This window comes from Castor canadensis, chromosome 3, assembly GCF_047511655.1.
Source record: "Castor canadensis chromosome 3, mCasCan1.hap1v2, whole genome shotgun sequence".
Lineage (NCBI taxonomy): Eukaryota > Metazoa > Chordata > Mammalia > Rodentia > Castoridae > Castor > Castor canadensis.
Window position 1 is genome coordinate 175,894,983 of NC_133388.1, and position 72,089 is coordinate 175,967,071.

At 37.9% G+C, this 72,089-nt stretch overlaps 1 protein-coding gene across 1 annotated transcript; it reads left to right on the top strand.

The window, feature by feature from the left end:
* The first annotated feature begins 26,611 nt into the window (after nt 1–26,611).
* Aard (alanine and arginine rich domain containing protein) lies at nt 26,612–31,452 on the top strand. The gene is given in 3 exon segments (XM_020187621.2): nt 26,612–26,826; nt 26,828–26,930; nt 30,984–31,452. Coding segments are annotated over 3 exon segments (492 nt in total). The 3' UTR covers nt 31,158–31,452.
* Nucleotides 31,453–72,089: the final 40,637 nt, after the last annotated feature.

Genomic DNA, 72,089 nt, shown 5'->3' on the forward strand with positions numbered 1-72,089 from the left:
TCCACAATGACCCTGGCAATGGGTCTTCTCCTTGCAAGGGAAGGTGGGGCCATTGACCACTGGACCTTTTACTGCCTGAGCTCTGAATTGTTTAAGCTTCTCAGTGGATCTACTTTAGACCTTCTTCCTTTCTACAACCACCTCTACTATGGCAATGTGTCCCGACTCCCCAAGTCATAATTGTTCCTTGTTTTCAAGTCCCCAGAGTAGCTCAGTTAGAAATAACAGACTCTGTCAAGATGGTGGCTCACTGTAGTTCTCTGAGCTAAGAAAAGCAATAAAAAAATGCTTTTTTTTCTCTAAAGCTAGCCTGCTAAGCAGTCACAACAAAACTCTGCACTGGGTTTAGGCTTGTAAGAAGTGTGGGCTTATTCTGTGACTAGAATTGCCAGTTTGTGACCAAGACTATCTGGCTTATGTCTTTTATCTTCAGCTTTTCCTCCCCTATGGATTGGGTTGATTTTTTTGTGTTTTTTGATGAGTTGCAAATTTTAATATGGAGAGAGAAATACACTGATTTAAATGAACATATAAAAGAAAAGTAACAAATTATTTTTCTTGTGTTAAAATATACAGAATGAGAATTACCATTATAACCATATTAAGTGTGTATTTCAGTAGTCAAGTATATTAACAGTTGTGCAACCAAATCACAAGAACCATTCTCATCTCACAAAAACTGAAATCCTATGTACATTAAATAACAACTCTCTATCTCTCTCTTTCCTTAGCCCCTGTCAACCACTCTTCTACTTTCTGTCTCTACGAATTTGACTGCTTTAGACACCTTGTACAAGTGGAATCATATAGCAAGCAATTATTATTAACAATATACAATCCTCAGAGTTTAAAATAAAAGATATAGAGTTTCATGCACTAAAAAGTAGTCTAAATTTCAAATTATACCACAGAATGATAGAAAATTAAGCTATTAGGCCAAATAAGATGTTTAATGTATAAAAGCAGCAGAGAAGTATTTTCCAGAAAATACATGACCTCCTCTGAATCAAACAAAAGAAATCAATCCAATAAAAGAGTTGGGGTAGTTGCTGAAGAGGGAACGTGAATAGCCAACACACATTTGGAAAGATACTAGCTCAATTTCATTAGTATTAAAATTAAATGACAACACAATATCATTTCACATCTACTAGATTACTAGTCTTGAACATTGGCCATAGCAACGTTAGTGATGACATGGAGTGCAGATAGGTATGCCTCCTCCCTCATCCATTGCTGATGGAACTGTAAGTCAGATCAACCACCTTGAGAAACAGCTTGTTTTTACCTACTGAAGTTACCTACAGCCCTTCAATTTTATATGTCCTCTAGGAAAACTCTTGCCTATTTCTAGGAAATGACATGCATAACAATATCTAGTTGTGGACAAGAGCTGTGGGAGCTATGCTGCCCAGGGCTGGAGTAGGTGGAACAGGTCAGCCTGCACGTGTAGCATGGGGAGGGGCTCTCTTCTTCCCTTAGGGATAAATACAAGTGCTTCAAGAAGCCTCCTCCCCTGACTCTATGGTGATCCAAGACTTTGGACTTGTAAGCCTCTGCTCAGTCCTGTGAAGTAAGAGGGCATGGAGGCCCAGGCTGCTCTCATGTATAACCAATTTAAAAGTCTCATAGAAACCTTTTAGTATTGACACAGGACCACCTTGCATGCCTCCCATTTGCATCTCCAGAGGCTCCAGGGCTTTCCCACTTCCCTCTCAGTCCCATAGGTGAGGTCTGGCATTATCTGCTTGGGGCACAATTTAAGGCTGAATTCCTCAGACAAGGGGGTGGAGACTTTAAGCTGCCATTCATGAATGACAACCCAAAGACTCTACCTAACTAAGGGCAGCTGTTTTACTATGGCAAAAAAGTCTTCTGTTAGGAGCCTACCTAATGCATTCAGGGCCTAGTGAATGGGGTAACCCATGAGGCCTGGACCCAATTTTACTTGGTAAAGGAGAAGGTTGGGAAACAGGTAAGGGCTGAGAATATTGTTTAGTAATAGAGCACCTGCTTAGCAAGCTCAAGACACTGGGTTGATCCCCAGCAACAAGACAAATAGAATGCCCTTGTGAGATTTGGGAAAGTAGCTTGTGACTCCCCATGGTTATTACACTGACCGTAGTAAAATGTGTAAGAATTTTAACAAAATGGATAGCTTTTGGATGAAAATCCTGTTGAGATTACACCAAGTCTTTGGCCATATAGATGCTTCAGCAAGGCTGGAAGGGGTCAGTGGGGGAGACCCTATAGAGAAAGGTGGGGATGTTTTCCACCTCTCCAAAGATGTGTGCTCACCATTCCAGAAAGGCCTGGCTCTTGCAGACTTTTTTCTACTTTTCTCTGTCACCTTTCGGTTTCTTCATGCTTTTCAACTGTCTTCTTGCTTTTTTCTTGATTCCCAATGCTCTTCCTCTCTCTCTTCAGAATATAATCTCATCTTCATCATCCCAACTCTTCTCTTTCATGGAGTTGAATGGTAGATGATACTAATACACCATCTTGCCCCACTTCCCTCTTAGTTTTGATTTTGTCACTAATGTCATCTGAAAAAATTTTAGCTCTAGTTTTACCCAAGTCATTATCAATAAACAAGGAAGCAAATGAATAATAATCATACAGTACTAAGGACAGAGTCATAAGTAGTTGAACTGATTCTGTTACTGTGTATATGTATATGTGTTTGTGTGTTTATACTTAAACTCTAGTGTTCACATACACTTTTCTAGTTTAAAAATTCTACTTCATAATTCAGAATACCAATGGGTTGATTTACAAGTGAAAATTTAACTGCTGTGGCTGTTGTCATTGTGTCTAGGAGCTGTAATTCTTCTTCCTATTATCAAGACACCTGGGACTCCAACTGAACACTCAGAAATTATCTTGCTGAAAGTTCTTGCAGAGCAAAATCAAGTTGAATTAGCTAAGGAATGTTTTCATCCTGTTTTGTTCTCCCATAGAGATTAGCAAGAAGTCCCAATTTATCAATGTTGTGTTTAAATGTTGACTTGTGATTCCCCTAGGAACAATATGACCATGATGATTAAACTCCCAGATAATTCCATAACAACTTGTTTGAGCTATAATATTGATGAAACAAGGTACTCTTTTTTTTTTTCTTTTTCTTTTTGGTGGTACTGGGGTTTGAACTCAGGGCCTCACTCTTGCTAGGCAGGCACTCTACCACTTGAGCCACCCCACCAACCTTTTTTGTGTTGAGTATTTTCAAGATAGGGTCTTGTGAACTGTTTACCAAGGTTTAGCTTCAAACAGTAATCCTCCTAATCTCTGCCTCCTAGCTAGAATTGCAGGTGTAAGCCACCAGCACCTGGATAAAACAACATACTTATAAGCAAAACCAGGTAATAATAATTATCTCAAAGCTAATAAATAAACATAACAAGGACATTTAATGAAAAATGGTCCTTACCATATTCACAAAATTCTCTCAACTTCACTTTCTTTTGTGTAAAGCTGGCCCCTTGAAAGAACATCTTTAAATGTTCTTTCCATCCTCATGGAACACTGGCACATTTATAAAGTGGCAGTGACACTGTCATTATTAACTTCCATTTGCTATTTTCTTTACTAGATGACTCCTTTGTAAACTATGGCTTGCAAAATACCTAACAGAGGTTTTGAGATACTGAAAAAGGAAAAAAAAACTTTCAGAGGATATAATTATGAGCAGGATACAAAGGAAAGACCTCTGAAAGACCAACTCAAAAGATATACTTTCTGGTAAAGACATTTTATAGAAAAGATAGCAGTTAGCTAGTTTTTGTTGGAATATAAAAAATAATGTTTCCTAACGGTTACTGAGAGACAGTGGGGAGAGTTGATTCCTACAAGAAGTCCTCAGCTCATTAAACCTCATAAGAAACTGCTTATGCATTTCATCAGGAAGTCTAATTTTTTCCGAGGTTGACAAGAGATTATGATATAAACTCAGCTGGGGCTGGATCATTCTTCATTTGCCTGCTAAGTAAGCAGCCAGATACTTTTCTGTTGGGTAAACCTATTGGATAAAGGACAAAATATATTCTATAGTTCTTTTTAATCTGTTAAGGACTAACTGGTATATAATATGATCCCAGGTCACAAGTCTTTGATAAAGGGATGAATGGCATTATCTATTACTCACCAGTTGACAGTTGAGGACTCTGAGGATACAAGGGTGGTCCAGTTACTATCACCACATTTCTGGTCTTTAGTAACTAAACCTTCTTTATCCCTGTTGTTGGGTGCCATGTCGTTCTCCAAATGCATTTAAAATTTTCTTTCTGGGGATAAATAATTCCTACCTATCAATAACACTGTTGTTAGATACCAATAAAGTGATATGTCTAATGCATAGTGATGAAAAGTTTCTTTTTAACATATCACTAAAATACTTTACTTTTTCAAGAGACTTCATTATTCCCTTTTTTTATTTTTAGTGGTTTAACATTAGGTGTTAAAATGAGTAGAAGGACTATATTGATGTTAATATGAGGTGATGTGATTAGAGTTGTATTTTATGATTTTATATTTTTCTGCACACAGTATGCATTACTTCCTATACAAAATGTCTTACATTGAAAATTTATGTAGTTTCTTCTCAATTTCTGAGTTTTCTCTTCCACAGGGATAAATATTTACATAGTCTCTGAGCTACGTGCTCACATTTCCTGTGGTTAAAATGTTATCAGCAAGGCATGGTGGCTCAAGCTTCTAATCCTACCTACTTAGGAGGTGGCGATCAGGAGGATCACAATTCAAGGCCAGCCTGGGCAAAAATGTTTGCCAGACCCCATCTTAACCAATGGCTAGGCACAGTGGTGCACATTTGCCATCCCAGTTATGCAGGGAAGCACAAATAGGAGGACCACAGTTCAGGTCAGCTCATGTGAAACAAGACCCTATCTCAAAGATAACAAACACAAAAAAGGGACGATAGAGTGGCTCAAGTGGTATAGTGCCTGTGTAGCAAGTGCAAGGCCCTGAGTTGAACCCCAAGTACTGCCAAAAACCCAAACTAAACCAAAACAAAAAGACAGAAACAAAAAATCTTATATAATAATGTCCTTTCTAGTACACAAAATTTTTAAACAAAATCGTGTTTGCTCTGTTTAGATTTTGATATACTTGTTTAATACTATTCTGCCTCACAAGTATAGTATAAACTAAAAACTGGTATATTCTTATGTACCATAAACTGTGTACAAAGAACTAACTATCTTTTTTTTCCAAACAGTGTTTTTGTTTTAAAATATTATACTGACTCCAAGAGTTTTGTTTGATGGTATCCTCTTCATTTACAAGCCAAACAAAACCAGATGGGCTGGAAAATCATAGGTTTTCTAAATTCGTCAGAAAGATGCTGATACAAAGAACCCTTAATGAATTAAGATTGTTAATGCTTCAGGGTTCCAGGGTCTTTCTCTTTCCTTGAGGACTCAGTGGCTCAGCTTTGCCTGTGGGTATTTAATGCTGAAGCAGTGCATGAACGATCATAGTAGTTGCACTCCCAATCCTCATTCTCCAATAAAAAATTTTCATAATCTTAATTAGTGGGTGTCAAGCTTATGAATGGAAGAGGTATTACTTACTGGCTTCTTAAAACTTCACTCATTTGAAGGGCTGCTATGAAATAAATGTAATAGTTTGTTTTCCTAATTAGATTTTTTTCTTCTTAGAAGATAACATATTAATTGATGAGAATGTTTTGATTGCTTTGACTTGATAATTGTGTTTTTCTATTGCAAATTAATAAGTGGCTCTTTTGGTTTATCAAAATGGAAAGCAAAATGTGGCTCATTATTTCCATGCAATTAGTTTGTGGGTCAAATTAACTTTCTCTAACACAGCATGTCTTTGTAAATTTAATACATAAAGTTTATGAATTAAGTGTGAGTCTTTCTTTAAATGCCAACACTACAAATAGGCTTAATATTATAGCTTAAAATTCTCAACAGATTGGGAACATTTCTACTTGAATTGAAAACCTAGAAAAACTGAAAGTCAAATATATTTTTTTCAGAAGTTATTTTAGTTATTAAGCACCTATCAACAGATTTTCATGATTCTGGAACTATGAAATCTAATTTTGTCTTGGTAATAACTACTTGAGATTATGAAATCCAGCAGCAATAATTTATCATATTAATTAAGAAACATTGTAGTGACATATTTACTAGTAATAAGAATCAGACAGTATTATTAAGAATTGGAAGATGTATAAAATAATGTTATTCATGACTAAAATTTATCCTGATTCACTTTCTAAAAATAACTCTTGTTGTATTTCATTTCTCTGGTGGTTTTATTATAATATTCCATGAATATCATTTAGCTAGGTGGGATATTTCATTAATTAAGAATAAATTCTACTAAGGCAAAGCAGGAAATAATAAAGCTTTGTGTAAGTGTTAACATGTCTGAGAATAAATGACAAAAATTAATCTAACCAAGATGCCAATCATAAAATAAATTACATGGGCTCAAGAAAAATGTGAACATCAAATTAAAAAGAGGAAATGTATTCTAAACCTAAAGCAAGGTAGATGAGTTGAGTTGAGTTTCATATAAAGAAAGATTTGAGGTCAAAACCATAACTAGATTTCATGTCAAGCCAACAAATTTCAATTTAGAGTCTTTCTTGTCCTGAACTGGAGCTAATATGCTTTCATTTTATGATGCATACTGACAAGAATGCTAATGGAGAATAAGTAGATCCACCACAAAGAAACTCCTAGAATGAATACCATCCACGTGAGGGAAAGAAGACAAATTAAGTGTATGATGGGATACCTTGTAATTTTTTTGATACATGTACACATTAATCAAATCAATAAAACCCTAATGGTGAAATACCAGTGAGGCAGGAGGTGAGAAATATATGTGTGCCTCAGATCACAGCTCAGATGTGATGCAGGGGAGAGGTGAATTGCAGTAACAGCGGGCTTTGGAGGGACACTCAGGCTGGCTGCAGAAGCAAAGGGCTGGAGGGAAGCAAGCGATTAAGACGTCCTCAGCCAGAGTTCTTGGTTCTATCTCAACTTTGGTCCTTGAATGTATGTAATTTCAGGTCAGGTACTTAAACATTCTAAGCTTCAGTTTCCTTCAAACTGAAATGAACATAGAAGCCCGCCATATGGCTATTGAGAGAGTAAATGATATGTAAATGTATGTGAAGAATTTAGCACGGTTCAATAAATTGTCATGATACTGCTGAGGGAGAAAAGCAGAACAGGAGGAGTGAGGGTGGAAGGTGTTGATCCAGGGTGATTTGGATCACAGTGCTATCTTTAGGAAAAATTGAAAACCCAGAAGAAGGACTTGGTTAATTCATAAAGAGGATGACAGGAGCAGCTGATAATGACGATCTGGCATATGAAATGATAAAAGTAAGTTCTTAGGTTGCATATGCCCTGCTAGCCTGGGAGAAGTTGCAATGTGTTTTGTCTTTCTGGACAGAAGAGGGCGCTCCTGGGTACTGGAAAGGGGCAAGCAAGGGTCTCGGGCTTTTGGATCTTGCTCAGTTAACTTTGTTACTGGATGTAAACGTGTGCTAGCCTTATCTGCTGCCATGGCTAAAAAGAAGTTGTGCATTCCTACAATCCTAACTATACAACTTTCTCTACTAGGTACTTGAAATCCATTGAACCTTAGGGAGCAAGTATATCTCAGTCTTTGATGTGAGGTCCATCCATCCTTCCTACAGCATATTTGGAGCAGTGGCTCAGACTCCACAGAAAAGGCAAGATGCCTGCATCAGAAACTCACAGCTTAAAGAGGATAACAGAGGAATACAGTCTAGCTCAAAAAGGGGAAGGAGTTGGGGATGCGGACCCAGTGTAAGGAACATACAACATACAAGGAACATACATTGTCCATTTACCTGCCTGGGAGACCGGGTAGATGTCTTATCAGAAGAGATGGATTCAAGTATGCTATATTTGATGTATTATAAGAACCTTTGTAAATAACACAATGTACTCCTGCCCAGAACAGCAAAATAAGGAAAAGAAAAAAAAAGAATAAGGTATGAGAGGCAGGTCTTATGCAGGAATTGCACATGCGCAGTGGTGTGCGGGAGCCAATGTGCCTGAGAAAGGTTTCAGGTTCAGCAAATGCCGCTTGCAGAAAAGTAACGAATGAGAAAAAGTGAAGCCCACAAAGGACAAGTGTATTGCATGGAGTCAAAATCCAAGTACAGAGCCCATGTCTGCAGAGTTTTAGTATGCCCTACACTTTGCTGGTCTCCTGTTACGGAAGGTATGAGTTACTAAGTTACTGATTCTGCAATTTCTGGACTTGGTGTTTTCCCTTCATAGAATCTTTTCTTAGAAGTTTTTTTTAATAACTAGTTTTGATTTCCCTCCCTTCCTTCTTTCATTTCTTTCTTGCAGTTCTGGGGTGTGAACTCAGGGCCTTATGCTTGCTAAGCAGGTGCTCTACCACCCCCCAAACCTTTTTTGCTTAGTTACTTTTCAGATAGAATATCAAGCATCCCCTGCCCCCCAGTGCTGGCCTCAGACTGTTATCCTCACCTCCTGCATAGTTGGGATTACAAAGTGTACCACCATATTTGACTTGTTTGTTGAGATGGGGGTTATGCACATTTTTGCCAGGGCTGGCCTCAAACCAAGATCCTCTTTATGTCCACCTCTCAAGTAGCTGGGATTACAGCTGTGTACCACCACACTCAGCCCTCTAAGTTTTTATTTGCATATAATAGTTGTACGGGGGTACACTGTGACATTTTTCATACATGCTTACAATATATCGTAATTAGTTTCACCCCCTCCATTGTCCTCCCATTTCCCCCTCTTGGAACAATTTTAAGTTTCATTGTTCAATTTCCATACATGAATATGAAATATTTCCACCATTTTTGCCCTCCTCTACCCTCTCTCTTTACCCTAGCCCCTCCCACTGGTACCTACCTCTGGACACACAGGACCTGTTTTATCTTCCTGTCCTTCTTTGTTTTTAAAGTGTATATTGATTTATTTAAGGGGTTTTCACCTTTAAATAATATATGAAATATATTATTTCTCTATTATTTTCCCTTTTTCTATCATCCTGCTCCCCTATTTTCAATAGCTCACAGTGCTTTATGTTATATTGCCTTCATACACAGATGCATTGTGTTTTAATATTATTCACTCTAACCATTCTCTTTTCCTCTCCCACCTCCCCATGGTCTCCTCAGACAGACCCATTGATACAAATATGTTTCTCTCTCCCTCTGTTTCTGTTTCTCTCTCTCTCTCTCTCTCTCTCTCTCTCTCTCTCTCTCTCTCTCTATATATATATATATATATATATATATATATGTGTTCACATATATATACCTTTATCTTTTAGTTCTAGCTTCAATATCTGTGGGGAAATGTGAGCTTTGTCTTTGTTAGCCTTGTTTACTTGGCTTAACACAATGAACTCCAGTTCCATCCATTTACCTGTAAACAGCATAATTTAATTCTTCTTTGTGGTTGAAAAATATTCCATTGTGTATCTATACCACATTTTTTAAATCCATTCATCAGTTGCAGGGCATCTCAGCCCTCTAATTTTGATTTCTTATTTTTGTATAGGATGTTTCCATGATTTAAAAAAAGTTCTTTGGAAATCAGGTATCTATATCTTCTTAGTTACTAAGTAGAATACTCTGTAGGATCTCACTTTTTAATCACCTTAACTCACATTTTACACTTCACAGTATTTACAAATGTGAGTGTACCTGTAGCCAAAGAAAGTAATCATTTAATCAACAAGTCTAATCCTTGTGAAAACATTAAATTGATTTATAGCAACAGCGATATTTCTGCTGATGTTTTAAATGAAATGGTTTCAGGCATGTATGCTAATTTCCAGATTAGTATTTGTCAAGACTAAGAAACTCATTTGTTCTTCACTGAGTATGGATTTGAAAGGATTGAAGAAAATAAATAGTAGTTGGGACAATCAAATTAATGCAAAAAAGGCAACAGTAACAAAAACAAGGTTCATGCCAGCATCTAGCACCGTGCCTGGTACTCAAAAATATTTGATGAATGAATCAGTGTTAAGGAATGAATGTTGGTGCTGTGCTTCTAGCCTCCAGGTAGGTGAATTGGTGCATGTGATTTTAGAGGCCAGGCTGTTTCAATATTAAGCAGAAACTTAATTCTCCATTGAGTGCCTGGTGTGTTTCCTAGAACACAAACTATAAGATGAAGTACCACTTGTTTCTTAGCTTCGTGTCCATTTAAAATATCTCACTCTTCTCTGTTAAATGCATCATTATTTCTCAAGTGTTTTCTTATTTTGTGTCTACCATAGGTTGTCAGTGTTACGACTCTTAATTACTATCCTGTACTGAAGGATCCCATTAAGAGGAATGCTGATGTGTAATTGAGACATAAAAAGAGATGCTAGTCATTCTCCATTCACTAGAAAGAAAGTAATGGAATGAGCAATGCAATTTTTTTTAGAAACTCTGATTCTTAATTTTTCTAATCAAGTTGACTCAGGTCAGATGGAAGTGGTTTCCTGGTCAAAGAAATAGCTTTTTAGACTCTTTCCAAACAAGGCCTACATGTTTCTAACAAACCCTGCTTGACTCTGTTCACTTCTGAGCACTGCAAGGTTAGTTGTAGTCAAATGTAACATTATTTTTCCCTACTAGAAACTTAATATTGCATTTTAATAGCTAATGTTAATTTTAGAAAGAAATAACACATATTTGTTAAAATCTTATGTTTAGGATCTGTATAATTTAATTTTATTTCCTAATCAGGATGGGTTCTATAAAAAGTACAACAAAAAGAAAGAAAATATATTTCTATTTCTATTCAGAGTTTTAAGAAGAGGAATTCAGATTTGGGAATCAAGCCCTTTTGATTAATGGTAGGAAGAATTTTGAAAATATTCCTGTACAGATGTATAAAATATATTTGTATTTCCTTAAAAATTAATTCATAAATCATATGGGTGTCTGTATTTTTGTCAAACAATGGAGCCATTATAATGTTGGCATTAATGTAACTGAAGGCTTCAATGACTTCCTGTATTTACCAGTTGTTCTCAGAGGATTTATTTAGGTATGTTTTCTACCAAGCCCACAGCATTTTGGCTGAGTTTTCCAAGTCAGGTGAACCTCTTCTATTGTTTACCTTGCTGTTCATTCCAAAGAGGAGTGAGTCAGTGGGAAGGCAGCCTTACAGCATAGGACTGCCAAGTTTCTGGATTATACCTACAAAAATGTAAATTTTTGATCCAGTCAAAAAAATTAATGAATTGCACAAACATTTATATTATATAATATTTAGCTAAGATATAAAGAGAAATGAAAATCTATAGAAAGCCAAAGTGAATAAATTTGAACTTGTAGGCTAGTTTGAGTTCAGTGCTCTGGTATGCACACATTCTTTGGAAGTTGCCTTTGGTGCCACTGAAGCAGAACACTGGAGAAATCCCAAAGTAGTCAGTGTAGAATGGGTTCTGACCAACTTATTTTTTGTGGTGCTGGGGATTGAACTCAGGGCCTCATGCATGCTAGTCAAGTGCTATACCATGGAGCTATAGCCTATCTCCCCACTTCTCTTACTTTTTCTTCATCTTCATTTTTATAATATGAGTAATGCAACACATAACTGTTTTTAAACATTGAAATAATACAGAGGTATACAGATGAAAGAATAAAAAGATCCCTGCTTTCAATACCCTCCCATGGTAACCATTGCTAATAATTTTGTATTTTTCTGATTTCCTTTTAAATGCATATGCAAACATGTCTATTTATACTTGGGAAAAATGCTATCATATGCTCCTTATTACACAGTCATCTACTTCTGAAAGGGATTAAGGAAAGCACATCATATTGATACCACCATGAATTAGGATTCTGCCAATTGAGTAGAATGAGAGAATGGAGGCTTTATGGGTATCTATCAATAAGTACCACAATTTATTGTTAAATATTTCAATTGTTTATGATTTTTCACTAAGATAATGTTGTAACTGATATTCACAAACATTATTCTTTTTGTTGTATTTGCTTCATTTATTTGTAAACCTCTGTTTTTGACTTTTATTGATTTGTTAACATATCTTATACTGTGTTATATTATTTTATTACTTCATCCATCTTTCTTCTGTTCTTGGGTCACAGTAGTAAGTACCACACTATTTTCTAAGTCTGGTCCCTCCATCTGACTCTTTGAGCTTGATGGTAAAAGCATAACAATACATGTTCAGTTGCAAAACACAGATAAATTGATGGTGCCCCCCACGCCCATCTTATTAAGGATCCAGGTAGTCCATTGACTATGAGTCCAGATGGAGTATGTAACTCCCAACTTTATGTCTTTCTAAGGTTATGGCCTTCAGAATTTACTTCATCTCTCTGTGTCTTAGTTATTTCTCTGGAAAATGTTAGTTTTGGGACTTGCTTCATAGGTTTGTGTGAGGATTGAAAAGGAAAGCACTTGGAACAGTTCCTAATATGCAGTAAGTGCAGAACGTGTGTTAATAGTGAAGAAAATATAATCTCTATGAAGGATGATGAGAATGGAGGTACAAAGAGGGAGGGAAGGTGGTGGTCAGAGTTCAGACCGGTTCTTATGAGAGATTTGGACTGACCAAAGAGGAATGAGTTGAAGGACTGTTGAGCAATGTTGAGAGGACAGCTCAGGTTGAGTGTTATATATTTGTGAAGAACATGGACACTGAGTAGTGCTGGAGTTTTCAGAAGTAAGGGTGAAGACAACAGACAAATAGGTGAAGTTAGAATTGGCATTAAGTGGGTAGGGTTGGCAGACAGCCAGTTGGATAGAGCACTAGATTTGCTGATAGGAATTAGAATAAGCACCACCACAGGGTTCTGATGGAGAAAGAAGAAGTATAGAGGAAGAATAGTTCATAAAGCAGTTTCTTCCGAATTGAGAACTTGAGGTGCATTATAGATAGAAAGAAAGAAGTGCAATGAGAGCAAATTTTCAAAATGCAGACTATTTAAAAGTATCTGCTAGGCAAATAAATTCTCGGGTGTGACTCATGTGAGTAGATTACTGAAGTCAAACAAATGGCAGTGATGATGGTCAGGAATATAAAGGGAACCAAAGATTTCATTTGGTTTAATTAAATAGACAATTGAGGGTCTCCAAGTATGCAATGTTGTGCACAAGATAATGGTATTTCTTGACCTGAAGTTGTTTGTCATTTGGTGAATGAAAAGAATACTCTTGAGTTATGAAGTAGATTTTACAATTACTAGAGGGCACTGGAAACAAACACACAGGATCAATGGGCCATCAGCCCACTGATCCACAGTCATGATCCACAGAAATGGCCAGTACTATATGTCAGTGACAAAGAAGATGGAACAACAGCACATCTTCAAATGGGGTGTCAAACTCTAGTTGTAGTATACTGGATAATACATCTAGAATACAAATTCCAGTTATAGAACACTGAATGTGATATTTTGAATTGTTAACATGTCTACCTTCCTCACTAGATTCCAAAATATTTGAGGACTTGGAGTAGGTACATAAAATTTTTATATTTCATTTGTAGTCTTGGCACATAGTAGGACTTAAAGAATATTTGTTGATTTACCATGAATAAAGGGAGAAATATTTTCAATACTTAAGTATGCTGTGTTGGTTATTCTTGTGTAATAAATTATACTCAAACTTAGAAGCTTAAACTAATAAGCATCATCTGAAAATTTGTATGTTCAGGAATCTGTGTGCAGTCTAGCTGTGTCCTTTGCCTCAAGCTCTTTCCCAAGATGTTGGGTGGGACTGTAGTGTCATCTGAAGGCACAAGTGGGGGAGGATCCCTAGCTAAGCTCGCTCAGCTGATGGGCCAGGTTTCAGTTCCTCATGTGCTTCCTGGACTGAGGACTTCACTTCCTCCCTGGATACTGACCAGGGTCTCCCTCTGGTCCTTGATACAGGGAATTCTTTATGAGGCAACTCATGTCATAGTAGATGACTTCCTTTTTGCTCCTGTCTTTTAGAACTGAGTCACTAGATACAGACAGAGGAGATGGGGACCATTTTAGAAGCTTCCTATAACAACTACTGAAAGTGTTCTTGGCAATTACTATCTTTCAAATTTTAATCCCTGTCATCAGTCACAAAACAGTGCATTTGTTGGCATACTTCTCTGCTTGGGTGCCTTTGACAGCACATTTCACTACATTCAGTTCAACAAATATAGGCTGATCAACTGTGGATAGTATTTCAATTTTACTAAAACAAAGTTTAATTGTCAAACAAGGCAATATTGTTCTCCAGAAGATAATGCTTTTGCAATATGCAAAACTTTTAGAATCAAAATTGCCAAAGAAAATAGTCACTTGAATACTTCTATATGATAAAATATAAAAATATTAGTTAGACTATCAGCATTTCTGTTTAGACAAAATTGACATGCATTCTATTTCTCAAAACTCTTGAACTTCGCACAAAATGCCCTTCAGAAAAGTGCCTAAATATTATAGTCTCTATACTTAAAGAGTGTCAAGTTTAGTTGACTTGTAGAAGGCTATGATCAAAATGTCTTTAATAATGAAGACCATGAAGATGAGACAAACAATCAAAACTGCATTAGGAGAAACACAGCCCTTATACATCTGGTGCAGAAACAAAGTTCTGGTCATTTCATATTATAAACTGACAGTCTAAAATTATATGGTACCATGTAAATGAACTTTTTATATATTTTCTGTCAATTAAAAAACTGTTAATGTTACCTATATTTCATACTCAACTCTCATAATCTATCTAATAAAAGAACAAATGCATTTTGACAGTTACAACTTTTTCGTGTCTTCCAAAAGCTAGATTTTCCTTGTCTGAGGCAAATAATTTCTGTACATATCTTCATAGCAATGATTCAGTAAAACTGAAGCTTCTAGTGTTCTGGATGCTTACTTTTGCATTCTGCTTTTATGGAAAGGAGATATTTTCAGGAGAGTCACATATCAGGATTTTCAGAAGAGCAGGCACAGTGATCTCCATGAATAACCACTCAGTTATTTTACACTCAAACTCTGCACTCATGACTGGGCAGCTTCCTCTCCGCTTCATGAGCTCTTTATTTTAGGACACAGGGTGTAGGAGCTACTTTCCCTCAATGCTGCTGGAAAAGAGAAGATGTGGATTGTGTGGTGGAGCTGAAACTTTTTTGATGGTAAATGGCACATGTTCCTTTTGCTCATAGTTCACTGCCTTAAGCAAGTTCCACTACTCAGAATAGATTAGCGAAGTGGAAAAATATAATCTTTCCATTGAGAGAGGCATGCAATATGATGAACAATAACACAAAACATCATATACACTTAGAAGATGTGATTGAGGGGATTATATTGACACCATGTGGCCACTCACAATTTACAATGATTGCACAGCCCACTGGAGTAGACACTAGAAACCTTGGTATCACTGCTGTAGTTCTGACATGACTCAGTTTCTTTTGAAATCCTAATACCAGTCTCCTGCATCTCTTAGATATATAGCTCTGTGGATGCCACTGATACAATGTTCAGTCACATGCTTTTATGGCAAGAACCTCAACCACATCCCTTGTGTATGACACAGGAATAGCACATAGGAATTTTTCTCTTTTTTTTCTTTATTCATATATTCATGTGTGCATATATTGTTTTCAAGTTTTGGGTTTCCTACCTATCCCAATTCCTCCTGTATGTGCTCTCCCCTTAGCGTGTGACCCAAGTCCAACAACATTACTGCCTTTGCTCTAGATCTAAAGTCCACTATGAGGGAGAACATACGATTTTCAGTCTTCTGAGCCTGGCTAACTTTGCTCAGAATGATGTTCTCCAGTTCTATTCATTTACTTGTGAATGATAAGATTTTATTCTTCTTCATGGTTGAGTAAAATTCCATTGTATATAAATACCAAATTTTTCTTAATCCATTCGTCAGTGGTGGGGCATCTTGGCTGTTTCCATAACTTGGCTATTGTGAATAGCACTGCAATAAACATGGGTGTGCAGGTTCCTCTGGAGTGACCTGCGTCGCATTCCTTCGGGTATATCTTCAGGAGAGGGATTGCTGGATCATACAGCAGTTCTATGTTTAGTTTTTTTAAGAAGCCTCCATTTTGTTTTCCAGAGTGGTTGCACTAGCTTGTATTCCCACCAGCAGTGTACTAGAGTTCCTTTTTCCCCATATCCTTGCCAACACCTGTGGTTGGTGGTGTTTTTGATGATAGCTATTCTAACAGAGGTGAGGTGGAATCTTAGTGTGGTTTTGATTTGCATTTCCCTTATGGCCAGAAGTGGTGAGCACTTTTTCATGTGTTTTTTGGCCATTTGAATTTCTTCTTTTGAAAAAATTCAGTTTAGTTCATTTGCCCATTTCTTTATTGGTTCATTGATTTTGGGAGAGTTTAGTTTTTTGAGCTCCCTGTACATTCTGGTTATCAGTCCTTTGTCTGATATATAGCTGGCAAATGTTTTCTCCTACTCTGTGGGTGGTCTCTTCAGTTTAGAGACCATTTCTTCTGTTGTGCAGAAGATTTTAATTTTATAAAGTCCCATTTGTCCATCCTATCTCTTAGTTGCTGGGCTGCTGGGGTTCTATTGAGGAAGTCTTAGCCTATACCTATTTGTTCCAGAGTGTTTCCTGCTCCTTCCTGTAGTAACTTCAGAGTTTCAGGTCTGATATTTAGGTCCTTGATCCATTTTGAGTTGATACTAATACAGGGTGATAGACATGGATCTAGTTCAGTTTCTTGCAGACTGGTAACCATTTTTCCCAGCAACATTTGTTGAAGAGGCTGTATTTTCTCCATCATGTATTTTTGGCACCTTTGTCAAAAATAAGTTGGGCATAGCTCTGTGGATTCATTTCCAGGTCCTCTATTCTGTTCCACTGGTCTTCATGTCTGTTTTTGTGCCAGTACCATGCTGCTTTTATTGCTATTGCTTTGTAATGTAGTTTGAAGTTGGGCATTGTGATACCTCCAGCATTGCTCCTTTTGCTGAGTATTGTCTTGGCTATTTGTAGTCTCTTGTATTTCCAAATGAACTTTAGGTTTTTCAATCTCTGTGATGAATGTCATTGGGATTTTGATGGGAATTGCATTAAACATGTAGATTGCTTTTGGTAGTATAGCCATTTTACTATGTTGATCCTACCAATTCCTGAGCACAGGAGGTCTTTCCACCTTCTGTAGTCTTCCTCGATCTCTTTTTTCAGGGGTTTGTAGTTCTCCTTGTAGAGATCATTCACATCCTTTGTTAAGTTTACTCCTAGGTATTTGATTTTTTTTTTGAGGCTATTGTAAATGGAATTGTTTCCATATATTCTTTCTCAATTTGTTCATTTTTAGTGTATAGAAAAGCTAATGATTTTTGTAGGTTGATTTTGTATCCTGCCACCTTGCTGTAGCTGTTTATGGTGTCTAGGAGTTTTTGGGTAGATTCTTTGGGTCTTTAAGATATAGGATCATGTTGTCTGCAAATAGGGATATTTTGACAGTTTCTTTACCCATTTGTATTCCTTTTATTTCTTCTTCTTGCCTAATTGCTCTAGTTAGGAATTCCAGGATTATGTTGAATAAGAGTAGGGAGGGTGGGCACCCTTTTGTCGTTCCTGATTTTAGGGGAAATGGTTTCAGTTTTTCTCCACTAAGTATGATGTTGGCTGTACGTTTGTCATATATAGCCTTTACAATGTTGAGGGACAGTTCTTCTATTCCTAGTTTTCTTAGAGCTTTTATCATGAAGTGGTGTTGGATCTTATCGAAGGCTTTTTCTGCATCTATTGAGATGATCAAGTGGATTTTGTCTTTGCTTCTATTAATGTGCTGTATTACATTTATAGACTTGGATATGTTGATCCACCCCTGCATCCCTGGGATGAAGCCTACCTGGTCATGGTGAATGATCTTTCTGATTTGTTGTTTGATTCAGTTTGCTATTATTTTATTGAGGATTTTTGCATTGATGTTCATTAGGGAAATTGGTCTATAGTTCTCCTTTTTGGAGGTGTCTTTGTCTGGTTTTGGGGTGAGTGTAATACTGGCTTCATAAATGAGTTAGGCAGTGTTTCTTCCCTTTCTATGTCTTGTAAAAGTTTAGGGAGAGTTGGTATTAGTTCTTCTTTAAAGGTCTGATAGAATTCAGCTGAGACTCCATCAGGTCCTGGACTTTTCTTTTTTGGGAGACTATTGCTACTTTAATTTCATTTTGTGTTATAGATCTATTCAGTTGATTAATATCCTCTTGGTTCAATTTTGATTGGTTACAAGTATCTAGAAATTTGTTAGTTTCTTCAAGATTTTCAAATTTATTGGAATATAGGTTCTCAAAGTAGTCTCTGATGATTCCCTGGATTTCCATGGTGTTTGTTATTATCTCCCCTTTTGCATTTCTGATTTTACTGATTTGGGTTTTTTTCTCTCCTCATTTCAGTCAGGTTTGCCAGGGATCTGTCAATCTTATTTTTTCAAAGAACCAGCTTTTTGTTTCCTTGATTCTTTTTATGGGTTTTTTTTGTTGTTGTTGCTTCTATTTCATTAATTTTGGCCCCTGTTTTTATTATTTCTCTCCTTCTGCTTGTTTTGGGTTTTGCTTGTTCTTGTTTTTCTAGGAGGTTGAGATGTAGCATTAGATCATTGATTTGAGCTCTTTCTGTTCTTTAAATATATGCACTCATGGCTATAAACTTTCCTCTTAAGACTGCCTTTGCTGTGTCCCATAGGTTCTGGTAGGTATTTTTTTTTAATTTTCATTAACTTCCAGTAACCTTTTAATTTCCTCTTTTATTTCATCAATGGCCCACTGATCATTGAGCAATGTGTTGGTCAGCTTCCAATTGTTTGCACGTTTTTTACTATTGTTTTTGTTGTTGCGTTCTAGTTTTAATGTATTGTGATCAGATAGAATGCAGTGGATTATTTCTGTTTTCTTGTATTTGCTGAGGCTTGCTTTGTGTCCTAAGATATGATCAGTTTTGGAGAAGGTTCCCTGGGCTGCTGAGAAGAATGTATATTGTGCAGAAGTTGGATGAAATATTCTGTAGACATCAGCTAGGTCCATATGATCTATGGTGTGATTTAGTTCTAAGATTTCTTTATTGATTTTTTGTTTGGATGACCTATCTGTTGATGATAGGGGGATATTAAAGTGTCCCACTACCACTATGTTTGAGTCTATATGTGCTTTTAGGTTCTTCAGAGTTTGTTTGATGAAATTGCATTGATGTTGGGTACATATAGGTTGATAATTGTTATTCCCTTTTGGTGTTTTTCCTGTTTTATTAGTATGGCATGTCCTTCTTTATCTCCTTTGATCAATGTAAGTTTGAAGTCTACTTTGTTCGAGTTAAGTATTGCTACTCCTACCTGTTTTCAGGGGCCAGTGGCTTAGTAAATCTTCTTCCAGCCTTTCACCCTCAGCCAGTGCTTGTTTCTGTCAATGAGATGGGTGTCCTGTAAACAACAGATTGTTGGAGCTTCCTTTTTATCCAGTTTGCCAGATGGTGTCTTTTGATGGGAGAGTTAAGCACACTAACATTTGGTATTAGTATTGATAGGTATGTAGTAATTCCTGTCATTTAGTTTTTGTTGTTTAAGGGTTTGATTGTGTGCAGCTGAATCAATGTTACTCTCTGATTCCTTATCTTTTCTTCTCCTGTGGAGAAGAAATCCTGCAAGTAATCACTGAGAATTTCATGGAGATGTTACTAGACATGGTCAACCAAAAAATACAATAGGCACTCAAGAAATTCCAAGACAACAAAAATAAAGAATACGAGATGACACAAAAACAAATAAATGAACTCATAGGACATAGGACTCATAGGACTAAATAAACACCAAAATGAAACAGAGAACACCATAAATAAAGAGATTAATGAATTATGGATGAAAATTGACTATATTAAAGAGGAAGTGACCATGATATGGAAAACCTCAGAAAAAAGAATGAAACAGATATACAAAACACAATGGAAGGCCACTCTAGGTTCAGGAGCAACAGAATTTCAGTCTTAGTAGTTCTGGTGTTATTCCTTCAACATCCAGTCCTGGTGTTGGTATTTAACCAGTAGCTCTGTCTTAGTCTTGCCAAGTGGTTGGGAGACTCCCGTTTTTTTCCCTGTCTTTCAGTGACAGCTACTTAGTCAACTCCTCCCTCAGTGAGGTGTGGCTTGTCCTCAGTTTCCGGAGATCAGCTCTGTGGTTCACCAGCCATCCTGCTTTGGTGCTGGGTTTTCTCTGTGTTGGTTTACTGGGGGCTTGTTTCTTTGCCATGCTCCCTTTCTCTGGGACAAGGTCAGAGATCCATCAGCTGGCTCTCTGCTGTCAGCATATTGTGCTGGTTTGCTGATTGTTTTCCAATTTTGCAACGTTGTTTGACTTTGGATGTTGCTCACTGGCTCAGGAGATGAGCTTTGTGGACTGTTACCTGTCTATTTCAGGCAGCAGCTTATCACCTGCCCACTGTTGCCCCTTCTGCCTTTCCAGGCTTTGTTTACTGAAAGTTCGTGTGGAGATCAGCAACTTGTCCCTCCCCTCTTCTCTGGTGTTCTTTCAGCAACTCCACCCCTCTGCTGTGTGTTAGTTTCAGTTCCTTGTTTATTGTTCAGTCTTTTTGGGGAGGGGTCAATCTGCCCAGGGGCCTATGCTGCTTTATCCCAGGGGTAGCTGGGGGTATACCACGTGATGCTTGGTGCTCACCTGTTTGGTCTGCTGAATGTCTCCCAAGCAGGTTTGGTGCTGGCATCTGGTGGTGGTGGGAGCCCTCCTGTTTTCTCAGTGTAATGTGACGTGGAGAAGCTTTCCATGGGCTAGGGGTTCAGGTTGTCGAAGTTTTGATTCTCCTTGCTGCTTTATTTCTGCCAAGTGTGGGTCGAGCATCTCAGCAAGGTTTTGGAGTCACAGAGCTCATGCTGTCTGCTTCTGTGCCTGGTTGCCATCTTGGATCCTCCCTAGGCATCATAAATTTTTCTTAACTTGCACTCTTGGGAGCTTTAGTCAATCTACCCAGAAACCAGATGAGGAGGAAAAGCTTATTTTCATCTGACTTGGGAAAAATTAATCAAGAGAATATATATAAGGAAGAAGCTGGGATGTCATGAGAACCTTTGACTCCAAAATTGTGGTAAATTAAGTTAGGAATTCACTGACTACCTTTTGGACATTCCACAACTATGGAGGAATTTTTGCTAACTAGTAGTTAAGCAGAAAATGAAATGACTGTGTTTCCCACAGACTTTTGAATGGCTCAAACTACTATGCCACACACAAAAATATTATGAATATTTAAAGGCTTATAAGGAAAATCTCTTTTCTCTGAAGCCTAGAGAAGTATTTGTTTCTTTAATGAACACCGAGGGACATTCTGTTTGCAGAAGACACACAGAGCCCATTGCTTTAAAGAATAATTGTGAGAGTGGATGGCTGAAGAGGAAGCAAAGAAGTGGCATTACATCAAAGGTTCCTAAGGCATGGCTAGAGAAAACTTAAAGAAATTGGGGTGGAGGTCTCCTAGGGAAAGATGATCAGGCAGGAAAAGAAGTAGAAAAGACTTTTGGATGTGTTGTTTGAGTGAGGGAGGAATGGCTGAAACAAAGGAGAGATTAACTGATGGATTTGTGTGTTTATTTATTTTTGCAGTACTAGGGATTGAACTCAGGCCTGTGCAGGTACTCAATCACCTGAGCCACACCCCAGTCCTTGTGTTTTGAGTTTGTTTTTCAGATAGGGTCTTGCACTAACTTTGGCCCAATCTGTCCTTGAACCATGATCCTTCTCTCACTACCTTCACGTAACTGGGATTATAGAAATGTACCACCATAGTTGGCCCTAATTGGTGAATTTCTTTAGGGGGATTCAGAGATGAGGTTAGACTTTGCATGAAGAATTCCAGAATTTTATTTGGCTGCCATTTTATATGAATCAGGAGAATGATATGTGCATCCCAATGTTCAAAAGCACAAAGAGAAGTGGCCTTAAAATGTAAGGGCAGAGACAGGATGGCACTTGGGCTATGGCATGATTGACCCAGATGACAGGAATAAAGGAATCAGTGCTGCTTTAGTAACTGTTTGTTGTCTGGTGTGGTACAGTGAAGTGTACTATACCACACAGATCTAGAGTCAAATCCTGCCTCTGCCTTTTCCTTGCCTTCTCTGTGCCCACATTATTTCAGGCATTACACAGTTCCTGAAAGTCAGCTGAGACTGCTGAATTCAGACAATGTCAAGCTTGTTAGACTTGGGGCTCATAATAGGACATGACAATTTCATTGAATGATATAATCTACTTTATGCTTCCCTGCAAGGACAGGAGTTATTTTTCTTGTCCTTAAGGAATACCTGTTCTTTTCAAGCAGACCCAACTTATCATTTTTTTGAGTTGCTTTGGAGAATTGCATTAGCTCACATGACATTCCATGTTTGTTTTAGGTCCCTGAGTAGTGTAGTCAGTTCTTTCTTCCTTAACTGTCTCCCCATCTTCCTATCTCTTGTCCTGTTGTTCCCCTCTTTTTCCCTGTCTTATACATTTATTAAAAATTTATGTAGTGCCTACTAATTGCCAGACACCATTCTAGGTCTTCAAGATACAGCAGGTAACAAAAGAAAGTATTGGTTTACAAGGAGATTACATTCTGCTGGGGCAAATAGAGAACAAATGAGAAAACAAATAAATGTGTAATATGAGAATTGATGTAAATGTTAGAAATGAAAAGCAGGCTGAAGAGATAAGGGCTGACAGGGATGGAGATGCATATATGTAGTTTAGCTCAAATAAGGCCTCTTTGATTATGTGACATTTGAGCAGAGACCTGAACTCAGTAACAGTTCTCAGGAAGAGAATTAGGCATCCACAAACCTGGGAAAGGGAATTCTAGACAAACGCAACAACAAAGCAAGCATCTTGAGGTGAGGACAACAAAGAGACCAGGATGGCTGGGGTGGAGTGAGCAAAGGGTTGAGTAGAAATGGAAGGGATGCAAATCAGGATGGGCACTAAAGGTATGATAGAAAACTGTATTTTATCCTGACTAAAGATTTTGAGGTGTCTTAGTTGCTTTCTTGTCACTATGATATAATACCTGACATAAATAATTTAAGGGAGGAATGATTATTTTGGCTCATGGTTTCAAAGGTGTCAGCTCATCATAGTGGGGAGGGCATGGTGGAGTAGAGCAGTTCACATCATGGTGGCCAGGAAGCAGAGAAGGGGATAAAACTGGGAACCAGGTATCACCTGTACTGTATATTTCAAAAAAGGTAGAAGAGGGCTGATGGAACAGTTCAAGTGGTAGAGTGCTTGGCTAGCAAGTGTGAGGCCCTGAGTTCAAACCCTGATACTGCAAAAAAAGTTTTTAAATGTAGAGGAAAGGATTTTGAAGGATTTTACCCCATAGAAATGATAAATGTTTGAATAGATAAGACATGCATTGAAACAACACATGGTACACCACAGATATATATAATTTTATGTTTCAATTAAAAATAATAGAAAATGTGAGCTGTGTGTGGTGCCACATGCATGTAGTCCCAACAGCTGGGAGGTGGAGGTAGAATGAGCTCAAGTTCCAGGTCAGCTTGGGCTTATAGTGAAACCCTGTCTCAAAAAATACCCCATGCATGTACACACATATAATAGAAAATAAGGGTGAAATTTATTTATATATGCCTCGTTCTGTCCTGAAATCCATATTTTCCTTCACCTGAGGAGTTTCCTTTAATATTTCTTTTAATGTGGGTCAGCTGTTGGCAAATTATCCTTTATTCTTTTATTTGAAAACACTTCTTTTGACCTTGATTATTTTTATCTATTTTTTTTGACAGACTATATAGCCCAGGTTGGCCTCAAACTTGGCGTCATCCTCTATCCTCAGCTTCTGAGTGCTAGGACCACAGTGTGCACCTCCACACCCAACTTGGCCTTGGCTTTATTGAAGGCTATTTTTCCATTGGGAATAAAATATATGTTAAGTTTTTTCTCTGTGTACTTAAAAATAAAACTTCCATATTCATTTTTTTCTGATAGGGAGTCACTAGTCATTTGAAACATTTCTTACATACATGTATAAGTTTTATTCCAGTGGCAATTTTTCAAAAGGTGGAGCCAAATTCTGCTCCTTTTGAGTGCATTTTTTACTTAGACTTGATACTAATGAAATTGAATGTGGTAGAGGTGATGATACATGACTTCCAAAGTCAGGTCATAAAATGTGACTCAGAGCGTATATAATTTCTGTCTGTCTGTCTGTATTCCTGATGTTCTTGTTCTGAGAGAGGCCACTGAAGCAGTACGAAGAGATAAAGCTTCCCATCAAACACCAGCACCAACTGTTACCCACAAGAGAGTCACCTTGCTGAGGTCTCTGGAGGACCTTGCATGGGAGGCAGGTCCTCCAGCTCCCATGGCATCCAGCCTCAGAGGACAGAAATCTTGGCTGACATTTGATTACAATGTCACAAAAGCCCTGTGCCATCATCTAAGCTGCTCCTAAATTCCCACAGAAATTGTGAGGGATAAAAAATGTTTATTGTTTTTCACCATTGAATTTGGGAATAATTTGGTATGCGGCAACAGGTAACTGATACATTTCCTAACTTGAGTATCTGTGTATGATATATTCACTACTAATTCTCCAATTTTAATTTACTTTGCCTGTGTAAAAGAAGAAAAAATGTTGTAAAACTCAAGGTGCATCTCAGCTGAAAAACCAATCTATGGAAGGAAAGCATTTATTTGTGGTAAAAGCAGTCTGCTTTAGGACAGTTTTGTCTGTTTGGTTTACTATTGTAGGCTGAGCACCATGTATAATACTCAGTACATAATAAGACATTAAATAATCATTGTTAAATGAATGAATGAGTTTGCTTTCCCAGGCTTTAAGCTTCTGGAGGCAAAGACTGTGCCTTATTCATCTTGTATTTCCCTCACTGTGTACAACACTCAACAGTGAACATGAACCATTCACTGCTTGTTGAATTAAATTGAACTTAACTGAAATTCTTGTTGAAGTAAATAACTTGGGAATATAAGTGAAAAGTCATGGCAGAAAACTCATTTTAAACATTTATACTGTTCCTTGACTAGTGCTGGTTTTCAAGCTCCATGAACCAATCAAAGAACCCCTTCCTCCTCCCACCAATACTAACTTTTTACTCTGTTGGTAAGTGGTAGACAGTATGGATTTTCTAGTTTCTACCAATAGAACACATCTTCAAATGTTTCTAGAGACTCATTATGCAACAATATAGAAAGATGGGTATTTTATTGTGCTTAGGTTGTAAGGTGTTTAATGGAAGATTCTCTGCAGAGACCTGGTAACCTATTTGCCTTCTTATGCAGTGAAGACTTGAGCCATTTCAGGAGAGCTGGATATGATCAGCACGGTGAGGTTGAGCACTCACTTGTGCAACATGTAAATTGATCATCTCTTTTCCTCTTTGGGAGGTAGTGTGCATCCAAAGGTGTTTTGGAGTACAAGCCAGGCTACCCAGATGCAAATGCCCTGCGACTTAAGTAGCAGCTTTGTGACCTCTGTTATGCAGCTGACCTTCTCACATTAATTTCTTCATTTAGAAAATAAGGAAACTATCAGTATCTACTTCGCAGTGCTGTGAAGGAGTCAGTGGGTTTACCTATGAAAAGTGCCCATCATAGAGCAAGCACCAATGAAAACTAGCTCTTATTGCCTTCAGTGCTTACCATGGACCCCAGAACATTGCAGGTAACTTGTAAATCTTCACTGAATGAATGAATAACTCTAAGGTCTGAGCACTGTGTGAACATCTCTGTCACTTTATTTTTGTTATTGCTGCCTGTGATCACTCCTTTAGGGAAATTTTCTATTAGCTCAAAAAGAAGCACTAGAATATATTCATGAATAAAAGATAACATTGGCACATGATTGCACTGAATTGGAAATTGTAAAATCACACTTTGGAGTAAGAGGAGTTTTGATTTTTAAAATTTTAACCCCTGCTTGTTGGACATGGCAGCAAGGTACAGGAAAGAATCCCAAGTTTCAAGAACCCTAAGCAGGAGTTACTGGACTTGTAGAGACCATTGGAAAGACATTTCTAACTTGCAAACCGCGCCATGCTTCTCCTTCTTGATTGGGGCAATACCTGAGGGAGCGGAAAGGAGTCTAATTGGCCTTCGTATTACCAACATCTGGCACGTTGCTTAGCAGATAGTAAAACGCCAGAAATTTTTTTAAAGGCATATAGTATCAGAAATCAAGACAGCTGGGAAGCCTTCGTGTCAAAATAGTCCAAACTTTGGTTCTAAACCTTCTGCTTGCACCTCAGCTTCCACCGACTGACAGCTCAAGTCTCCAAGCCAAGTTAGAAACACTTCACAACAAGGAGAAAAAACAAAAAACGACCCAGTTGAAACCTCTACTGAAACTGCCTTCTCCCTTTGTCGTTAAAGGGAAGTAGAGACGATAGAGACCCGGCTGGGAGCAAAGGCTCTGAGTGGCTGAGCAGTAATAGCGTCCCATTCAGCACTGGCCCAGTGGGTTCCGTCAATTGCCCCTGCCCGGGTCCTGACCCGCCCCAGTGCTCTAACTTGCAAACAAATCGCTAGCAACAGAGTGCTGCAGGAGGGACCCGGCATCTCCACGATGGGATTGGCGGACTGTGGTCACTGCAGACATAAATTCCCCCGGAGGCTCCTTGGAGTCCCAGGCAGAGTTGGGCTTTGGCCTCCAGCGCCGCGTCCCGCTCACGGCATCGCTGGGGGTGGCAGAAGCAACGACTTGCGGGAGCAGGGCCCCGCCACCAACCAGCTGCTGGAGGACCTCGGGCGGCGGCTCGCGCGCGCCTTCCAGCCGGCAGTGGCAAGCCGGGGCTCGGCGAGCGCGGGAGGCGGCGGCTGCAGCGCGGGACCAGCAGAGCTGGGCGCGCGTCGAGTGCGCACTGGCCGCATTGCGCTCAGAGCTGGTGAGCGCGCGGGCAGGGGGCTGGCTCTCCCCAGAGCGCTTTTTGGTCCTCTGAACCCGGAGTTAAGAGCCACTGGCTGCGTAGCTCACCCGAGGACTTGGGGAGGCTGAACAGAGTTGTTCCCAGGGAAGTAGAGCGGGCCACTGGCCTCTGATCTTTCCCTGTGCTAGATCGCGCCCTGGCAAGATGTTAACGCCACCACTGCCTGCATGTCTGGGAGGGAAGGAGCCATCTAGGATTGATCAGGGCCTAGTCCACCAGTGACATGCTCAAGACTTCGACCATTTCTCTATTTTTTCTACTGTATAGAAATCTCGCTCTCTCCCTTTCTTTCTCTTTCTCTCTCTCTCTCTGGGAAATTTCAGTGACTCCTGAGATTGATAGAGTGAGTCCACCAGTTCTTAGAAAGGATTCTTTATATCTTGCCAATTCAAACTTGAAAGTGGAGCTGCCTGTGAATGCGTATAATGAAGACTTGGAAAATCCTCTTTTGCACTGAATGGTGATTATCCTACTACTTTAGAATTGATTTAATCATCAATAAATTGTTACATTTAAGAGCCTCGACAGAGTGTCTGTCTCATTTCTGAGTTTAAGAAGGGCAATGTGGTAGTAAATCTAATTTTACCCAAGTTAATAATCTGAATCAGATAAGGGATGTATTATATCTTATCCAGCCACATTGAAGAAACACCTGGTTTCATCCAAGGTCTAAACAGAGGCTTGATAAGGGAGCCATCTTATCACCACATCTGAGCTCTGGACCAGGTGTCTCTGTACTGCTCACCCAGGTTGAGTCACTACCCATACCTGTGCCTTAGTTGATTTATATTTAAATCCAATGAGGAAATTATACTCAAATAGCTCTGAGACACTTTGGAAACTTAATGTTCTAATAAGTTGCCCCACTGTAGAAATTTTAAGCAAGTAATGTACTGGGGATAGAGAGAAGATAGGAATAAAGTTCCAAAGAGAAGAGGAAGATTTAAATTCCAGCATTAGGTGACACTTGCTTCCCCTATTCTGTTCTTTTTTTTTTCTCCTTTATTGTTGTGCTGGGTGAGTGTACATTATAGCATTTACAAAAGTTCTTACAATGTATCAAATATATCATACCTGATTTCACCCCCTCCACCACTCTCCTTCATCCCCCCTCCCCCTGATTTCTGGAACTGTTTCAACAGGTATCATTTCTGCATTTACATACATGTGTACACATTATTTGTACTGTATTCTTGCTCCTACCCCTTTCCTTACCACCTCCCCCATCCCACCAGTGCCAACCCCCCCTGAACCTGTTCTTTCCTGTTCTCTGATTTTGTAGAAGAAAAAACAAAAGATAAAAAGAGAAACATGACATTTTTGCTACTTTGAGAGGGAGCTTCCTTGTGTTGTTCCATGCATGTATGTATTACAACCCTGATTGTTTTAATCTCTTCTAGTCCTTTTCATTCCTCCCTAGTGCCTTTCCCATGGTAGCCATGACCAGCTTAAGATTTCTATATTCATTTCTGTACAGTGAGCACATCAACCACATTCAAGTTTTAGGTTTCCTTCCCTTGCCCTATATCTCCTGTGCGTGGTCTCCCCTTAGTGTGACCAGCATCCCATAATACTGCTGCATTTGCTTTAGGTCTATAATCCTCATATGAGGGAGAACATACAGCTTTTGGCCTTCTGAGCCTGGCTAACTTCACTTAAGATGAAGTTCTCTGGTTCCATCTATTTACCTGCAAATGACAAAATTTCATTCTTCTTTGTGGCTGAGTAAAATTCCATTGTGTATAAATACCACATTTTCTTAATCCATTCATCAGTAGTATGCCCTAATTTGGGAATTAATTAGTACATTTGGGTTTGTTTATTCACCTGGAAATAATAATCTCTTAGAATTGCTATGAGAATTATATGTGTATAAATGTCAAAATCAAGGATTTTTCTGGAAAAGAACCAGAGAATTTTACACACTCTGTGTGCCTAGGTTATAGACCATGAAAAACCATCTCCTCTATGTTTGTGATTGGTCATGAAGAAGAGCAAGAGTGGATATTATAGCTTAATATTATCACCACTAGAAGTAGTTCTTGATAATGGGCCACTGACCAGATTTCTATACTTCTATAGAACATCTATCTATCTATCTATCTATCTATCCATGTAATCTATGAGGATGAGATTTGTGGAAGGAGTAATGATGAACAAATTCAATTAAATTAGAATCATGTTGTTACTTAAACTATTTTCTGTTTGATTCAGTATTCCTAGGGGAATGCATTGATTTTTTTAGGGCCTGTTTGTGGATTTCAGGGTCTCTAGAACTAATCTAAAATTGTTGTACAATTTTATATGTACATAGTGAGAATTTTTTCTTAAGGAGGGTTCGTAACTTTAATCAGATTCTCAAAGGGATTCATGACAGAAAAATTTAAGTCATTGGTGTTTGAATTCCCTAAATAAGTATGAATTACCCATACTTTATTTAGATGGGGAACTATTAACAATAACTTTACTTCCTGATTCTTTGAATCATCAATTCATTCATATATCCCTCCATTCATTCAGGTTTAGCAAACACACAGAGAACCCATTTTGTAAACCTAGGCAATGCACTCACAATTGAGGATATAACCATGAGCAAGTAACAATTCTGCTGTCAACAGTGTGAGTCTACTCTGTGTGTTATGAGAGGCATCTGTATAGAACGCTGTGGAAGTGAAGGCAAAAGCAGTTACATTTGCCCATGCAATTATGGGAGGCTGCTCAGAAGAGTTGGTATTTGCATTCAGTGGAAATAGAAGTAGCAAAGGGCATTTTACACACAGGGTTCAAAAGGAGGGGGGGCTCAGCACAGCACTTCTTCAGGGATTGGCAAAGTGTCTGAGCACCTGTAGTGGGAGCTGGCATGGGACAGTACTAACAAAAAAAGCTGGAAATGTAGGGCAGGATTCTAGAGCTTGGGAGCTGCATTAGAGAACTGAATCTTCTTGTAGCCAAGGTGCTGGGGCTTTTGTGGTGGTGGTTGTGTGGTTACTGTTTGTTTGCTTGATGCCCATCTAACTTTATACTTTGCTAATTCTTGTCAGAGAAGTGCTGAAGAATGAAAAAAAATAGTGTCAGAGGAAAACTAAAAGATAATGTTAGCCAACTTAAATTTTAGCTTTATTTTGCAAATTGGAAGGAAACTGTGAAAACAGCATTTACTTTACTAACACAATGCCCTTGTTCATCCTGGGATGGTTACTGTCAATGAATGGATGAAGGATTTTAAGCAGAAAGCATAAGTTTCTAATGAATTGCATTAAACAAAACCCCACTTGAAGGAATTTGCTAGTAATTGATCCTTATTTTTCGGTTATAATATAAAGATTATGTTAGACTAAGCTTTGTTGGACTGTCTCCTAGGTAACCTGTCCTAGAGATTTTTTTTTAAATTTTATTTTAACACATGAGGACCATCAACAACTCCCATTGAAAGAGGTATAAATCAACCTTGCTATATAACAGATTTCATCCTAGAGTGAAAAGTGTTCGATTATATAAGTACATATAACTACACATGTGCCTCCAAGGTGTTGTTAAATGTTTGTGCTCAGCAGGGAGGCCATTTAAAATCCTGAAAACTTGAAATGACAAGTAATCAAGTAAATGGGTCCAGATTTTGAACACTCAGGTGGCCCCAGGCAGTTATCCTGTGGCTCAGAAACTCATAAAGATAAACGATTTCATTGTGGATCACATGCCGTTGCTTGAAAACAGCCTTTGGTGCATAGGTATTTTTCATATGGACAGCTTTGTGCATCAGCTATTTTTGTTTTCATTTCAAGGCCATTTCCAAAGCTATTTATATATCTGAATTTTACCTTGTCATATAGAAAGTCAGTTTTATAGCTAGGCCAAACAGTCAGAATGGGAGAATAAGATGAGAAATGCATCTTTCTTGATATCTTATTTTCCTTTCCGACAAACTCCTTATTTCTCCTGTGCCATCAGAGAGCAATTTCATCTGATCTGTATCTCAAGCTAATAAAATTCCTTATTTTTTCTAACTTTTAGCTGGAAATGCGTTTCCAAAGCCATCAACTGGCCAAAACTTTACTGGATTTAAACATGAAAATGCAGCAGTTGGCAAAGGAGCAAGAACTGGAAGCTGCATTGGAATCTCAAAGCCCAGAAGATAATGCTATGAATCTGGAACATGGAAATTCACAGTTGAATTCTGACTCCTAAAAGTAATACAGACAACTCGAGCAATTTTGCACCCTAAAAATAACAGACAACTCCAAAACAATTCTAACAGATATAACATTATGGATGCTTTGCAAGAGTTCTGAGGGACAATTTATAGACCAAAAGCATAGATGCTAATAGGAAATAACAAAAAGCATCTAAGAAAGGGGAGAGAAATGGTGTCTTAACTATTTTTTAAAATATTTATTCATTGGCCTGGTTTTCTTTTTAATAAGAATTACAAATATATCAAAGAGTGCCTTAATACCAACTTTCAGTATTCCATCTTATATTACCTTGGCTTTTTTTTTTTTTTTGGCATTGCTGAACTTTAAGAGTCTGTGCTTGTTTTTGTTTTATTTGATTATTTATTCTTGTATTCTCTGCCAGTAGCCTGTTTGATTACCCCTCTCCCTCCTTATTAAGAATTACTTTTATCTGGATTCCAATCATGCCCTTTAGATGATCTGTCCTTAATGTTGTCCCACCTCCATGGATATAGTCATTCAGATCAAGGCAGGTGGATTGCTTTGTCTTCCTCAGTTTTTGAGTTGGTACTAAGGCAGTAGATGGACATTCATTTTCTGAGACAAAGAGCTTAGAAGCTGCTGGTAGCCATCATCTGTGAGAAAGTTCAGGGTGTAAGGAAGGGGGTTGAAACTAATCCACTGAGAAGAACAAAGGAGAGGGAGGGTGTTGGTCTTTTTTCTTTCTGGGATTAAGCTGTATAAAACCCTAAATCTTGCTCTCATTTAGATACACAAAATACCCCATACAATATCAGTTGATTCCTGTTGGAGTTTCAAGACATAGCCAAAAGGTTTCTAACTCATACATTTCCTTTGTTCAGTGTTTGGAAGTTAAATTAGTTCTTATTGTTGAATTAGAGAGTTTAACTGTACCCTAAAAGTGGTGTCTTTTTAAAGCAAAAATAAAGTTAATAAAAAATAGTTGCTGATCTAATTGATATTCACAATGGTTTTACCTTTTAAGAATAAATGCTGGATTGCCAGGCACTTGTGGCTCATGCCTGTAATCTTAGCTACTTGGGAGGCTGAGATCTGGAGGACAGCAGTTTGAGGTCAGCCTGGGCAAATAGTTCATGAGACCCCATCTCCAAAATAACCAGAGCAAAATGAATTGGAGGTGTGGCTCAAGTGGTAGAGTGACTGCTTTGCAAGTGCAAAGCCCTGAGTTCAAACCCCAGCCCCACCAGAAAAAAAAAAATGCTGGGATTGGGAGGATTATAGCCAAGTGGGAAGGTATGGGCTTAACATATGTAAGGCCCTGGACGCAATCCTTAGTGTATAAAAACGAAAAGAAAAAAAAGAAATAAAAGCAAGATATTTTATATGTGTGAGGATTTGAGAATTATCAGGACCAACTTTATTTTGTCTTTAACTTTTTTTCTCAATAGATAAATTACTCTATCCCTTGGGCACATAATTTCTTCCTTCTGTAAGACAGCTGTTTCCATATTGAACTTTAGGACTTAGCCAGGTGAGCATAGGCAGCATCCAGATCTTTGAGTACAAGATTCCTCCAGATTCTCTTCATATGAGCTCTTGGCCTGTAAATGTACGGACTGATTTCTTAAATTATATTTGTGAAACAATTTCTTATTTGTTTCTTCCTTGCAGTTTTTAACTTCTGAGGAAAGGGTCGGTGGAGTTACTTGGGATCTTCTTTTTTATTTAAAGCTTCAACTTAAATGTTAGGATAGTCATTTTCAAATATACTTTTAAAGTTGACATTTATAAATCATTGCACTTTTGTGTTTAGAAACACTCAAGGTGATTCATTAAATGAGCTTAATTCCTCCCAGAGTACAGGTGGCTGACGTTGGTTAGTATTCATTTAAGCAATTTGATAATGATGATATTGAACATCAAAAGAATGAATACTTAAAAGAGACATTCTGAAAATAAATGCATTGATGTTCATCCACATTTCCAAACAAAAAAATACCCCCTGTTTTACTGCAAAAACTTGGTCACTACTTTTTAGTTTTTCTTCTATCAGAGATAAACTTTGGGTCACTGTATCTTTTAGGGGTCACAGATGCAGAAACAGAACAAGAAACTCTTTGTCTCCTTGTTTCTGTTTATGGAAGGTAGTGTTTGATACATGGGACACTATTATAATAAATGTTTTTCCTCTGTTTCTGCTCTAATATGATATCTTTCCTCCTTGTCCTTTTTATTTTTAAAGTAGCAGAAGGCAAATGGCTGTTTTCCTATTTTTCCTTTGAAATGGCGCTCAGCTGTGTGTTGCTAGCTTGCTGTATTTGCATCTTGTCAGGAAAACTTTTTTAAGAGATGTGAGGATGAGCCTACAATGGTTACAGTTCCCCGCTTTCAGGGTTGTTAAATAAGCTCGGGCAACAGTGTGACATTTTAAAGATAAAGGAGATGGAAGCAACAAGACTAGTGCCAGCTGGACAGGAAAATGTGAAAATAATTATAACTGAAATTATGCATCAGGGAAGTAGTAATGGAATAAGCCAAAGAAAGTAAGATGTTTATAACAAGAGTGGATAGAGAGAGCCAAAAGAAGAGATACTAAAAAGTGGGTTTGTGAGGAAAATCTGGTGCTTGGGTTTTTCAAATAACACAATTTCTCACAGCGTTAATTGTGGGGGGGATAAAATCATGCTAGCAGGAAATGAGTTTTTGCTCTGTGGTACTTGTTTAGCACCTATCAGGGAAGAGGTGCCAAATGAATTATGACAATTAGGAGCTTTGCACAGGTTATTAGGCATCAAATTCCTTTACAGGTGGCCTGGATGAGTCACGACTGGTTTGGCTTGCCAAACTACTGCTGGAATGGTTTCTGCTGCAGGGCCCACCCTGGGGACAGATCTGAGTCCGTTGTGAATAACCTCATGAGGGCTGAGTCTGCACCAGTGTAATTACAAGAATCCTATCGCCCCTGTCCCTTCCTGGCAGGGTTCAGTGCCCGCCATAGCCATCAGCTCTGTTTATTTACCACTGTAATCAATGCCAGAGTCCCTCTGGGCTGGGTCCTGGCACAGAGCCCTCCAGACAGCTGCTTTCTCTCTTGGCTGCTTTTGTTGCTGTGGCCACCAACTCTTTGCCCATGTTATTAATTAGGGTTAGGATAGGAAGAGAAAGATGGCTAGGTTTAGGGTTGAAGCTTGCCATCCTGCCAGAAGTTTGGAAGTCTTTTGCTCTACCTGAACAACTGTGTGAGCTACTAAGAACTCTATGTGTGGCTGCCTCTTAGAGCAGCCCATCAGATGCTGCTCTGAGCAGTGATGAATGTTGGGGTTTAGGGATTCCACTTCTTTCTTAGGAGATATAGTTCCACTGTGTCTCTGCTGGGCCCTCTGTAGGAGCATGAGGAATGTAATCTCAATGGTGAAACTAGGTATGGTATCAGCCACTGCTCTGGTGCCAGCCATTTGCCAAGACTTCCATAACCTTACTTAATCCTCACAATGGTTGTAGGAGTGGAGGACCTGTTTGTGAATTCATATGACTTTGGAACCTAGTCTTAGCTCTGTGCTTTAAATCCCTATGCTTTAAATTCTCTAAAAAAGCTAATGATAATGAAACTTGCCTTACTTAAATCTTGAAGAGCCTGAAGCTGATTTTGGAGACTGAGTTAGTGGTGAAGGCTCTTCTACTTCCATGTGTTTCTTTATCCCTACTTTCAGTTCTGCAGCATTTTACCACCTTTTGGACTTACAGCCTTCTCTGTATCTCTTTCTACGTTGCTTCTTTATGTCTCTCTAATGCTCTGCCTCTCTGTTACTTTGTTGACTGAATTTTCTCTGTTGATTGATAAGTTGACTTACCAAACACAAATAGATAGCTGGGAGACAAAAAATGATTAATAGCTGCTACTTAAAACCCTTGAATCTGCCTGGCACCCAGCACCATATGCTATAAATAAAATTGTTTTAATAACACTGTGAAGTTGACGCCATTTAGTGAAGTTTTTCTCATTTTAGAAGGGAAAAGAATAAGTACCAAAGAGGTTATACAAATTGTCAGAGGTCACTCAGTAAGAAAGTGAATTCACATTCAGCATTGTGAAGGAGAGACCTATACAGAAGTAAATAAACTCAATATTGTAACAGGAGCACCATGAAGTGCTAGGGTTGGTTTTTGCAAGAGTCAGAGAAGTCTTAATTGATGCCATTCCTCCAAGCTATTATTTGTGTTACCTGGAAAAAAGCCCCTATTTTGTGTCTCAGATGTTAGATATAATAGTTGGGTGATCTAGAACAAATTACTGCACCTTACTTGTTCCTAATTTTTCTCATTTGGAAATTGAGGGAGAGTAGAAATGACTCCTAAAGCATTCCTCTGATTTAGAAACTTCTGGTATAACCCTGCCTGCTTGTGACTGGACTTTACTGACACCTGTGATAGCATGATGGGCTGCTGTTTATTACTGGCCCATGGCCAGGAAGTGGACTTTCTCAGGCCCACTGATCTGATCACAACCCCAGCTGTTGCAGCCTTGATGATGACAGGAAGGAATTCTAATCACTCTTGGATGTCCTCCTGCTCTTCTCACAAGCCGTGACTACAGCTGGGAGAAAATGTCACATTTGCACTTCAGAGAGATGTGGGCATCACTCAGAACCATTATGAGCTGTGATTGTAGAGGCAGCCTGATGAGACAGACACACTGGCTGAGAGCAGCTCCTCCTGCAGCTTGGAGTGGAGCCCTGCAGCCAGACTATGAAGTTGGAATCTTGACTCCTTCACCTTTTCACTCTCATGTAATAATATCTCTGCTGTTCACTTTGCTTATCTCTAAAATGATAATAATCACACCTACTCCATGGGTTTGTTCTGAAGATTTGATGGATTATTAATACCTGTGAAGATCTTAAAACCCCTTCAAATTTTTTGTTATTATAACAGCATATCCAACCGGCATTTTGCTCACCCTTGTTGCCTATCGGAAGTCTCCAAATTCAAGATAAAGACTGAGAATGATAGTTTCGTGTCCCTCTTGCAACTCAGGATGGCTGTGGGATATAGTTCTGTCTAAAAAAAATAAGAGAAAATTTCCTCACAGTCAGTTTCTGAGAAATGTTTTCTTTCCTACAAGGAGAGATAGAAGGTAAAAGCCCTTCCTCACTCCCTCTTCCTTCCTTCCTTCCTTACAGACACTGTCACATAGGCCAAAGCTTGCACTTGCTGTAGCCATCCTGTGACCCAGGTGGGGACAAATGGACATGTTGGGAATGACAAGACAGAAAGATCAAAAGAAGCAGTTTCTAGATGACACCAAGAAACCCTGAGACTGCCCAACACTGGCTAGTCTTGCTTTAGAAGACAATGATAACAACAACAAAATCTAATTGTGTTAGCCATTTCTATCTGGTTATTCAATTCCTTATACCTAAAAGTACCTAAATGAAATCCTTGAACCCTCAAAACCTCCTTGGACAAAGTTCATGATGGTGCATTGTCTGATGGCACCTGTGAATATTCACAGAGACATCATTTTTGCTTAAATATTTTGCATGTGCCTTTTGCAAAGACTCATCCATTGCAATAGAAGAACAGCTAAAACAGATTGGAGGGAGATATGTGAGAGAGGACTCTCCCCCTGAGCCCCCAGAAACTCTGGAATCCCATGGGAAAGGCTCTGTTGGAATCATTTCCTCCATGCTTACCCTCACTTAAGTTGTCAAAATGCATATGTGGCTAACACCTCTCTGAGTCTACCAGAGAAGCCATTTTACTCTTTAGCATCTGAAAGAAGTGGGGTAGAAATATTTCCCTAAAATATCCCAGGACTTCACTGACAGCAAAGCATAGTAAACTATTTGTCAGCTCTTAAATTTTTATATGAGGGAAATTTAGCAAGCTGTCAAAAACAGCCTGAAATTGAGTTTCTATAAAAAATGGCTTCTAAATCGATTTTGAGGATGTTAGTTCCTTTAAACTGTTATAGGATTCAGATAGGAATTGTTATGCAAAGAAATATCTCAGGATTCCAATATAAGATGAGTAGACCAATGTCCTCTAAAATAATCAACCAATATTTGCACTGGTCTATATGGTTTACAGTTTACTTGGTAGCATACAGTTTGTCAACTTCTTTATGGTTCACAATTTACCAAGGTGCTGTCACTATGGCTAGCTGATTAAACTCAGCAGCAGCCCTCTGAGGGAGGCATTGCTTGAGGCTGTTGAGTTTTAAGGGACATCAGGAAAGCTTGCTTGTAACTTTGAAAACATTATGCTTGTCCTGTTTTCCCAGTCACTTTCCCTAAGTGAATTACCTAAGTGGATTTCCCTAAGTGGATTACCTCCTGGCAGGAGTACAGTATGAGGAGTGGAAGAGCCAGCTGCACGTGTCAGCTCTGAGCTGAACTCAGATATCCAGTAAGCCATTGATGTGTCTAGGCTTCAATTTCCTCATTTGTAGATTGAGGGTTTAACTTAAAATGAACTCTTAAGTTTCTTTGGGTTGAGTATCATCATCAGATAGTGCTTTTAAAAGTTCTTTGAAATATGTGGTGGAAATATTAAGTACTCATGAATGAAAATGGAAAAATGAGAACTGTTCAAACTATTCCAGGAATGGGGACAGGAAGGATAAAGAATGATGGAGGGGGTGAATTCAACTATGATATTTGTAAGAATTTTGGAAATGTCACAATGTACCCCCAGTATGACAATGATAATAAAAAGTAAAGTAAAAAAATAAAATCTTTGAAACAACATCACTAACTCTTTAGTGTGAATTATCTGAGGTGACAATATGAAAACACTGAGTTTTAGAGTATATTAAGAGGGAAAGGCAATGGGGGAAAGAAAAGGAAAAACATTGAATTTAAATTCTTTGTACTTTAAAATTTTGCCTTGGGGTAACTTCATTTAACAGTGTGAATAAATCCTCCCTCTCTCTTTCCTCTCTTTCATTCATTCAACTCTACTTTTGCATCTCTTGGGCTCCAGGCACTGTTCTCTTTATGTTTTGGGTATCAACTTTGAAATAAGCATCTTGGTGGATGCCGAGTATAGGATAGTGAACATGAAAGATAGGGCTCTAGATGTCATGGATTTATACTCTAGATGATGGGGACATGGGAACAGATAATTCAACATGACATTGTAATTTAATGTAATACATACTGTGGCAAGGGAAGCTCATAATGATCTGGGAGTAAGTAGGAAATCACACCTAGATGTGGTGCAAGGGGAAAGGCTTCCTGAAGCACAGTCAAAGAGGGTTGAGAGGCAGTAAGGAAGGGAAGCAGATGACAGTCCTAGGCAGAAACAACATGGAAAGTTCTAGAGGTGAGCAAGGCTGCAAGAAAAGCTCAATAGGATTGGAGCTTAGAAAGGAGGGATAATATGTGAAGTGTGACTGAAATGGTCAACAGAGGTAACCAGTATCATGACAGGTCTTGCAATCATCCTTTGGGATTCAGACTGTATTTTAGAAGCCAGGGAAAATCATTGAAAATATTAAAAAAATTTAACTTTTATTATAGTAATACTTGTATATAATCCACAAAATTAAATAATTCTGAAAGTTTTACACAAAACTATTGGTCCTCTTATGACTTGTCTCCTCACTCCAAAGGTGACTTTGATAATAATGGAGTATGCTTCTTTCTTTTATTGATTTTATACCTTGTATGTTTCTATTATGACAAAGATTTTAACCTTTTTGTACTACTTAATCCATCTATCCTTTTAGACTTCCTAGTATGAAAATTTCATATTTTTCTTACATTAATTTTTATAATTTTGATTATTATTCCATGCTGAGTCAAGTAGTAGTCTATGATTATATTTTTTCTTAGACAAATTTTTATTTTTCCTGGTGTTAGTAATTATATGATTTTGCTTAGCTTTCTTAGAAGCTCAGGTGCAATCATCTCAGATCATTCTACAGCTTTGTAAAAAGCCTTCCAATGTTGTCTCATGCCCACTTCTGGTACCTTGTATTGAGGTTTTCTAGGGTTCTATGTGGGAAATGTTGCTTCTTATTGGTTTCTTGTTCATGTTTGTCTTTCCGTTGCTCTGCTGAGAAATCTGGCATTCTTCCACCAACTTTCTCTCTTTATCCCAATGTCAAGTTCTATTCATTTCTAGTTTAACTGAACATGGGATTTGTGTTTCTCTTTCTTTCTGGAGCAGAATAGATGTCCAAACATCTCTACTCCATCTTAAAACTGGAATTCATTGATGTGTTTTAAGTAGAGGATGCTGGTATTTGCTTTTCAGAAGTATCTCTCTGACAGCAGCCTAGACAAAGTGAATCTGAAAGGGGGAACTGTGTGAAGGTCAGGGACTGAAATAGGTCAGATGATGACAGACTAGAGTAGACTGAATTTTATTTTGAAACTCAAATAAGTGATCTTGAAATATCCTAAAATTAAATTCATCCTAAAAGGATTTAAGGAAAAATTTCAAATATAATTCATTTAATCTTTCAAAAACTACAAATGACTAGTACCAATTACAAAATGGCCTATGTTCTTTTCATGGACCTTAAAACATGTACCAAAATGACTATGACTGGCTATGTGGTCACATTTTCACTTGATGAGTGACAAGTGGGTTGGTTTCACTGAATTGAATAGTTTCAATACTTATGACAAACACACAAATACCACAGATGAAAGAACATACAAAATACTTAGAAAAGACTCTACCAGTGTAGAGATAGTCTTACACATCAAAGAGTGGCATTTACTATATTGTTATGGTTATCCTTCAACTCATGGGAATAGTTAAGCAAATTGGGATGAACATTTTGTAGAAGAGAGTATTTAGGGCTAAGATATAATTGCTTTCACATAATTAAATAGCTTTTAAAGACAGCATTATTCTTACACCCAGATAAACAGCCCCTTCTACTTGTAATGGGTCATCATGGTGCCTTGAGGAATTCCGAGACTCAACACTATGGATTGTCCTAAAGCCCTGGTCCCAGGAAGGTGGCTTGATGAGTGGATCACTCCTGCTAAATTGCTGGGTGTTTCTTTGGTGGAATTGCCTGGTATTAGCCAGGGAGAACAGTACTGATGAGCTCATATTGTGTGATTATTATTTCCATGAGATAAAGGAAGTGTCAGGAGTGCACAGACAACCCTTGAGCTCGAGTGTAGGTGTGACCCATGCATCATCTCTCTCCTTTCATAATTTTTAGTCTTTACTGTAGTATCCTTTAGTGTATAGCACCAGGAATAGGCTTGTGTCTGCCCACCACAGGCACAAAGTGTGATAAGTCTGAAGGGGGCACTATTTCTCACACTCCCTCCCTTGCTGGCGCCAGGTTTTTCCGCTCACTCCTTGGCTATTACTAGACCTAACAGGGCTTAACTGGTGGACAACTGGAGATTTTAGATTCAGGATAGACAGGCAGAAAGAAAGAAATTCGGGGTCAGATGTGTTGTACACTGGGCTGGAGACATACAACCCTCATTGCTTCTCTTCTCTATCTTGATTCTTTAAGGCCTTTCTTCTTGCAGTTCTTTAAAACCTTGCTTAAAACCTCTTTCCTCAGGCTCACTCTGTCCCTCCATTGCTCTTAGCTTATTTTTAGCTTAATTACTGTTAAAGTCTTTTGCCTCCAGGCTTGCACTGTCTCATCTTTCTTTAGCTCTTTTTTTAAAAATTTCTTTTATTCATATGTGCATACAATGTTTGGGTCATTTCTCCCCCATTTCCCCCACCCCATCCCTTTCCCTGCCCCCTCTTTTTCCCCCCACCCCCTCGCTACCAGGCAGAAACTATTTTGCCCTTATCTCTAATTTTGTTGACGAGAGAGTATAAGCAGTAATAGGAAGGACCAAGGGTTTTTGCTAGTTGAGATAAGGATAGCTATATAGGGAGTTGACTCGCATTGCTTTCCTGTACATATGTATTACATTCTAAATTCTTCTCGAACTAACCTTTTCTCTAGTTCCTAGTCCCCTTCTCCTATTGGCCTCTGTCACTTTAAAGTTTCTGCATTAGTTCCTTTGCATTGAGGACATCAAATGCTATCTTGTTTTTTTTTTTTTTTGGGTTTCTTGCCTATCCTCATAACTCCCTTGTGTGCTCTCGCCTCATCATGTGATCAAAGTCCAATCCCCTTGTTGTGTTTGCCCTTGATCTAATGTCCGCATATGAGGGAGAACATATGATGTTTGGTCTTCTGAGTCTGGCTAACCTCACTCAGGATGATGTTCTCCAGTTCCATCCATTTACCTGCAAATGATAAGATTTCATTCTTCTTCATGGCTGCATAAAATTCCATTGTGTATAAATACCACATTTTCTTAATCCATTCATCAATAGTGGGGCAACTTGGCTGTTTCCATAACTTGGCTATTGTGAATAGTGCTGCAATAAACATGGGTGTGCAAGTGCCTTTGGAGTAACCTGCATCACATTCCTTTGGGTATATCCCCAGGAGTGGGATTGCTGGATCATATGGCAGATCTATGTTTAGATATTTGAGAAGCATCCAAATTGTTTTCCACAGTGGTTGTACTAGTTTACATTCCCACCAACAGTGTAAGAGGGTTCCTTTTTCCCCACATCCTCGCCAACACCTGTTGTTGGTGGTGTTGCTGATGATGGCTATTCTAACAGCGGTGAGGTAGAATCTTAGTGTGGTTTTGATTTTGCATTTCCTTAATGGCTAGAGATGGTGAGCATTTTTTCATGTGTTTTTTGGCCATTTGAATTTCTTCTTTTGAGAAAGTTCTGTTTAGTTCAGTTGCCCATTTCTTTATTGGTTCATTAATTTTGGGGGAGTTTAATTTTTTGAGTTCCCTATATATTCTGGTTATCAGTCCTTTGTCTGATGTGTAGCTGGCAAATATTTTCTATCACTCTGTGGGTGGTGTCTTCAGTTTAGTGACCATTTCTTTTTATGAACAGAAGCTTTTTAGTTTTATGAAGTCCCATTTGTCTATGCTATCTCTTAGTTGCTGAGCTTCTGGGGTTCCATTGAGAAAGTCCTTGCCTATACCTATTAATTCCAAGGTATTTCCTACTCTTTCCTGTACCAACTTTAGAGTTTGGGGTCTGATATTAAGGTCCTTGATCTATTTTGAGTTAATACTGGTATAGGGTGATAAACATGGATCTAGTTTCAGTTTTTTGCAGACTGCTAGCCAGTTTTCCCAGCAGTTTTTGTTAAAGAGGCTGTCTTTTTTCCATCGTATATTTTTAGCACCTTTGTCAAAGACAAGTTGGTTATAGTTGTGTGGCTTCATATCCGGGTTCTCTATTCTGTTTCACTGGTCTTCATGTCTGTTTTTGTGCCAGTGCCATGCTGTTTTTATTGCTATTGCGTTGTAATATAGTTTGAAGTTGGTTATTGTGATACCGCCAGCACTATTCTTTTTGCTGAATATTGCCTTGGCTATTCATTGTCTCTTGTGTTTCCAGTCTTTAGCTCTATTAGAGCCTCAGTGCTCAAACTTGCAAACAGCTGTGCCTACAACCTGCATATGCATAATTCTTAAAGTCTTGGTCTTTAGACTTGAACTATGCAGAGTCCCACGTTCTCTTTGGCTTTTCTTTAGCTTTAGCTTTCCTAAGGGCTATGTATGAAGTTCATTCTCAGCTTTGTTTTCTGAAGCCTATGTTAAAGTTCTTCATTTGGCTTAGCCTTCTAAGGCCTATGTTAAAGTTTTCGGTGCAGACTTTCTATCAACCCCTCTTTAGCATTTTCCCTTTAACAATTCTTTTCCCTTCAGCATTTTTTCCCTTTTCCTTTTAGTATTTTCCCTTCAACAATTCTTTTCCCTTCCAAAAGCTTCCCACACCAAAAGGCCCGAAGTAAAAGCTTCTTCCCAATATTCAAAGGCAAAAAGCCCTCCAAAGCAAAAAGCCAAAAGCCAAGCAAAAAGTCCAAAAGCCCAAAGTAAATCCCCCCAAAAGGCAAAAGCCCCTCTTCCTCCTTCAGGGGTCTTTTATAGCAGCAAACAGTGGGGAGCCACAGGGAGGGGTGGGACATTGCATCAGGAGAAACCTGGACTCCTTCTTCTCTGAACACAAGCTTAGGAGATGCAGCTGTTCTGCCTTTCCCTGTTTCTTGGAGAAGGGCTGTGCCTATCTTGGCCTACAGGTAAAAGCAATTAATTGCATCTTGCCTTGCTTGTGTCCAGTTCTCATAGGCTTTAATCTGCTCCCCACAGTAACCCCATCTCCCCCCAGTCTCCATGGCCTAAATCAGGAAATCCTATAGATTTGACTGTGCACTTCTTGTTTGAGTGCTCTCAATGCTTGCTTAATGATTCCGAAATGCCATTTTTACCAATATCATTTTTTGCTTTCAGCTGACAATGAACATACTGTACTCTCCCAAGTAGGTCTTAAGTCAAGCCAGCTGGGGATGAGCCACTCTTTTCATTCTACACAGAGGATCCTCACCTTCTCTGGTGGTAGTGTGTGAAACGCAGAGTTGCAGTCAATTATCGGTCTTTTTCAGTGCTTGTCACTGCTTTGTGTATATTTTTCCTTCCATCTGGTACTGTTTTTTCTGCCAGAATAATTTCCTTTGATGTGTTTTTGTAGTATAGTTAAGCTGATGATGAACTCTTTCAGCTTTTGTACGTTTGAAATCTTTAATTCACTTTGTTTTCAAAAGACATTTTCACTGGGTATAGAATTATAGGTTGACAGTTCAAAGATGTTACTTTATTGTCTTTTTGCTTGCATTGTTTCTATTGAAAAGTTGACCATTATCCTTATCTTTGTTCCTCTATAGGTAGTGTGCTGGCTGCATTTAAGACTAACTCTCTGTTACTGGTGTTGACTGATTTGATTATGACACCATTGTGGGTTAATATTTGTGAGAACTCTGAGTTTATATTTTTCATTAAATTTGTGAAAAGATTTTATCATTATTTCTTCAGATATTTTTTCTTTATATTCCTTTTGCTTGGGAACTTTACCTACGTAATGTTAGACCTCTTGGAGTTTTGCTCCAGCCAAAATGTTCTTTTTAGTTTTTTAAAATTTTTTATTTTTTATTCATATGTGCACACATTGTTTGGGCCATCTCTCCACCCTGAGCCCTTCCCTCCCTTTCTCTGCCATCCCCCTCCTTTCCAGGCAGAACCTGTTCTGCTCTCTTCTCCAATTTTATTGAAGACATAAGTGATAATAAGAAAGACACAGCATTTTTCCTAGTTTGAGATAAAGATAGCTATACAGAGAGATTCCTAGCATTGCTTTCATGCACATGTGTATTGCAACCCACAATGGTTCATCTCTGCCAGAGCTCTTCACTATTTCCTGGTCACCTTCCCAGGAATCTTCCAGTTTAAGATTACTTTATTCGCTCCTCTTCAGTGGGCACATCAAACACTTTCAAGTTTTGGGTTTTCAGCCTTTCCCTATTCCTTCTGCACATGTTCTCCCCTTAGTGTGTGACCCATGTCCAATAATATTACTGCATTTGTTTTAGATCTAAAGTCCGCATATGAGGGAGAACATACAATTTTTGGCCTTCTGAACCTGGCTAACTTTGCTTAAGGTGATGTTCTCCAGTTCCATCCATTTACTTGTGAATGATAACATTTCATTTTTCTTCATGTCTGAGTAAAATTCCATTGTGTATAAATACCACATTTTCTTAATCCATTCATCTGTAGTGGGCCATCTTGGCTGTTTCCATAACTTGACTATTATGAAAAGTGCTGCAATAAACATGGGTGTGCAGGTGCCTCTGGAATAACCTGAGTCACATTCCTTGGGTATATCCCTAGGAGTGGGATTGCTGGATCATATGGCAGATCTATGTTTAGTTTTTAAAGAAGTCTCCATATTGTTTTCCAAAGTGGTTGCAAGTTTACATTTCTACCAGCAGTGTATGAGGGTTCCTTTTTTCTCACATCCTCGCCAACGTTTGTTGTTGGTGTTGTTTTTAATGATAGCTCTTCTAACAAAAGTGAGGTGGAATCTTAGTGTGGTTTTTATTTGCATTTCCTTTATGGCCAGGGATAGTGAGGATTTTTTCATGTGTTTTTTTGTCATTTGGATTTCTTCCTTTGAAAAAGTTCTGTTTAGTTCAGTTGCCCACTCCTTTATTGTTTCATTGATTTGGGGGGAGTTTAGTTTTTTGAGCTCTGTGTATATTCTGGTTATCAGTCCTTTGTCTGACGTATAGATAGCACATATTTTCTCCCACTCTGTGAGTGGTCTCTTCAGTTTAGAGACCATTTCTTTTGTTGTGCAGAAGATTTTTAATTTCATGTAGTCCCATTTGTCCATCCTTTCTCTTAGTTGCTGGGCTACTGGGGTTCTATTGAGGAAGTCCTTTCCTATACCTATTGCTTCCAGAGTATTCCCTCCTCTTCCCTGTACTAACTTCAGAGTTTCAGGTCTTGTATTAAGGTCCTTAATCCACCTTGAGTTGATACTAGAAAAGGTGATAGATATGGATCTAGTTTCAGTTTTCTGCAGGCTGATAACCACTTTTCCCAGCCACATTTGTTGAAGAGGCTGTCGATTTTTCATTGTATGTCTTGGCGCCTTTGTCAAAAATAAGGTGGGCAATGGTCTGTGGATTCAAATCCAGGTCCTCTCTTCTTTACCTCTGGTCTTTATGTCTGTTTTTGTGCCAGTACCTCTTTTTATTGCTGTGGCAATGTAATATAATTTGAAGTTGGGTATTGTGATACCTTCAGTATTGCTCTTTTTGCTGAGTATCGTGTTGGCTATTCACCGTTTCTTCTGTTTCCAAATGAACATTAGGGTAAATTTTTCAATGTCTGTGATGAAAGTCATTAGGATTTTTATGGGAATTGTATTAAACATGTAGATTGCATTTGGTAGCATAGCCATTTTTACTATGTTGATTCTACCAATCCATGAGCATGGGAGATCTTCCCACCTTCTGTAGTCTTCCTCGATCTCTTTCTTCAGAGGATTGTAGAGGTCATTGACATTCTTTGTTAAGTTTACTCCTAGGTATTTGATTTTTTTTTGAGGCCATTGTAAATGGAATTGTTTCCATATATTCTTTCTCAGTTTGTTCATTGTTGGTGTGTAGAAAAGCTAATGATTTTTGTAAGTTGATTTTGTATTCTGCCACACTGCTGAAGCTGTTTATGGAGTCTAGGAGTTTTTGGGTAGTTTTTTGGGTTTTGAGGTATAAGATCATGTTGTTTGCCTATAAGAATATTTTGATAGTTCCTGTACCTATTTGTATTCCTTTTATTACTTCTTCTTGCCTTATTGTTCTGGCTAGGAATTCCAGGATTATGTTGAATAGGAGTGGGGAGAGTGGGAACCCTTGTCTTGTTCCTGATTTTAGGGGAAATAGTTTCAGTTTTTCTCCATTAGTATTAAGTTGGCTATAGGTTTGTCATATATAATCTTTATAATGTTGAGATACATTCCTTGTAGTCCTAGTTTTCTTAGCGCTTTTATCATGAAGTGGTGTTGAATCTTACAAGGCTTTTTCTGCATCTATTGAGAAGATCAAGTGGTTTTTGTCTTTTCTTCTATTAATGTGCTATATTACATTTATTGTTTTGTGTATGTTGGACATCCCCAGGATGAAGCCAATTTGGTCATGGCGAATGATCTTTCTCATATGTTGTTGGATCTTACTGAGGATTTTTGCATTGATGTTCATTAAGGAGATTGTCCTATAGTTCTCCTTTCTGGAGGTGTCTTTGTCTGGTTTTGTGATGAGTGTAACACTGGCAACATAAAATGAGTTAGGCAGTGTTCCTTCCCTTTTTATTTCATGGAAAAGTTGAAGGAGAGTTGGTATTAGTTCTTCTTTAAAGGTCTGATAGAATTCAGCTGAGAATCCATCAGGTCCTGGACTTTTCTTTTTTGGGAGACTCTATTTTTATTGCTGCTTCAATTTCATTTTGTGTTATAGATCTATTTAGGTGATTAATATCCTCTTGGTTCAAATTTGGGAGGTCCTAAGTATCTGGAAATTTGTCCATTTCTTCAAGATTTTCAAATTTATTTGTATATAGGTTCTCAAAGTAGTCTCTGATGATTCCCCTGGATTTCTGTGGTGTTTGTTGTTATCTCCCCTCTTGCGTTTCTGATTTTACTGATTTGGGTTTTTTCTCTCCTCATTTTAGTCAGGTTTGCCAGTGGTCTGTCAATCTTGTTAATTTTTTCAAAGAAGCAGCTTTTTGTTTAGTTGATTCTTTGTATGTTTTTTTGTTTGTTTGTTTGTATTTCATTAATTTTGGCCCCTGCTTTTATTATTTCTCTCCTTCCACTTGTTTTTGGTTTTGTCTGTTCTTGTTTTTCTAGGAGTTTGAGATATAGCATTAAGTCATTAATTTGAGATCTTTCTGTCCTTTTGATATATGCACTCATGGCTACAAATTTTCCTCTGAAGACTGCCTTTGCTTTGTCCCAGAGGTTCTGGTAGGTCGTGTTTTCATTTTCATTAACTTCCAGGAACCTTTTAATTTCTTCTTTTATTTCATCAATGACCCATTGATCATTGAGCAATATATTGTTCAGCTTCCAATTGTTTGCACGGTTTTTACTATTGTTTTTGTTGTTGAGTTCTAGTTTTAATTATTAAAACTAGAAATATTATTTAAATTATTTAATTATTATTAAAATTATATTTTCTGAAGCTTGCTTTGTGGATTGGATTTTGTGCAGCTGTATCAATGCTACTCTCTGGTTACTTGTTTTTTCTTCTCCTGTGGTTTGGAACGCCCATCCTCTCTTGGTTTTGTTTGCTTTCATCTTCTGTGTGCAGAATTCCTTGGTGAATCTTTTGTAGTGGTGGCTTGGTGGTCATATAGTGTTTTAGTTTCTGCTTATCATGGAAGAATTTTGTTGCTCCATCTATTTTGAATGGTAGTTTGCTGGGTAGAGTATCGTAGGGTTGAAGTTATTTTCATTCAGTGCCCAAAATAACCTCACTACATGCCTTTCTTGCTTTTAAGGTTTTTGTTGAGAAATTTGCTGCAATTTTGATGGCTTTACCTTTATATGTTATTTTTTTTCTCTCTTAATAGCCTTCAATAATCTTTCTCTATTTTCTGTGCTTGTTGTTTTAATAATATGATGCCATGGGGAGGTTCTATTTTGGTCAAGTCTGTTTTTGTCCTGGAGAATTTCTGTATCAAAATGGGCAAAACTTTCTCAAGGTTTGGGAAATTTTCTATCATTATTTTATTGAATATATTACAAATCCCTTTTCCTCGGACCTCTTCTCCTTCAATGCCCATGATTCTCAGGTTTGGTCTTTTGATGGAGTTGGTGAGTTCTTGCATATTCCTTTCACAGTTCTTGACTTTTTTGACTAACATTTCTTCAGCTTTTTTTTTCAATTTCTATTTTATGTTCCAGTTCTGAGATTCTTTTTTCTACTTGTTCTACTTGTTCTGCTAGAGTGGCCTTCCATTGTGTTTTGTGTTTCTGTTTGATTCTTTTTTCTGAGGTTTTCCATGTCTTGGGTCACTTCCTCTTTAATATTTTTTATTTTCATCTTTAATTCATTTGTCTCTATAGTGTTCTCTGTTTCACTTTAGTATTTCTTTAGGGCTCCCCTGAGTTCATTTATTTGTTTCTTTTTTATTCTCGTATTCTTTATTTTTGATGTGCTGCAATTTCTTGAGTGCATTTTGTACATTTTGAATAATCATGTCTAGTATTTTCTTCATGAAAATTCTCAGTAATTTCTTGGAAGATTTCTCCTTTGAGGGTGTTTTTGTGGGCATCGCTAGGTTCCTTCATGTAGTTTATCTTTGTTTTGTTGAAGTAAGGAACTGGGTAACCATTTTCTTCATTTCCCTCTGAATCCTGTATTAAATTATTTTTTTTTGAGGAGTTGGTTTCCATCCCTTTTTCTTGTTCCCATCACTCTACTTGGTACTGTGAAACTATGTTCTCAATAGGCTAGTTTGTGGTTTTAGTCACCTGTTGTCTTTCCCTTGATTTAATTTTTGTGTTGTGGCTGTCTTGGTTGTTAGGTTGATGGGGTATTTGTGTCCCTGTTCTAGAGGTGTCACAAGTTCAGTATCTGACCAGTTGTTCATATATTATATAGAAGACCCTTTGGTAATAATATCTTTAAGCAGTGGGAGTTGAGGGGTTAACATTTGTTAGGATAGCTATAGAAATTTGGGAGTTGGTTAGGGTGGCACTAAACTGGGAGGCAGGAAGTGGTTGGGTGAGTGAGGGAAGCAGTGTGTGGGCTACTGGGTTTTGTGGCCCTTGTGTATGTTTGAGTGTATTTCTGTTGTAATGCAGGGTGCTTGTGTCAGGGATTGTAGGGGGTTGGGGTTGTGTAAAGTTAGTATAGTAGGTTGGTCAGCAGGTGGTGAGTGTGTAAGGGGAGTAGTGTGGTGATAGGTTAAGCAAGAATGGAGGAGGAGGTGAAAATGGGGGAGAGAGTAGTTGAGAAGGGTCAGAAAGAGTAGTTGGGAAGGAGAAGGAGGGAGAGTGAAGGGAGTGAGAGTAGAGATGAGAAGATGGTGATGGTAAAGCTGATAGTATAGAAAGAAAAAAAGAAAATAAGAATAAAAATAAAAAACCCACAATAATAACAGAAACAAACAAAAAACAAGAGGAAAAAAATAATAATGAAAACATCAGGTTCAGGAACAATAGAGTTCCAGTCCTAGTTTAAGTTCTGGAGTTACTCCTCCAGCATCCAGTCTTGGTATTGGCATATAAGAAGTTCTGACATGGTCTCACCAGGTGATTGGTTTGTGAGTAGTGTTTTTTTCTTCTGTCTACCAGTTTAATTGAAATTGTGAGGTGAGGTAGGTTTGCCAGGTCATGCAGAGTTGTCAGAGCTATTGTTTTCCCCTCCTGATAGCTGTGTTATTCTTCAGCTGCAGCTGTTTGGTCAGTTCCTCCCGCAATGAGGTGGGGCAATTCAATTTTGAATGCTGCCCTCTGGTTCAGGAGATCATCTCTGTGATCCACTACCTGCCCTGTGTTTATCACTGTGTTTGTTTACTAAGAATTCAGCACTGGGAGTTTATTTCTTTGCCCTGTCCCCTTTGTCTGGGGCAGGTTCAGTGTTTCACCTGTCCCCTCTTCTGTCCATGTTTTATTACAGTTTGTTGCTTTCTTTTCAGTTTAGCAGGACAGTTGAGTTTTGGATGCTGCTCTCTGGCTCTGGAGATCAGTCCTGTGATCCACTACCTGCCCTGTTTCGGGGAGTGCCTTATTGCCACCCGCTCTCAGTCTTCACTGCCTTTCCTATGTTTGCTTACTGATAGTTCAGTGCTGAGTTTAGTTCCTTTCCCCTCCCCCTTTCTCTGGTGCAGTTTCAGTGTTCTACCTGCCCCCTCTGTTTGTGTTTGATTGCAATTCTCTGTTTGTTATTCAGTTTTGTTAGGTGGGATCAGTCTGCCCAGGGGATGTGCTGGTTTATGTTCCTGGGGGTGGATAGGAGATTCCTTCGTGGTGTGTGGTGCTCACCTGTTTGTTCTGTCAATTGATGCACAAGCAGGTTTGGAGCTGGTGGCAGTGGCGACAGTGAGAAATGATTCCCAATTTTGTCAGTGCAGCATGGTGTGGGGATGTTTTTCACAGGGTAGTAGTTCATGATGTTGAAAGTTTGATTCTGGTTGATGCTTTATTTCTGCTTGATGGAGAAGGAGAGGAGAAGGAAAGAAAAAAGAAAAGAAAAAGAAAAAAATCACCATGGGGGAGGAGGGTTCCCCAGGGCTAGACCTAACTTGCTGGCTATGCAGTGGCTTGCAGTGGCTTGCAGCTGTTAGGTACAATTAAAGGCTGATTTGAATGTCAGTCTTTGAATTTTTTCCTGTACCTAGTGCTATGGCAGTTATTATTTTGTCTAGAAGAAGTCAGAATTATACAAGTGTGGCCCCAATGTCTCAGGGAGATTTTTGGATTCATGGAGCTTAGGCTTTCTGCTTCTGTACCCTAGTCACCATCTTGGATCTCCCTCCCATAGTTTCTGATATGTTGTGTTTACATTTTCATTAAATTCCAGGAACTTTTTGATGTCCTCTCTTATTTCTTTCTACAACCCACTGATTGTTGAGCAATGTGTTGTTCAGCCTCCATTTGCCCCATTTTCTGCTGCTGCTTTTGTTGAGTTTTAGTTTTACTGCATTGTGCTCAGATAGAATGCAGGGGGTTATTTCAATTTTCTTATATTTTTTGAGGCTTGCTTTGTGCCCTAAGATATGGTCTATTTTGGAGAAAGTTCCATGGGCTGCTGAGAAGAATGTATATTGTGCTATTGTCAGATGAAATATTCTGTAGACATCAGTTAGGTCCTTTTGATCTATGGTGTTATTTAGGTCTAGGATTTCTTTGTTGATTTTTTGTTTGCATGATCTATGTATTGGTGATAGAGGGGTATTAAAATTTCCCGTTGCCACTGTGTTGGAGTCTAATATATGCTTTTAAGTTCTTTAGTGTAAGTTTGAGAAGTTGGATGCATTAACATTAGGTGCATGTAGGTTGATAATTATTTCCTTTTGATATGTTGCCCATTTTATTAGTATGAAGTGACCTTCTTTGTCTCTTTTGACTAAGATAAGTTTGAAGTCTACTTTGTCTGATATAAGTACTGGTATTCCTGCCTATTTTCAGGGACCATTTGCTTGATAAATCTTCTTCCAGCCTTTCACATTAAGCCAATGTTAATTTCTGTCAATAAGGTGGGGATAAACAACAGATTGTCAGATCTTCCTTCTTAATCCAGTTTGCCAAATGGTGTGTTTTGATGGGGGAGTTGAATCCATTGACATTTAGTGTTAATATTGATAGGTATGTGGTGATTCTTGCCATTTAGTTATTTTTGTTGTTTAAAGAATTTGAGTGTGTGCAGCTGTATCAATGCTACTCTCTGATTACTTGTATTTTATTCTTCTGTGGTTTAATATTCCTGTTCTCTCAAGGTTTTGTTTGTTTTCATCTTTTGTGTGCAGAATTCCTTTCACAATCTTCTCAAGTGGTGGCTTGGTGGTCATATATTTTTTAGTTTTTGTTTATCTCAGAAGACTTTTACTCCTCTGTGAATTTTGAATGATAGTTTTGCTGGGTAGAGTATCCTAGGGCCAAAGTTATTCTCATTCAGTGTCTGGAATACCTCACTGCATGCCATTCTTGCTTTTTAAGGTTTCTGTTGAGAAATCTGGTGTGATTTTGATGGGTTTACCTTTATATGTTATTTGTTTTTTCTCTATTAAAGCCTTCAATATTCTTTCTCTTTTCTCTGTGTTAGTTGTTTTAATGATAATATGCTGTGGAGAGGATCTATTTTGGTGAAGTCTGTTTGGTGTCCTGGAGGCTTTCTGCACCTGAATGGGCAAATCTTTCTCAAGAATTGGGAAATTTTCTGTTATTATTTTAATGACTTTATTAGGTACCCCTTTTGCTTAGAACTCTTCTCCTTCTTCAATGCCCATGATTCTCGGGTTTGGTCTTTTGATGGAGTTTCTGAGTTCTTGCATATTCCTTTCACAAGTCTTGAGTTGTTTGATTAAGAGTTCTTTTTTTTTTTTTTAAATTCTATTTTATTTTTGAACTCTGAGATTCTTTCTTCCACTTGTCATAATCTGCTGGAGTGGTCTTCCACTGTGTTTTTTGTCTGATTAAATGGACTTTTTATTTTTAGGATTTCTGTTTGAGTTTTTTTTTCTGAGGTTTTCCATATCTTTGTTCAACTCCTCTTTTATAGTTTGTGCTACCATCTTTATTTCATACATTTCTTTTTTTTAACAGTGTCCTGTTTCACTTTGTTGTTTGTTGAAGTCTTCTCTGAGTTCATTTAGTTGTTTCTATTTCTTCTCAAGTTCTTATTTGTGGTGTCTTGAAATTTCTTGATTGCATCTCATACTTTCTGGTTAACTGTGTCTAGTATCTTCTCCATGAGTTTCTCAGTGACCGCTTCCATGATTTTTTCTTGGAGGAATTTTTGTGGGCATCACTGTGCACGTTAGTGACTTTTATCATTGTTTTGTTGGGGTCAGGAATTAGGTATCCACTTTCTTTTTTTCCCACCAAATCTTCTATTGCATTATTTTTTTGCAGAGTGTAGTTTCCATTCTTTCTTCTTCCCCCCATTGCTCCATTTGGTGCTGTGCAACTATGTTCTTGATAGGTTAGTTAGTGATTTTAATTGCCTGTTTTCTTTCCCTTGATTTACTTTTTGTGTTGTGACTGACTTGGTTGTTAGCCAGGTTGATGTGCTCATTCTGTTCCTGGCCTGGAGATGTAAATTATCAATATCAAATTCACATGTTTGATGCCAGAATAGTTGTTTACCTATTATATAGAAAACTCCTTGGTGATAATATCTATAAACAGTGGGAGTTGGGGGGGTAATGGTTGTTTGGCCAGAGATAGAAACTTTGGTAATTGGTAAAGGTGGCATTAAAAGAGGGGGCGGGGTCATGCGTGAGGGAAGTGGTATAAGGACTGCTGGGTTTTGTGGCCCTTGTGTGTGTTTGGGTATATTTCCACCATTGTATTGGAGAGTGCTTGTGTCAGGGGCTGGAGGTGTTTATGGTTGGAACAGTAGGCTAGTCAGTGAGGGCTGAGTATGTAGGAGGAAGAGGTTGTATGGTGACAGGTTGGGGAGGGATAAGAGGGGGAGGTGAAGACAGGGGAAGAGGGTGGATGAGAAGGGGCAGAAAGAGTAATTGGGAAAGAGAGCAATGGATTGTAGCACAAGAAAAGGAGGAAACGTGAAGGGGGTAAGAATAGGGATAAGAACATAGTAATGGTGAAGTTAATAATATAGAAAAAAAAACAGGTATAGTAACAACAAAAAGTTCAGTCTGCTTGGTAAGATTTCTGGACTTATTCCTTTGGTGTCCAGTCCTGGTATTGGTGCTTGGTATTCTAGGCTTTGTGGTGAAGGGTGCTACCCCTTATGGTCATCATTTTAATACAGAAATTAAAGTACATTCTGAAATCTCTCCCATGCACCAAGGCAGGATACAAGGACCACAGAAAAAGTTACAGACCTGGAGGAATACGGAGTCTGGTGGGAAGGAAGAGAGCTCTGCAGTACCTGATGTGCTATTTGATGTGATGTTTGATGACCATGGGAAAGATCAACAAGCACCTGAGCTGGCCTGGGAGTTCAAGAGGTCAGGAAGAGCTTTGCCTAAGAACTTAGGAAGTCTTCAGGCCTGTAAGGAAGAATGCTCACTTCATGGAATTGGGGAAATTACTTAAACTGGGCTTTAGTTAGTCTTCTGGAACCTTAGGTATAAGGCAATAATAAGACTGCCTATAGCTACCCCCTTAGATTTTAAGCAGGACCTATTTAATTTTTATGTTGTAGTAGGATACACTTAACATATAATTTATCATTAAGTGACATTAAGTACTTCATCCCATTGTACAACTATGACTATCTATTCCAGAACATTTTCATTACCCCCAAATGAAATCATGCATCCATGAAGTGCACCCCATTACCTCTCCCCCAGACCTTGACAGTCATTAGTCTACTTTCTATCTCTATGCATATGTCAAATTTGTATATTTCATATAAAGGGAATCATATAATTTTTGTTTCTGTATTTTTTCCCTAACATAGTATTTTCAAGCTTCATATACATTGTAGAAATGCCTCATTTTTATGGCTAAATAATATTGCATTATATGGTTATATCACATTTTGCTTATCCATTTATCAGTTGATGGAATTTTGGTTGTTTTCACTTTTTGGCTATTGTGAGTAGTGCTGCTATGAGCAACTACATACAAGTTTTTATTTAAACCCCTGTTTTAATTTCTCTGGAATATATAACTAGGGGTAGAATTGCTGGATTACATTTTATTTTATTTTTAGTTTACAAAGGAAGTGTCAAACTGCTTTCTTCATTAGCTATACCATTTTACTAAACTTACCTTTAATGAGAAAGTATTTCTTTCAAGGATACTTTGTGCCTTGGTAATTTATTCTCCCTACCAACTTCTAAAGATTGTTCTGAGGATTAATAACCTTTGTGAAACTATTAAAGTCTTTCTGAAAGCAGCCTTTATATAAATTAAAGGTATTATGTATTCAGGCATCTGTTCTAGTGTAGTTTGCAATGAGTTTGATAATTCAATAAATTTACACAAATTTGATCTGGATAGGTGTGGGCTTTTCAATTTCAGAAGACTTGAAGAAAAAAGAGAGACAAATTAAGTTGCATTAGTTTGTCTTGATTTGATCTGTTTTTCCTAATGAGATATTGGAAGGAAAAAATAAATTGCTATCCTTTTGAGGTATGGACACAATGATTCTGGTTGTTAGATTCATTAATTAATTTATCTCTATTCAGAACATTGTGGTGAACTAAAATCCAAGATTGCTGTTAATTTAAAGCAGAAGCAGAAGCGTGGCAGAATGATGGTATTTGCCATGTTTTAGAAGGCTTCCATAATGGTTTAGTCACAGCCTTTTATAAGCATCAATAGCCAGATAATAGCTGAGAGATAACCAAGTGAAAAGCAAAATCTTTTTTTTTTCAGTGCTGGGATTTGAACTCAGGGTCTACACCTTGAGCCATTCCACTAACCCTTTTTGTGATGGATTTTTTTGAAATAGGGTCTCATGAACTATTTGCCTGGACTGGCTTTGAACCACGGTCCTCCTGATCTCTGCCTGCTGAGTAGCTAGGGTTATAGGCGTGAGCTACCAGCACCCTGTTGAAAAACAAAGTCTTTTTGTGGCTCTAGATAGGGTCTAAGAAGGGGGACAGACATCTTCTATCATGTACCTAGCATATGTGATGTTTTGGGGGGAGCTCACCAGTCTAGCAAGGTGCAAAGCACTGTTCCTGTAGCACTTGGGTCCAGGATGCAAGGCTGTCTGAGAACAATCCATTTCTTAGGCTTGATCAATTCACTCTTTGTCTGAGGGATCAAGATGCTAGCAAGCACAGGAACCAGAATAGGGAATCAAGAATACCCTTTGTTTCTGTCTCATTAAGGCTTCAAAAATTGACTGCTATACTCAAACATCTCTCCATAACATATTCAATACCCTCTTGGCTAAGCTGGCATCTTTGCATATCTTGACCCAGAACAGATTTGTGGAAGACTTTTTTAGTGACCAAGTATTTTAGAACCTATCACCTGTTAGGCATTTTACTTTTACTAATTTAGGCTGGGAGCTGACTCAAGTGGTAGACTTCTTACCTAGAAATCACAAGGATCTGAGTTCCTACCACGGTACCACAAAAATTATTAGTTTAGATTTTCACAGCAACTGTGTGAACTTGGTTTACATTCATTTTGGAAACAAAGAAAGTGGTTTTCTGAAGATTAAGAGACTGACAAAACTGAATTACAAACTGAGCAATAACTGATTCTAAAGCCTAAGATCTACCAGTTACCTTCTCAAATAGAGTAAGAGAAAAATGCAAAAATAATAAAAAGTTTAAGAATCTAAAAATATGCTCCTCTCAGCCAAGATATGACATACATCAGAGTAATTTCAAGATGTATTTTATTTATCTGCCCATCACTTAGAATTCAGCTGAGATCACTCTGTTCTTTGAGATTCAAATGAATTTTGCTATAACTTCAACTCTGTGGGGCTTCCACATTTTCCCAGGGTTTTGATGGGCTTACCTTTTGCTTGTTCACCATGGTCCCAAGATCCAGCTTCTCCCAAATTAGTTCAGTTTAAAGCACATCTCCCTTATATCAAGAAACTTCTTTGAACATTGACTTAGAAGTTAGTAATGAAAGACAGGAGTGTAAAATAGGTACAGTGTGTGTGGAGGGGTACTTATGGGAAAGGGGAGGGTTAATGAAGGACATTAAGGTGAGGAAATATTGTTGATGGACTTCATATACTTATACAAAACAGAATAATGAAACCTCTTGCAATTGTGTTAAGTGGAGCATGGAGGGGTAGAGGGAGAGAGAGATGGTGGAGGCAATGTAACTATTGCACAATATGTGCCTATTTGGAATTGTCTCAATGAATCCCCCCGTATAACAAATATACCCAAATTAAAGAATAAAGTGGAATAAAGAAAAAACTGATTGAAGTTAATTTGGGATTAAGTAACCCTTCCTTCCTTCCTTCCTTCCTTCCTCCTAGTCTTTAGCATATATGACTATTACTGGGCTCCATCCTTGTACCTTTAAATATTTCTATTTTCTGGTTTTTGTTATGTTCGCCTTTCTCAGGGATCCTCTGGGTGAGAATTGGAAATTCTGGCATTTCCTAGTTTATCTAGTTGAATAAGACAGAAGCAGAGAATGAGGCCATAAACCTAGAAAAATGTTTAGCTTTAAAGAAAACTTTAAAAGTCTATGATTTCTATGAGTCACTTTATAGAATATGACCTCCTCCTTCTCTGACTTTCATAATCACAAGTGGCCTCTCAAACTGTCACACTTAAGGTTCTGTAGAACCAGTGAATTACAAAGAAATGGAAATTATAATGAATTTGGCCACAGATAACCTATGTTAGAAAACAGAAATGAGGATCCCAATATTCTCAGGGTGATATCAGATTCTTATTAATTACAGAAGAAAATTACCCAGGAAATAAGGGAAAGAGGGTGTTGTTGCTCAGGTACAAAGCAATAACAATAAAAGCCTGTCAGTGCCATGAAGGCAATGAAGCTGAGTCCCAGAAACACCTCATTGCTGACTTCCCAAATAAATAAACGCAAGAACCAGAGATTTGAGTAAAATGAGTCTCTGACTCACTCTCCAAAGGGAGATTCAGAACAATTTGTGGTAATCTATTCTCATTCCCTGAATGGTTTTGACTGTGCAGCCATTTCTTTTAAACCTTGAAAAGTAATAAACAGCTATATCCCATTGTCACAAGAGAAAAGTAAGAGTATGCATTATATAAAGGAACAAGCCAATATCATGAACTTAAATGACAATCTCCCAGGGTAGGGGAATGGACTTTTAGAAATATAGAGTGAATGCATTTTCAAAATTCCTCTGTTTTAAGTAGTAACCTAAATTTAAAAACACAAACAAAGCTCACAAAACCCAATTTAGCTTATATGAAAAAGTAGATGGAGGAGAGAGAGAGGAGCTGATGAGAGTATAAAAATATTGAAGAACAACGAAATCTCTTTTCCATAAGATCTTCAAATTTCCTGGGGGAACTAATTTAATTTGAGCTAGTGTATATCTATTCCTTGATGCAAATTGCCCAGCCATGTAGTTTTCCTCCATGTTGCCAGGGGGATTGTCCAATTGAGACATTACCTCTATATCTTTTAATCATAAAGTTCAATTAGATTTTCCATTTTTCAAAGTGTCATACTTTGTCTTTCAGATTCTAAGGGGTAATGAATGTGTGCCTGAATAAACCAAGTCCATACATAAAAGCTGTGAATAGTGATAAAGCACATAGAAGTTTTCTTATGGTGGTATAGAAAGCATAACCAGTTTCAGTTAGAAGTGGTAGGTCTTTCTAAACAATGTAATATAGTTCTTCATCCTAGTAAAGGGAGCAAATACTGTGACATACCCAGATATGTAGGGCACTTCCAATTTGACTGGGTGAAGGTTGGAGATTCTGAGTTTTCCAAGTCGAGTGTTTGAATTCTGTATAAGTAATATAAATTTTCTGGGGTTTTCTCTCCTTCTGGAAGAAGGTATAATGCACTATCATGAGAAACTCCTGTGCCATGGGACCCATGGCACAGAAAGATAAGAATTGGAATTGGCTTTGCAATACTCATTCTTTCATCTTGGTCAAGGCACTGATTTTGGAATCTGTTTTCTCCTTTATAAAGTGAAGGGAATGTTATTTTCCTAATAAAGTACGTGAAGATTCTTAGTTTATTCAGATACACACAAATTTCCTTTTTGAATTATGAAGAATGATGGCAGGATTCAAAAATTTGTTTCAATTTATATTGGCACTAAGGAGGTGGTAAATACATCCATCAGTTGTGCTTCAGCAACAAGTAGTCTCCAGATTTCAGCAGATTAGAACCATGATCATTTATTCTTCCACTGTTACATGTTAACATATTTGATGGAGTAACGTCTATATGGGAACTGATTTGTTCATGGCAGAAGAGAGGAGAGGAGAGGATGGGAAAGGAGAGGAGAAGGGAAAGGGATGGGGAGAGAGAGAGAGAGAGAGAGAGAGAGAGAGAGAGAGAGAGAGAGAGAGAGAGAGAGAGAGAGAGAATTAGAAGAAACAAAAAGGCTCAGCAGATTCTTAGCAGCATAGAAGTGCCACTAAAGGCAGTACAAGTCTCCTGACAGTGAATGAATGAATATATCTAAACATTTTAAAGGAAAGGAGAGTAAATGGATGGGAACAATAACATAATCTACCACAGTAACTCTTTCTATTATCAAACAGGTTGCCTTGGATAGTGGGAAAAGCATGGACCTGAGTTGGATTTTTACCCTTCCTCTAGTGTTATTTAACATAAGAATTTGGGCAAATAACCTAACCTCATGTGACTGTTTTGCTAATCTGGAAATTTGTGATAGTAATGGTATCTACCTTATTTCATTGATTTAACAAAAGAAATATATATATATATATATATATATATATTCTCTACCATGAATAAAGCAATTCCAATATAGATGGGACTCCATGTGACTCAAATATGTTGACATGTAATAGGACAAGAATAATTGTTTATGGTTCTAATCTGCTGAAATCTGGAGGTTACTTGTTGCCAAAGCACAACTGATAATATATAATCACTTAGAACAAAGGCTGATACACATAGTAGGCACTATGTGGTAGCTATTATTATCATCATAATAGTTACTGGTTAAATTGAAGGAATATTAAATTTATGCAGGCATTCTCTACACAATTCATTTAGTCCATGTCATTGATTCTTTATCTTTCTTCCTTTGTCTTATAGTCATCAGTCTTAATAAGTTAATGAGTAGAAAAGGCAAGCAGGAAGATTTATTTCATAACATTATGTCATAGACTACTAATTTTGCATCCTTTTTTTGGGACATTTTAGTGATATTCATATTCTTAATAGCTTTCAGAGTATTTTTTTTCCAGATTTTTTCCTCTGTGTTTTTAAAGAATCAAATTCAACAAGATATTAGATTCTGGTAATGGATATTATTCTTCCCCCTCCCCATGCTTATTCTTTACACATGAGCATTACATCATTCCACTATGTTAATACTCTATTTTGAGAAACAATCAAAGGGGCAATTTCCCAAATAACAATGCAGCAGTAATAATGCAAATGGCCTCAGGGCCATAATGATGGAAGTGAGTTGTGCATGACTTATTTTCTCTACTTATATTGCAGCTTCTACTTGAAAATGTATTGTTAATTTTCTTTGAATAGTATCTATGAAATTTACAAGGTAAGAAGACATATATATAAACCCAGATATACAGTCAAATAAATGTTTAAAAGAATAATACTTTTCCTATCATGAAGAAAGCAACCTAGTGAAAAACTAGCTCAGTTCCCACAGCTGCTCCTTTTAAGTATTACAAGAGCACAGACAATGAGAACAGAATTAGTTCCATGCACTGGGTGTGGTGGTACACGCCTGCAATCTCAGCTACTTGGGAGGCAGAGGTAGGAAGATTATGGTCTGAGGCCAGCACTGGCCAAAAGCATGAGACCTTGTCAAAAACAAGTTAAAGCAAAAGGACTGAGGCATGGCTTGAGAAGTAGAGTGCTGGTCTAGCAAGTGTGAGGCCTCAAGTTCAGTTTCTAGTATTGCCCAAAGCAAAAATAAGCAAAACACAAAACAACAAAAACCAAAAATAGTTACACAGTTACCTTTGTTCAGACAGTTTTACTTTCTTTTCTTTCATACAAAACATATATAACTATACATTTACACTTCATCTTCTACTCATTAGACATCTTATGAAACATTCTTTATTTTTCCAGTGATGAATGATTTAAGTGTCTGAATCATAAATTTTGTGGGAAGGTTATCTGGATATCAAGCTTGAATTGGAGATCTGGTGCCTAACTTCTGTGGACCTTTCCATAAAAATAAACAAAGCAAAGCTGTGAACTCTTGTTAAATTGAGACGTGGAAGTGAATCAATTAGCAAGTGACTTCATGCATGGAGGTTAAGTGACTGTTGTTTTTGAGTTGGGTGAAGATGGATGGGAAAGGAAGAGAAACAGAAAAGAAACCAACTTGCCCTCATCTCTTAATGTTGGTTTCCACCTTCAGCAGACCTGAGCTCACAAGAAGGAGAAGCTTTAGCCTTCAATGAATTAGTCTAGAAATAGGTATTATTAAATTGGGACAATTTTGGGGTACTAAAATCATCAGTAGACTTTTTACTATTTAAGAGTGAGCAGAAAATTCTCAGGCCAGCATTAGAGGTTATTTAGTGGAAGAACTGCTTCCTAGAGCTGACATGAAGGGCCTGAAATGTGATCAACTATACCTTGTTTTCTATTTAGGCTTGTGGAGGGACCAATAATTGTTCACAATTCATGTTTTACCTGTTTTCTTTATTAATAATAACATCTCTAATTTTTAGCTGGCATATAAATTTCCACTACTGACTACAATCTCAGCTTGCTATGGTCTGAATGCTTTTGTCCCCTCCAAATTCATGTGCTGAAATTTAATCACCAATATGATGATCTAAAGCAGGGCCTTTGGGAGATGACGAGGTCATGATGGTGGAACCCTTATGGATAGAATTTGTGTCCTTATAAAAGAGGTCCTAAAGAACTGCCTCGTCTCGTTCTGCCCTGTGAAGACACAACAAGATAATTCTATGTGTGAATTAACAAGTTGGCCAGACACCAAATCTGTTGGCATCTTCATCTTGGACTCCAGCACAATGAGAAATAGTTTTGTTTTGGTTTTAACCCATCTAGTTTATAGTATTTTTTCAATAGTAGTCTGAACAGCCTGATGTGTTCCTTGAAGTTAAGTATGGCCATGTGCCTAAATTTGGACCAATGAAATGTGGGTGAAAGTGCTATATCCAACTTATTGAAAATAAGTTTTTCTAGATGCTCTTTTCCTTATGATAATAATGGAGCAATTTTTTTTCACAAGTTGAGGACATCAGAGCTACACCACCAGCTTTTGACTGTTTAGCTTTGGGATAGTATGCAAGAAAAATAAATTATATTAGTTTAGAACACTGCACATCCTATCTATTATAGAAATTAGTATCTGAAACTATGTGGGTGCTATCACAAAAATTTAAAATATGTGACCTGTGTTTGTAGTCAGGTGGAAGACAGCCAAGAAACACATTTAGGTTAATAGTCTGAAAAGCTCATGACCATTTTGTCAATAAAATTGGTAAAATTGTCACTTTCAATGATTTGAAGGGAAGACCACTTAACTTTAGAGAAGTGGTTAGAAAAAAGTATACTATCATGTGTGTTGACTATTCCTTGGTGCATTTAGCAAGATTTCAGAAGAAAGAAAAGAAGTTGGACAAGAATTGGCCAATTTCAAGACAAAATGGAAGAAAATGGAACTGTACAAATGGAGGCTTTTGCTCTGTAGTTTAAATTGACAGTCTAGTGGTTTGGGGCCTACAAAGTTGGTAAAAACAACTCTTCCTGAAATAGTAGGAGATAAGACACATTCATATCCTTCCTCACAGCATTAAGACTGTTCAGCCAGTGGAAGGCAGCCCTCAGACAGCAGTTGCATGAAGGTTATGGCCTCTAACTAAGTCTTAGGGTAGTTGTTGAAACAAGAGAGAGAAAAGGTTACACTAGAAGGTGGTAAAGAAGGGAAAGCAGCAGGCTTGAAAGACTAATCAGAAGAGGTCGTGGTATGACTGCTTTCATGTAGAACCAGTGGTGCTAGTAACTGTTTAATAACCAAACTTTCTTTTTGCTTAAAACTATGTCCTGATTTTTAGTATTTTCTAACTTCCATGGTAAAAATACCCACACATACTCATGCTACAAATATTGTGCTACTGATCATATGAAGTCAGGGAGGGACATGTACAATGGGCTTTTGTAATTTGGATACAAACCAGACCCAGAACATCATTCTGTGGAACTGACTAGAAGGAAATGGACAACGTACTAAATTTTGGAAGTAATTATATTTCCCAAGAAAGGGCAAAACTAGGTCACAATGACCTGCAAGTTTTCTTATCCTTATAGCCCTCAGAATTTCATACAAAAACAGAGATAGGTGGGGAGGGCTGGCACCAGGTTGAGGGGGTAGGTGGTGGGGAAAGGGGGTAGGAGGGTGAATATGGTGCAAAAAATGTGCAACATGCATGTAAATGAAAAACTGATACCTGTTGAATTATTCCAGCAATCAGCGGAGGGGGAATAAAGGAGAACAGCGGAGGGGTGAATTCAAGTATGATATATTTGATATATTGTAAGAACCTTTGTGAATGCCACAATGCACCCCTACCCAGCCCAGCAATGAGTTGTTTAGAAGGCCATCTAGCATCTTCAAATGGGACCACAGAGAGTCAGAGGAAGACTCAGAAGGCAAAGCCAAGGTCACAGAGGGCATGAGTAAGGGAATTGTTTCCTGATATCACAAACCAGGTTATGCACTCCTCTGAAAGGGCAAGGGGTCCTCACATTTATTGCTTAGCAGGATGTCATTTTTTGTTATGGGACAGCAAATGCTGGGTATTCTCATTTTTTTCCTTTTCTAAATGGGGACTTTTATTGTGGGTATGTTGTTCTTATTCTGCTATTTTCTGTTGGATATTGATTTCTCTTGGATAGCTGGAAAGGGAAAGGTTCAAGTCACCTGTCAAATCATCAGGAACATCAGACCTTATGCAACCTATTGTACATCATCTGTAGATTCTGGAGGTTGGGCTTGATGCAGTAAGCAGGTGGAATTTGTGTCCATCTTCCTGAAGGAGGGGATACGGTGTCTTATGAACTGGAAGAAGGGTGATCATGGACTCTTGAATGGCAAGCAAGATAGAAGGTGATAGGGATTGACAGTTATTTCTCAGCATCAATTCTCCCTGTTTTCCTTTTAGCCATAGAACCCTCTGAGTTTTAATTAGACCTATGGACTCCAGGTCAAAGACAACTTCCCCAGCTTCCCTTCGATCTATTGTGGCTACAAGACTATGTGTACATGTGGTTGTGAATGGAAGAGACATGTATAACTTCAGGTTGTCTCCTTGTTAGATAAAAAATTGCTAAGTCTTGAGAAGGTGTAAGCCAACGGCCCTATAAAGCCATCGTGGACCTCTTTGAGAATTCTTCCCAAGCTTTTGTGATGTAAATCTGAGAAATGTCATATCCTGAAGGAGACTTACAGCCTTCTTCTAATCAATTGATTCCTTAGAAATCTTGCTGTATATAGTAAAACTTCTCTACTCTTTCTACTTATTTCAAGCCCTTTCCATTTTTAACTCACTGAGCTTGATTTTTTTTAGTATTGTAGCTCTCTTTTGTATTTGAAGAAATAAGCTCAACTAGTTTTTCCAGATTTCATGGTTGTATTTTTATCTGACTTTCCTGAGGATAAGCTGCTTGCCATGATATTTTCCATTTCTTCTTTTTTGCTTGCAGCAGGGAGAGAGACTGAAGTCTTGAGGAATTGGGAGTGGAGTGGGACACTGCTCTCTTCCCTGTCAATATCCTCTGTTCTGCCAAGGTAAGGAAGAGCAGGAGATTAGCTGTCCCATGATCATTGTTTAGTGTATTTCCTGGTACTATTGGTTTTAGGCCCATTCCTGGGAGACATCTTGAAAGTTTTCTGTTCAAGTTTCTTTATATTGTATCTAATTGATGAGCTGAGAAAAAATGGTGGAGCATGTGAAGAAGGTTCCTGAGTCCCAGAGGAGAGGCACAAAATGGACTCAAGAGAATTCTTCAGGTACTCTCTTGTCTGAGGGGTGGTGAAGTAAGTCGTCACTTTTCCAAGATGCTTGTATTTGTTTGTTATCTTCTGCCTTAGAAATTTTTGCCCATTTCTAGAGTGCAAAGCACAATGTAGTTCATAAAAAGTGGCACTAATGTGTTAATTCTGTCACTACTGTTGTATTTTGTTACATATTCCTCACAGACCTTTTCATAGACTTTCCTACTGTGTCACCTGGCTCTATAACTTTTCAACACGAAATGATCTTATTTAATGATGTGTCTTGAATTCCACTTTTTCTATTTTACTTGCTTTCTTTTGTGTGTGTTTTAATCCCCTCCACTATTTTGAAAAGATTTTAGTTTTGCCCCATGTATGCTTCACCTAGTTTCTCACAAAGTTTCCTGGAAAACTGCAATGCAATATCAAAAACAGGAAAGTGACTTTACTACAATCTACAGAATTTATTCAGATTTCATCACTTTTACATGAACGTGTGTGTGTGTGTGTGTGAGAGAGAGAGAGAGAGAGAGAGAGAGAGAGAGAGAAACAGACTTTAATTCTATGCAATTTTAATCACATACGTAGATTCTCATAATCACCACCACAATCAAGATATAGAAGGTATCTTGCTAACTCTTTATACCAATGACAACCCTCTTCCCTGTCTCTAACCTCTGGCAACTACTAATCTGTTATGTCATACCTATACTTTTTAAAATTTCAAGCATGTTATAAAAAAGGACCATACATCAGGCAACCTTTTGGGATCATCTTTTTTATCCAGGTTGTTGCATGCATCACAAATTCACTCCTGTAGAGTTCTATGGTACAGTTGACTCTCAGTCTATATAACCTTTTACTTGTTAAATGTTAAACTTTAGGCTAAAGTTAGGGTTGTTTTTTGCTGTTGTCTTTTATAACAAGGCTGCTATGAATACTTGTGTCCAGATTTTTAAGTGAATGTAAGTTTCATTTCTTTAGGATAAATGCTGAAGAGTACAATTATTGTATCATGTTTAGTATTTTAAAGAAATATTTGAGTTGCTTCCAGAGTAGCAATCCTGTCTCCATCCCTAGCCATAAGATATGAGTGATTCAGTTTCTCCATGTCCTCACCAACTTTTGTTATTATCACTACTTTTTATTTTAGCTATTCTAGTAAGCACAGGGTGGTATTTCATTGTGGTTTTAATGGGCATGCGATGATGAACTTATTTTCATTTGTGCATTTACCATGTGTACATCCTTTTTTAGGGAAATGTCTGCTCATGTGCTTCATCTGCTTCCTAATTAGTTTATTTGTTTTTATTTTTAAACAGTTGAGTTTGGATAAGCTCTTTCTTTTTGCTAGATACAAGGTGTTTAACATGTAATTTCCAAATATTTTTTACACGTCACGTTGGTAGCTTATCTTTTCATTCTTTTCATTGCGTCTTTCAGAGAGGCATTTTAAAATCTTGAAGAAATCCAATTCATTGTTTCTTCTTTCTTTTATGTGGTGTCAATTCAACTATATGTTGTAAGAACTTTTGTAAATGTCACAATGTTCTGCCAGCACAACAATATTATAAAAAAAATATGAAAAAGGTGAAAAAATTCTTCACCAAGTGCTAGATAGTACTTTTTTCTTTCTTATTAGTGTATATTAATTATACAAAAAATGCATTTCATTGTGACATTTTCATACATGCAAATAACATACTTTGACCATATTCACCCAGTATTCCCTCGGATATTTCATATCCCCTTCTTCCTGGCTCTCTTCCTCTTTTCAAATAGTCCCTCTTCTGGATTTTGCTAGAGAAGTCATGTGATATTTATCTTTCTGAGTCTGGTTTGTTTCACTTAACTTTATGATCTCCAGTTCCACCCATTTTCCTGCAGATTACATAACTTAAGTCTTTTCCATAGCTGAATAACATTCTACTGTGTGTATATACCACATTTTCTTTATCCATTCTTCTGTTGATATGCATCAATGCTGATTCAATAACTTTACTATTGTGTACTGTGCTGTTATAAACATGAGTGTGCAGGTGTCTCTATTGTATGCTGACTTACATTCTTTCAACTATATGCCATGGTATAGCAAATACCATGGTAATTCTATTTTTAGCTTTTCGAGGAACCTCCATACTAATTTCCATAGAGGATGCTCTAATTTACAGTCCCACCAAGTGTATAAAGGTTCTTTTCCCCCTGCATCCTTGCAAGGATTTGTTTTTTTTTTAATTTATACTGGAGTGAAATGGAATCTCAATGTTGTTTTGATTTGCATTTCTCTGATGGTTAAAAGTGTTAAACATTTTTCTTGTTCTTTTTTTTTTTTGGTAGTATTGGGGCTTGAACTCAGAGCCCCACACTTGCTAAGCAGGCACTCTAGCACTTGAGCCACTCCATCAGCCATCAAACATGTTTCACATATTTATCTGTTCAGTTCATTTTCTCATTTATTGACTGGAATACTTGTTTTATTTTTTGAGTTCTTTGTATATTCTTGATATGAATTCCTTGTTGGATTAATAGCTGGTAAAGGTTTTCTCCCATTTTGTAGGCTATCTCTTCACCATGGTGATTGTTTAATTTGCTGTGCAGAAGTTTTCCAATTTGATGGAATCCCATTTGTCAGTTCTTTCCATCATTTCCTGAGCTGTTATAGTCCTATTCAGAAAATCATTGCCTATACCTAGATCATGAAGTGTTTGCCCTATGTTTTCCTCTAGTAATTCTCCAACTTACAGGTCTTACATGAAGATATTTGATTCATATTGAATAGAATTTTGTGCAAAATGAGAGATAGGAATCTATGTCCTGTTTTCCCAACACCACTTGTTAAAGATGCTATCTTTTCTCTAATGTATGTTTTTTGACACCTTTGTCGAGAGTCAGGTGGTTGTAGATGTATGGGTTTATTTCTGGGCCCTCTACTGCATTCCATTTGCTTATGTGTCTGGTTTAGTGCCAATATAATGCATTTTTTGTTATATGACACTGAAATATAATTTGGAGTCAGATATTGTGATTCTTCCTGCATTGCTTTTGCTCTGGATTGCTTTGGCTGTTCAGGGTTCTTTGTCCTTCTGTAGGAATTTTCAGATTGTATTTTCTATTTCTGTGAAAAATATCATTGGAATTTTGATGGGGAATGCACTGAGTGTTTAGGTCACTTTTAGGAATACAGCCATTTGCACATTAATTTTCTAAACCCATGAACTTGGGAGGTCTTTGCATTTTCTAGTGTCTCCTTAAATTTCTTTCTTCAGTGTTTTATAGTTTTCATTGTGGACATCTTTTATCTCCTGATTAGCTTTATTCCTAGATATTTAGTTTTTGAGGCTATTCTAAATAGGACTGTTTTCCTAATTTTTTCTCAGCATGTTCATTACTGGTGCACAAACTATGAAGTTAAAAATCAATAAAGGTAAAAGTAACAATAATAATAGCAACAATGATAAAGAAGATGTAAAGGGTCTTAACACCAACCATACTGGTTGGTGCTGTATACAAGCTGAGGACTGCATTAGTCAATGTTATGTTGTCAACTTCATTCACTTTAGAAGCTTCCCTTCTTTGTGTATTGGGAGCCAATGATGACCCCAACAAGCTTTGTTGCTCATGAGCTGAGCAGATTCCCTCTTACTCAAGAGGTCCCCCATAAGTCTGTGTACCCAGGGAGAACAATTGTCCAAGCCAAGGGTAAGAATCTCAGAGCATTGGAAAATGGGGGAAGTGAACAGAGTTCTGATTTGTGCACTGGACAGGAAGAACTGAGAGAATCTGGTCCTCTGTCTGTTGATCTCATAGCTTTCAGATCTTTCTCAGCAGTAACCCGCTCTATGGGAGGGAGGAGACTGGGGAAATTGAGCAATCTGCCAGACCTGGGCTAAGAGCTCTCAGTCCTGCATGGGGAAAAGAAACCCCTAAAAAACCACACATGGCAGGGAGGCAGCTCAAGGTCAAGCAATCCACCAGCCATGATCTCAGAGTTCTCAGTCTGTGCAGTAATGCGCAGGTGATGGATGGGCTTGTTCCTTACCACAGAGGGACCAGCCAACAACCACTGAACCCTCCACAACCCAAGATCACTGCCGCTTAAGCTTTCCAGTAGGTCTGACTGTTCCTCTCTCCATGACTACCTCTTAGGGCTGTCTCACATCCAGACACTGTGGTAGGGCCTCCTCAAACTCTGTGACTTGTAATTGTTCCTTGCTTTCATGTCCCCATAGTAGCTCAGTCTCAAATAATAGACCCCTTCTCAAGATGGCACCTGGCTACAGTACTCCAAAGTATGGTAAGTATTGCAATGGATTTCTTCTCTAATGCTGGCCTGACACCCAAGAGGAGTCACTGTCATACCAAATCCCTGCACTGGGTTTAGGACTTGTGAGAACCATCGTTTTCTCATATGGCTAGGACTGCTAGTTTGTTATCACCAGGCCACCTGAACTCTCCAGCCTTACCTTGTGTTTTTATAGCTTCTGGTGCCCTCCAGAGAAGGAGCCAAGGTTGACACTGTGGATTCATTCTTACTTTTCTCTGAATCGTCTTTCTGTTTCTCTTTTAGCTATCCCGTTCCTTCTTCCTTGATTCCTGATGCTCTTCCTCTTCCCTCCTTTGTTATCCTGACTCTTCTCACTCATGAAGTCACAAAGGAAATGTCCAGTCAACCACTTTACCCCAGAACCTGCTATTTTCTTTCAAAGCACCTTTTAGTGATATCTTTTCTCTTGGTATTAAAATTTAAAAATAAATTTCCATGGTCAAATTTGTTGCTCATTTAATTTATGGCTTCTATTTTTATGTGTTGTTTGGGAAGACCTGCTTCACTCCCAAATCATAAAATTAACTCATGTATTATTAGACAGAAGTGGGGTTTTTTGCCAACTATTGTTTATATTGTAAAAGTAACACATACACTTTTACAATGCTAAAAAATGTAGGGAGGTAAAGTTTAAAAAAAAGTGCCTTTACTCCTTCCAGTTTTATCTCCTCAGATAGTCACTGTCATTAATTTTCCATGCCTTTTTAGAATTTTTTAATTCATATATAAGTATATACATGTACACACACAGTGTGTATATATTCATTAAACCCAAAGAGGACACTCGATGCACCTTTCTATAGCAGTACATCAAAGTCATTCACATTATTTTAGTATCTATAGGAATAGCTTATACGTCCTTTCTCCTAATAATCTAGATATTAATTTGATTTTGGGAGCTTTTTACTATGATAAATAATACTGAAATAAGTGTTTCCATACATAGTTTAAAGGTATTTGTGAAAAATAGTTTCCTAGGTATTAAATTATTAAATTATTCAGGGTAACTTTTTCAATTTTGGTAATATTGGCTGGAGGAGTGGCTCAAGTGCTAAGAACATCTTCCTAGCAAGTATGAGTAACCTGAGTTCAAACCCCAGTACTACCAAAAAAAATTTGGGTAATATTGGTAATCTGCCCTTTAAAATGGAGCATCAAGCTATACTTCTACTAATGTATAGAAGTGTCAGTTTTCTCCTCTTCTTTCCTAATTACTTAATTTTTTATTTGCTTTCTGAGAAATAAGAAATGCTCTCTTTTTCTGAATTCTAAATAGATGTAAGAGATGGCAAGTATGTGCTCGCCTATGTGTCAAGGTAATGTTGTCAAGGAACATACTTTCATATTCCATCTTATACAATTAAAGGTGGTTGGAATTTTGGTTTGTTTTTGTTTTCAGTGCTGGGGATCAAAACAGGGCCTTGCACATGCTATGTCACTGAGCTACACCATCCAGTCTGGTTAAAGTTTTATAAGAAAGGAGATGCTTCTAAAACCAATCCAGATGAGTGTTAACACGATGGACAGTCAGCAACTTTCCACTTTCCTGTGCTAATAAGAGAGCAGAGGTGAGTCACAGGAAAAGTCGTCAGTAGGAAACATCCCACCCCCCACATAATTCTGGAACTCTGACTGGAATACCTAGCAGTTGTTGTCTAAGGGAAGATCATCTGTAAGCAGAGAAATGCACAATAAATAGGTTTTTTTCCTATTTTTCTCCACAGTTTAGTTATTCATGCCTCCATACATTCATTTGCTTGTGTAATTATTGTTTGTTATCCTAATTGCATTGTCCTGGGCATTGAGGGTATAAGTAGTGTTACTTGACTCAGGCTGGTGTGGGAATGGGGAGAGAACAGAGTCAGCATGTTCTCAGTGTAAGGCATCTTGGTCCCCTGAGCCTCCTCTGAGCCTTCATGGCTTCTAGGACAGGGAATCAGGCAAAGACAGAGGTGAGGACATGCTTAACTCCCATGCTGATGATTAGGCAAGAGAACAAAGGGGAATTCTGCCTATTGGATATTTTGGAAGCAGGATGAAACTTGATTAAAATTCAAATGAAGAGTTAGACGTAAACACTTAATTTCTATTGATGACCTGTAGTGAGAATCAATCACTAAGTCAGAAGATAGACCTAAAAACAAATAAAATTAGCAGCTCCAATATAATTAATCAGTTATATCCCAGTCAAGAAAGCTGAGTGGCAGATATCTGTGACAGGTTCCTCACTCTTTAGCAACCACAGTGCAAGATGGGGGAAAAGGCAGGGCAGGCAGAAGGAGCTTTTGTAAATAAATGGCTTGAATTGGATTTTGCTGCAATTAACAAGGATGATCCTCATGAATGAATAAATACTATTTTTTAAAAAAAACTGGTGGTAATGAAAAATGCAAATGAGAAAAATCTGGCTTTTCTACTTTATATCTTTCTGTCTTTAGAATAAATTATTAAAATGGCAGTATTAATGATAAAATTAATAAAATTATGTCATTAGTCTTTGCAGGCTCATATTACTATTTTTTAGTTTTTATATATTTAATATATACTACTACAAAACTAGTACATGGTGTAGGAGGAAAACAAATAGTTTTTAGTGTTAGAAACAGGGAAAGTATTGTTCCAGTCAGACAATCCAGTTTCTATTCAGACCATGGTATAGAACTTCTATAGGATATCTATCTGAAAGACTTCATAAAGAGGAGACAGCTCTTTTAAGAAGAGTTGATTAAAATAAACACCTTCTAGGCTGTATTAGTGAAGTTCACTTCTGCACCTCTTAAATATCTGTACTTTCTCAGGTCTTGTATACCAGCATGAAGTTCCATCAGCTATTTAACTAGCTTCTGATCAGACATCTGATCACCATCTGACAAAAGAAAATGATAATAAAAAATTTATGGCCAGAGAACTAGATGAAA